A 72,089-nucleotide genomic window follows, 5' to 3' on the forward strand; every position below is an offset into this window, starting at 1 on the left:
GTACACCTTGCCGCTTTTACCATGGCAGCTATTGCCACCATAGCGAAATGCTTACATAATGTTATAAGAGCGTGTAAGATTTTAAAAGCAGCCCTGGGGAGAGGCTCTGTGTTCTTTCAGTCCCGTTTACTGTGCCACACGCTGACAGAACAGCGTGCAGGTTGGGCACAGGCAGAGAGAGCAGCATCTGAGCAATACTGGCCCTGGTCCTTCACTGATTTAAGCCATTGCCATGCTGGTTGATTCAGCAGAGCTCTGCCAGCTAAAAAACCTTATTTTGAGCCATAAACCAAGTCTGTCAGTGGCATTTCAGTGGTGTGAAATCAGAATGTGGCCTACATTTCCCTGATAATGCCATTTAGTCTTGAATTTACACATGCAAACTAGTGGAGGGAGGGGAATAAAAGAGTAGCAGGGAATGAGAACTGTGATAAGGGGAATTCATTTTATTTGGATGCAGGTAGATTGGAAAGGTCTGCTCTTAATTAAAGCTCATCTTTTGTCCCTACTGTTTTCCTCATATATTCCATGTTTGTAGAATTTCAGTTTTGTATGTTGATTTTAGCAAAAGGGTAGCATTTACCAATAAAAAAATTGATATAATTGGTGATTGATGTAATGTGCAACTAGAAACCATTCCTTTATCTCTTGGCAGAAGTATTGATTTTACTGTTTCTGAGTAAATCCAAAGAATATAGTCCCGTTTTTTCAGAGTGATAATACTGTTTGTTGGGAGGGAAGTGATTCAGCGCTATTATTTAATTTTACCTTGAACAATGTCTCCAACCAGTCAGCATCTAAATTAATTGTATATAGCAGAACTGCAGCTTGATGAGAAGAGCTTGTAAGACATTTCAGAGAAGCCCAAAATTGTCAGTAGTTAGTGGAAAATAAGCATAAGCATGAATCTTTTCTTAGAAATTGTCCTCTGCTGTGCTGAGTCTGTCCTGCTTATCAAATCTGCTGGCAGTCATTTTAGTTGGAGTCTCACCATGATGCAAAACCAATTATATGTTTGCAACTGAAGCGATAACATTGGATTACTCTGCCAAAGGCCAGGACATAAGTGATTCAGAAAAGAGGTAGAATCTTCCCATTAATGTGTATAGTTAAGAAGATATATGAATATACCTGGATTGCTTCAACAGCATTCAGTAAAATAAGTGAGTTGCTTTTTTTCCTGCGTGCATGAAAATCTTTAACGAGTTGTGTAAAACCTCCAGATGGTTTGCTGAAACAACCAAAGTTATTTCAAAAGTCTGACAGATGACAAAACTTCTGCAGGAGTAAATTTTGGGTGGTTATTTTCAGATGTTTCCAGTGAGTTGTGTGGATATTTGCCTGTAAAAGTAGAGATGCTTTAAAAGTTTAATGTTCCTTAAAATCAGGACACTTGTATTAAATATATAAAAGCAGAGGCATTTGAACCTGTCACTTCTGAATGTCCCAGTGGTAGAGCCACACCAGCTGGAGCCTGGGGGTGTCCAGTTCTATGTGTATCATGGTATATTGCTGGGAATAGCGCCAATGGGAATTTTCTTTGTGAGATTCCTTAGTGTGTGTCCACAGCCCTTCACTTGGGAAAGGTAGTGGAGAAAAAATGTGTGCAACAGAAAAAATAATAATTAAAAAAAAAAAGCACTAAACATGAGGAGATGGGCTTTCACAGGTGTCACCGTTTCATTTACTGGAGTTAATGCTAAAATAGTCAATCCGGTTTTACTGAGCAAGTTGGAAAATATCGCCCTTTAGGTTTTCTGTTTCTAAAGTAGACGGCAACTTACTGAAATACTTGGTCTCGGTTTCTTCTGTGGCAAAAAGAAAGACTCAGATAAAAGCAAGACTTTAGGCATGTTTAGATTTTAGTGGTTGTGTTTTGAGAGGATAGTGCAATACTGGAAGGCTTTTGGGAAAAGCTGGTCAGAAAGGCATCAAATCACGTTTAATGGAAAAACTTGTATTTTCCATGGATTTGTTTTTGCTGCCCATGTTATTTCTTTACTTTCCCTGATTTCATAGCTTGAAAATTTGCATTCATGCTAATGTGTTTGTTTTTTTACCCTGCTCATCTCTAAGCATAACATATCTGAAGACTTTGAAAACCACAGCTCTGCTAACAGATGCTCTTACTGGCAGCTTCTACTTGTTTTTCTTTGTGCTGGCTCTGGAATAAATGGACTTGGTCCCATATATTTAATTTAGTCTCTCATCAAAATGTGTGCCTGCATTTTATGATTTTTAAATTACAACTACTTTATTTTGGGATCTAGCAGTAGCCAAGCAATCTGGTTAGTTCATATCCTTTTTTAACAAAGGGATTTTTTTGTTGTTAAATTGTATTAAGGTTCCTGGCAGCCAATGCTAGGAGTGTTTTTGGAAACCTCTCTATTTCCATTTTTCCTGTTGTCGGAGCTTCTAAGACAAAGCTAGAATGTTTGGCGGTGCCATGAAGGTAAGAGTTTCAAGATGTTTTTTGAGTTGACTAACAAATAAGTTCCCTGGGCTGCCACTGTGTCTCTCTGTTGCAGAAATTAACTTTAAAAATACAGGACATGATGCACTCTCTTCTAAACATTTTTAGGAAACCAATGTCTTGGGGTTTAAAGGACCTCGTAAAATGAGCGTGATCATACCAGGAATGAATATGGACCATGAAAGAGTTTCCATCAGACCACGAAATGTAAGTCATACCATCAGTCAACAATAAAAATTACTTGAATTCTTTTTCAATTAAAGTTGGGTTTTTTGCATTTCTGAAGGTTTAGAGGTTAAAAAAACCCAGTATTTGAACAATCGCGGAACAATGGGATGTGTGACTAGTTCTGTGACTCACAAAAGCACTACAAATAATAATGTATTTTGATAACAAAAGATACAACTAACCTTTTCCAAGCTGTGGGAAGGACTCAAATGCACGTTTGCATTAAGATACTTGGAGTTCACTGTTCACTGTTTCATTTGATGATGCTGTTTTGAGAGTTGAGGGTGGCAGTTCAGTCTTTGGGCCGCGATTTAGGAACAGGTTGTCTGGTGAGGGTGTTAAACTGACACGCATTACCTGTTGTATGTGCAGGAACATGAGACACTTCTTGCAAGATGGCAGAACAAAAATACAGAGAGTGTCATTGAGCTGCATAACAAAACACCAGTCTGGAACGATGACACCCAGTCCTATGTTTTAAATTTCCATGGTCGAGTCACACAGGCCTCAGTGAAAAACTTCCAAATTATTCATGATAATGATCGTAAGTACAGCTCTCTGTAATGTGTAGAAACAGGACTGCATGCACAGCCTGGCAGTGATTCTGCTTTTACTGTTGTTACCTGAGTGAGTTTAATTTAGTTATGTGGGCCCAACTCTTCCGTGTGGCCATGACATTGATGCAGGTTGGGTGTTTAAATGCTCGTGGTTGAGACAGGTGATTCTGCTATGTGCTGTTTTCTCCTTTGGCTGCTCGGTTTGTGAACTGAGCAACAGTTTAGAGTTGTTTCTGCTGTCAGAGCTGTGGTACATCCAGACAGCAGGACCGTGGGGCGGTACCACTCTGCTCAAGCACTTGTATCACACAACCCTTCCTTGGGTTTTTTGTTCACTCTGGGCCCCATGCACTGCCCAGCTGGAGACGTTGACAGCCAGATGGGTCTCACTGCACACCCACCTTGGCATGACTGCTCGTTGTCAAGATGCTGGAAAGTGGCTCTGCAGAGAGGGACGTGGGGGTTTTGGTCGATGGCAAGTTGAACATGAGCCAACAGTGTGTCCTGGCAGCCAAGAGGGCAACCGTGTCCTGGGCGCACCAAGCACAGCATTGGAGCCGGGCAGGGAGGTGATTGTCCCGCTCTGCTCTGCACTGGTGCGGCCTCACCTGGAGCACTATGTGCAGTTCTGAGCACCATGGGATAAAGAAGATAGAAAGCTACTGGATAATGTCCAGAAGAGGGCTATGAAGTTGGCAAAGGGTTTGGAGAGGAAGCTGTATGAGGAGCAGCTAAAGTCACTTGGTTTGTTCAGCCTGGAGGAGACTGAGGGGAGACCTCATTGTGGTCTACAGCTTCCTCACAAGGGGAGGAGGAGGAGCAGGTGCTGATCTCTTTGGTAACCAATGACAGAACCCAAAGGAATGTCAGGAAGATGCGCCCGGAGAGGTTTAGGTTGGACATTAGGAAAAGGTTCTTCACCCAGAGGGTGCTGGAGCTCTGGAACAGGCTCCCCAGGAAGGTGTCACAGCCCCAAGACAGTGTTCAAGAAGAGACTGGACAACACCCTCAGACACATGATGTGAACTGTGGGGTTGTCCTGTGCAGGGACAGGAGTTGGACTCGATGATCCTTGTGGGTCCCTTCCAACTTGGGACATTGTATGATTCTATGATGCCCTACACAACACCCTGAAAATGTCAGGTCTGCCTTTCACACCATCCCTAAGGCCTTACCCATGTGCTGCTTTCTGGCAGCAATGTACAGCCCCGTTGTTTTTGCCTGAACATAGTTGCAGCTGCTGGAGCAGGGATGGGGACCTCACTTTTGGCAGATGCATGCACCAGGTCCTGGGGTGCACAGGGCCATCCCAGTGCCATGCTTAGGCTGCAGGGAACGTTGGAAACCAGTGACAGTGGCTTCACCAGTTTCTGAGAGCAACACTGAGTTTGAAACATTGGTGTATGCATTTGCTGAATTTCATGAGGTGAAACAATTACACCTGCTTCTGCCAATGAGACATTTCAAACTGTGAATGAGGCTGAGATTTCCTCTTTCTGGCAAAGAGTACAAAGGGGGAAAAAGTTGAGGAAGAATTCCTGAATATGATATAATAGAGTGATATTAGGTCTAGATCAGATCCATGCCTCCTCTTCCTCAATTACCCTTGCTTGTCCACTTGCCTGAAATTAAGTAGGAATTGAATTAATTGGTTCTTGGTACATGTGAAACTTGGCATGAGGTCTATATAAGAGGACTGAGCATTCTATACAGAATCAATTTTATCTCTGTGCTTGTAAAAACCACTTTTGATCTCTGTAATTTTTTAAAGACAGTAAGAAGTCCCGCAGCCCTTTGTCGCTCAGCTGTTCCTCACTCAAGCTAACTTTGCTTCTCCCTCTGATATTAGCACACCCACTTGCATGAATAAGTGTTGCAAAGTTTGTTGGTGCTTTGTTGAGCTGGGCCGGAGGCTGATGATGAATGCATACTTGTTTGGTAAGGGCTGCAAACAAAAGTAATGCTTTGTCACCTCTTTATGACCTTTCTTGCAGCTGACTATATAGTGATGCAGTTTGGCCGCGTGGCTGAGGACGTGTTCACCATGGACTACAACTACCCGATGTGCGCGCTACAAGCCTTTGCTATTGCCCTTTCAAGTTTTGACAGCAAGCTGGCTTGTGAGTAAAGGGGCATGGGTGAGCATCTCTCGAAGGAAGCCGTTTGCCATGTGGTTCCCAATTCCTGCTGGTGTCACTTATGGCCCATACTAAAGAGGTCAGGGAAAAAGCAGTTGTGGAGGACCACTCTATTGCCGAAGAGAAAGTAAAAGGAATCTTCTTAAAATTCAGGACATTCAGGAAATAATATTTTCCTTTTTTTTTCTGTCATATTTTTCTGGAAGTGGCATCAAGTTTCTGTAAATAGAAGTTCTGTCTCATGTCCTTGATTATGTTATGGAGGTGTGCCATGATGTACTGTACCGTGGCTCTAGTAGCACCATTATAACGGTGTCTTTTTTAAATCCAGAAAGGGCGTGCACACTCAAAAAATTTCTTTCTACATTTAAGAATTATTCCGAGGCTGCAATCATACCTCAAGGTTGCTTTCCTACATCGACTAATCAGAGCTTCACCTCATTCAATGTAAAAGAAAGATCACTAAAAAAGATGCACTTTTTGAATTTGCAAGGATCTTGTGTAGTATAAAGCCGAGTCTGAGGGGTGAAAACCTATACTGGACTGAACTTGATGCATTGCTGTTGTGTATGTGGAAGGGCATGATGAATTTTAATTGCAGTAGGAGGAAATGGAGAAGTAGAAAGCACAAAATGTTGCACAAGTCACTTGAATTCTAAGTCATTATGTTTTAACATCTACATGCTTTTTAATTTGTTTCAAATGAAAATGTATTTGGAGTACAGAAAAGGAAAAGGAAAACGTCTAGATGCCAAGAAAGCGTAACTTATGTTGAATTTGGCGTGTCGCGTGTTGGGAATTTATATCCTTGTATTTCTGTGGTAACTCAAACACATATTTTGTATGAAGCGATATAAACAGTTGGATAAAGGCTCTCTGCAGAGAATCTTATTATTTTGAACAGGCTGTGTAAAGCTGAGGAAGGTAAATGGAAATATTTTATTAAATTTGTCTGGCCTTTTGCGATTTTACAATTTGTTGATTGCATTTTTTGAACTTTCAGCAACAACCACTTTTCATATTTATTTCCCATTGTAAGAATGCTTGAAATCGATTGAAACTGTGTATGTTGTTCTCTAATGTAAGCGTGCCAGCTACTGAGCTAAATCCTTCTAGGCAAATCTAGTGTTTGCTGCATACAAATGAGACACTGGCAGGACACAGAATAGCTTAAAGTAGTGTGTTTTTTTTCTTTTCTTTCTGATTTATCTGGAATATATAAACAAATACCATTTTAAAACACAAGCAAAGAACAAGCCATTCTCTTCCAAACATCTCAAAAGCCAAGAGCTGCAACTGAAAGCACACTGTAAAATACCTTTAAAAATAACAAGTCTTTCTGGCATTGTTTTGTACAATGTTATCCTAAACAGCACAGAAAGTAATAGAATTTATATGCAGTTCACCAGAAGGGTATTGAAATATGAATGAAGAAGTACCTGCATTTTATATAATACTAAATGCATTCAAATCCTCCTTTTTACTCTTTAATAGACTGTTGCATTGCACAACTAAAGATTATAACATGAGAAGATGAGATCAAATCTGCTTGTCTCATAGCTGTCAGTCCCTTTTTGACCGCAGGGGACAGGCCATAAGGAGAGGTTGTGCCATTTGGACTGTATAATTTCAACTAAAAAGAAATATTCTCTCTTCACATTTGCCTTCAGGTCTCCTTCCCAGTATATAGACAAGGAAATTTCAGAGAAGAGGTGGAAATAAGTGATTGCCAGCATTTTTTTCTAATCTTTTTTTAGAATCCATAGAGAAGAGTCTGCTGGCTTTGCACAGTGTTTTGTTGATGGACTCACCCTGTCAAATGTCATCTTTAAATAACAGGAGGCTGGCATTTTATTAAATGTTTTTTTCAAGAAGCCTTTCCACGCAATGCTATAAAATGGAAAGACACCTTGCGTTTGAGAGAAATGAGCAGTCAGTTCCCTCAATGAATGATGCAAATGATGAGTTGTGAGTGGCAGTGTGATGCTTCACCTTTGCACATGGATGCTTTGTTTTCCCCTGTAGTTGGTGGTTTGCCACCACTTCACGTCCCCATCTGTGATCTCACTTTTGAATTTTAACAGAGAGGGCCCTTATGCCTTTGGTTACCTCGTGTCCATCTTTAAAAACTAGTTCCAATGACAACTAGATTTTTTTTGTTTAGACTACTGTAAAAACAGACAGGAATTTCCACTGCTGGTATTTAAGGGTGATGTGGATTTCAAGAACTCTGCAGGATGGGAATGGTTGAATCCGCATGGCTTCAATCTGATTCTCTGATTCTAATTCTGTGTCTCGCCAGTGGCACATTTTCTTTAAAGCCTGAGAAGGTGGCACCTGACATAGTTTTCTGCCTCTCTCTGTGCACAACCCTGTGTCAAAGGAACTAAGTGTCTTATGGTGCAAATACACAATCTGTTGTCTTTAGTCGTGAAGTTGGCTTAGGAAGGGTTATTTTTAACGTGGATCATAACAACGGTCTGACTTGCATCACGGCCCCATGGGGAATTGGCACCACGAGGAAGCTTGTGTGCAAGGGCGAGAATGAGGGGCTGGGGAAAGGCAGAGAGCTCAGCTTCTTGGGACGGTTTTGCTGCCAGCACATTGTGTAACTTCACTCTCACTGCGTGTACTTCCTAGGCCACCTATTTTTTTAACCTGTAAGCGTGCCAGGAGGAAAGTGGTGACTCAAATCCCCAACATCTTAACAGATTCACACAGGGACATCAGCCAACAAGCTGCTGAGGAAAAAGTTCCCCACTGGAAACTGAGGTCACTAGAGGGGGATGTTAACCTAGGACTAAGAGGCATGAGGAGCTCGCATTAAATCTGGTTCAGTTACAACAGAATTTGGGCCTTATCACCTTTACCAAAACCCTAATTCCTCACTGTTGTTGAGCAAGGAACTGGGTTATTTTGATTCACTTGACCATCGTCATCTGCTCCAAAAGCAGTTTCTTTTAATTTAGCATCTATATAATTTCTGATGGACACTTTCTGGTGAAGGGCACTACTGTGTATCAATGCAAGGTGATATCACAAGTTTTCCAGCACATCTCCAAATTTTGTTTTCCTAACTTGGTAAAGTTGCAGCAGGTTCTGTCTTATACAGTCATACGTGAGTTTATGCAGTCCTCACAAAGTTAGATTTTCCTCTAAACCATCAATAAAACCTTGGCACTAGTACAAATTTCAGAGATATACGCACACTAAAGTAACCGAGGAGTAGTTAGTGGCACGTTCATTTTAGTGGTAGCTTCTACAGGGCCTTCAAGTCAATGTGCAACAGGGTGTAACCTTGTTTACTTAGTGTGGCAAAGAATATAATGGCACCGAGCTCTGCATTTCCTTCGCATAGCCCTAGTTTGTGTTTGAATACAGTAGATTTAATATTGTTTAAAATCCCAATATTGATGACTTTTTGCATCTGCTGTTGATTTTGGCAGAGAGTTGTAAACAAATTAGTTGCCTGAATTGCTCATAGGCAAATACTGCATGCTTTAATGTGAGTTCTTAATCTAGCTTGTCACTGTGTTTACATCAAACAGTTTCTTCTGGGCCTTTATCTAATTTTCTTCATCTCTGATGCTCTGTTCCTTCTCATTCTCTTCACAATCCCTTTATCTTTTCTTCAAGCATGTGCAACTCAAAAGTGTTTATTTCAACAACATTACTCAGTGATCTCTCCACAGATGAATAACGCCTTTGGTGCACATCCAGTGATGCTCCTACAATAGAAGCCTTATCAGAGGGGTGAATTTGGCCCTTTGGCTTTTCACTAGAGTAAATTAACACATTAAAAGGTAGCAGATAAAAAAGCTTGCCTAAAATATAATGAGAATTTTTTTTCAGTAAACATTCAGTAACCAGAGTTTCCAAACCATGGTTTGCAAATCAATGAGCAGAACTGTCCGCAAGCCTGGAGGCAGACTGTTAGACAGATTCCCTTTGTAGTGCTGCCTTATTTCTCCTTTCTCAAAAGGCTGAAAATGATTTTGCTTGCTGAAATGTGTTGATGCCCTAAAATACAGTTTATTTTTTAGATGCTAGACATCACTTCACCACTTTTGCAGGATAATATATGGCACATAAAATAGTAATGTTGTGGCCATTGTTACAAATTCTGATGCTAAGAAGTCTGTGCAAATGGTTTTGTTTGTAATAATTAGTGGACAAACCTCTCAGTATTCAAGTTGCCTTACAACAGTGCTGGAGTTCCCAGCTGGCTGTCCTCAGGAGCTGCTAGAACTGAAGGAGCTTTAGTGAAAAGGGCTCTGTAATAAAATCTGGTAGCTGCACAATCAAAAACCATGACTGTGGAGTCAAGTGATACCACTGAGTTTTATTGGTCATGGTGAACCAATGCCATCAATTCGAACTTTCTGGTTTTTTGCTCCCTTTCGATGAACAAAAGGAGGGACTTTGAACAAGCAGACATCAGTGAGGTCTCCAGGAGTACTAAGCATTAGACCTACTTCTAAGCTTATAAAAATCTCACCCCTACCTGAGTACTGACCATTAAAAAAGAAGGTAGTCAATCCAGTCCTTAGTACAGAAAGTCACTCCCATTTCTTGTATCTTAGCTTTTTACAAACTTTGTTATTAGTTTGTTGGTGATTTCACATAAGGATACAACAAGGGCTGGCTGTCACACAGCAAATGAGTTCTTGCCCTGAAGAGATGGTGACTCTAGATCAGTATCAGAATATTTTGTCTTTGATTATTTTAGTCCAATAGGACTAAAGCAATAGGTTACCTGGTGCTTTTGGCAGAGAGTTTCTCCTGATGGGTGGCAAGTGTCGGAGGGAAGATTTTGGGGTTGATCTTGTGGCATTCTAACTAGTTGCCTGATACAGTCCCATTGCCCTCCCAAAACATCTTTTACAAGATTTTCTCCTGGGTTTAGAGAAGTATGTGCTCACCGATAAAATATCCTTGCTTGACAAATAAGGATGGCACATGATAAAACAGCAGTCACCTTTATTGGAATTATGGACCGATGACTCTCAGTTTTCTCAAAAGGCCTCATTTTGATTACTTAGAATAAAGTAGTTTTATACCTGTAAGTCTTGCCCTAGAATTAATCTAACTGTAGATGCAGGCTTGTCTTATACGTGCTACTCAAAGGAAACGGGTTTCTGCTGTTCTTCAAGTATGAAAAGTGCCTTCCAGGGTTCTGTTCTGTAAGTGTTTGAAATTAATTATGTAGACATTTTTCAGTTCTTTCTGTTGCTTGCCAAGTTACTAAGAAAAGGATTTGCACAACTAACTCAATGGTTTGGTATTTTGCTATGAACTATAGCTCAGTAGCTGATACTCACAAATGCCTGTATATTGGAAGAAAATGCATTAAAACTTATATGTTATATTTTATTTAACTGCCTAGAAATTTTAGATTCTTCTTTTTCAGTAAGGGTGTGTTTATCCATACCTTCACTGACAAGACTTGAATTAACTGGCTTTCTTTAAACTGTGGAATGGAACCACTGATTTGGAACTGGAATGGAACTGGTTTGCTAAATACAAAGAGGACAGAGTTCAGAAAAATTATACTTACCTTTTTGAGATAAAAACCCCTTTCTATTCACTTTATAATTGGATTACTCAATGACACTGAAAGCTTATAATGGTTTTATTTAAGTCTACAAGGCAGTTTGAAAATTACTCTGACAAAAGCTAGCTAGCACATGAACTGGAGCGAAGTCCTTCTTGAGAGTCAGAACCCAGCAAGTACCGGTGAAAACTCCTGCATCTACTCCGTGCTTAGGTACTCCTTGCATGCAAAGAAAGTCCTGAAGGGTCACAAATCTCCGTTAAAATCAGCCTAATCTCTTACGCTGTCCAACAGCTGTTAGAACTCAGGCCTGGGGATCAGGTCACCTGGGTTTTAATCCCAGCCGACTGTGTGACTTTGTGCAAATCTTGTAACCTCTTTGCACCTCAGTTCCAATGAGTTGGAATGAGATAGTAGTTTTTGGTCCTTCCTACATCCCTGTTCTGCTGAGAGGCTTCTCAGGAGTGTGTTGAGGCTGGCGGATGGCAGGTGGTGTCAGTGTGCTGAGCACCCTAGTTAATTCTGCTGAAGGAAGCAGAGTAACATATGAAGAGTTTTCTGCCACTTGTGTAGAAACTTATTAGCCAACCAGTCTCTTAGGATAAAATCTTGACACTTGAATTCTACAGAAATCTTGTCAATTATTTCAGTGAGGCTTGAATTTTTTTACCTTGTGTCATTTTTGGTCACTAAATGTGCAGAAAAAAAACAGCAAGGACAAACCATCTGACACACTTTTCCTTCTCACAATGATGTGTTGTTGGTTGTGCTTTAGTTTGCACCATCAGTTCTTTTGAAACTATTATTCCTGAACACGTTGCAGTGGCTCACTTAATGAACTCTCTATTTACGCTTTTATGTAGCAAACTGAGACACTTGGCAATTGTGCTGCAAATTGCCGTTTTGTACTTTTGGGGGCTCTTTTTCTTGGATGTGACTCAGCTGTTCAAAACTGTTGTTGCTGCAGACTTTGTCACACATATCTGATTTTAAAACAGTGAGTCTCGTGTTTTATGACTGCCTACTCACAGGGGATGTTTACAATGCAATCTGTTTCTCACATTTGACCCTGTACCTGTGGCTTCTTACTGAGGTTATTCCAGTTGGCACAATGCCATTAGAAGTATCAGTAATTTATAAAGTGAACTCTCTCAAAGTAACAGAAGGTAATTCATAAACGTTTTTACAGATTGCAACATTAAAATCTAGCTGATTTGAATACTGACAGATTGGGTGAAATTACAAAGAAATTATTTGTTAAAAAATATTTCCTTAAGCTTGTTTTGAATTTGGAGCTGTCATTTAAGGAGTAAGTCCTGACCCTGCAGCTCCACCTGTGCAAGCAGAACATGGTTGGCTGTGGGATCTGTCAGTGTGATCAGGACACAGTAAGTGATGGGATTTCCAAAGTCCTAACGAGAGTGCACTTCCTAATTCTCTTACGCACTTTTGAGCATCATGTAAGAAATCATGTACTTTTCTTTTGTTGAGTTACCAAATAACAGGAGGAATACTTTCACTCCATTTGATTCTTTTATCATTATTATTTTTTTAAAGGCTATGCTTACCGTCTAGGCAAGTATAATTTTATCAGACATTTAGTCTTGATGTCTTGGAAAATTATGTAATGAGATTGCTTATTTTGCCAGTGCAGAAAAATTTCACCATTACATAAAACCAGAGTATATTTTGTGATAGTGGGCTACTTCATGCTATGAGTTCAGTGTTCAAACAAGTTTCTGAGCTCTGGCACCTCATAAGAGGAGGTTTTCAATCCAGATGGGGGATATCAGAAGATAATCCAATCATTACCATCCTACTCCCTTCCTTATGGAGAATCTCCCGTCCTCAGCGGCTAGATGTAGAACTAAATTGATCCTGCTGTTTCTTTAAACATTATGGTATTTTCTGGCTTTTTTAATGTTTTCAAATATGTAGTTTGAGCTCAAAGACAATAGTCTTTGAAATATCTACAGGTGTACCAAGTTGATTTGGTTGAGAGGCAGCTGCCTTTTCCAGCAATTTTCTCAGTTGACATATGAACAGTGCTTGATAGTCCTGCTGGAAAAACATAACGTAGCTATATTAATAGAGTTTGCTTGGGTTTTGCCTTAAGATACTGCTTTTTTGTGCACCACTACGTCTGTTTCTGAACGTCAGTACTTCCAGTGCTAAACACAAATAGAGCAGTGTTTTCTACTAAAGCCTCTGCCTCATTTTCTGCTGCCTTACATGTGGAGATTTGATATTTGATACTAAAATCAGAAACTTTTCATCTAGGGGGGAAAAAAAAAAAAAAAGATTTCTAGGCAAAATCATTAACTTCCAGTACTATGTGCCTGGATCTACAGAGGGCTTTTTTTTTCAACCTAGAATCTTATTACTGGTAGTGTGTGCCATGAAGCATCCTTTGATGCCCTGGTGTGTATTACACCTGGGACACCATGTGAGGGTCTGCTCCAAAGGCACAGCCTTCTTGTGCCAAAATGCTACTGCTTTCCCCTTTTGGGGGCTTTCTGTTGATACGTTTATGCTTATTGCAGTATCTCCCATCTTGGAGCTAACCTGTGATTAGTTTAGTAAATAGCAGCCTTAACAAACATACACCAGCTCATAAATAGCAGTTCACAAAGATGCTATGGATCAGCTTGTGAAGTCTTAGAGCAGCTCAGGAGCTGCAGGTAAGTAGTGTTATGCTTTTAATGGCGCTGAAGCTGGGATTTGCAGTTTATAAAAGCAAACAGACAAACAAACAAGGAGTTATTTTTAGAGCTGGCACTAGAACTAAGTTTTTAGTCCCCAAATCTGAGTTCTAGCTATTACCATGGGTAACCAACTAGTAGGTCTCTGTTTTGAACTTCATTGTGAAGACTGAACTGTTTTGCTTCAGTTTGGAATACTGGAAAACCAAACCACGTTAATACAGAGAGTTCTTATCAGGCAAATGAAATTACTCTGAAATAAAGTTTTGTGCATATTAATTTATGAGGATGGCCCAGAACAAACACTAGAGTGCTGTGCAAGTGTCAGGAACTGAAGAGTTACTCAGCAAAATGTTAAATCAGGTCCAATGAGTTTTCTGAAGTAAAAAAACAGTGGGGCTATATTTCATTCCTAACTGTATTAATTTGGAGATTCAGTGTTTTATAATGTAGGCTGAAAATATAAAAATGCTGTGTACTGTTAATTCTAACTTGTGATTCAAAGTAGGGCTTTAGCAGTGATGCTTACTCTTACAAGACTTGTAAAAATGTCGTCTTAAAAAACTGTCTGCGTAGTATGGCTCTTTAACTATGATGGATTCTCAAGAGGTACTGAATTCAATGACACTGTGACAAGGATTTTTGTTGTAGTTTTCATTTTTTTTTCTTTAAAACCCCTGTTTTCAAGAGCACTGCTTATTCTGTCTTTTGGACTACATAGCACAAGTCCATGAGGATGAATTCCTGTGTGGTTTCACTTCAAATGCTTTTTTGCAGATGGCAGATGCTTTTCAGCTTCTTAGTGATCTGGGTTACAACAATTTCCTTGTTTTGTTTTAAGCTTCCTGATTTTTTTTGCCCCATCTATAATTTAATCTTGTTTCAAACATGTAGAGGTTTTTCCATATGGGGACGCTCCAGAAAGCTAAGTCAGTGAAACCTATAGCGTTAATGTCTGTGAATTAAGGTGTGTTAAATCCCCATGTAAATGTTCTCATTTCAAAGTAGGGTGGCCTTCCATTCTGGTTGCATAATCCTCAGTGGGGTTTTCATCACAATGTGCAGTTCAAGGTGGTTGGTGAATTTTAAAGCGCAGAACAGGTTTCTGACCAAGATACTGCAGAGCATTCGTGAAGGGATTCACCCTTCTGTATTCTCAGGTTGGCAATTACAACATTGCTAACAGCTGGCTCCTTGAACTGCAGTTGCAAAGCTCAGCACCTACACACTAGAGGCCACATTGCTGAAGTCCTCTTTTTCTACTGCCATGTTTTTCAGCCCTCTCTGATTTAGCTTGACGCTAGCAGCATGGTGTAAATGATGCCAGTAGAACTAGGTTTATTTTTATAGTGCCCATCACAGGCATGCTTGTTTCTCAGACAATAATCTTCCTTTCTCTTTTTCTTCTTCATTTATATCTGCCTGGATCTGGAGGATGAGAGTCCCTCTTAGCACTCATGCAAGCAGCCACCTTATAAGAAAACCACACTCAACAGGTTTATTACGGAGGGGTTTACCACTAAGCAATGCCACTATCGCGTGTTTACTGTCACCCTGCTTTGTAACGGTGCATGTTTCTCCCTGTGCGCTGTTTCCCACCCTGTGTGCTTGTCACCATTCAGAGGACACGGCTGCAAAGATGTGCATGGAAGCTCAGCAAAGAAACTGCAGAACCAAAGCCATTAAGATACAGCTCTCCTCACACTGAAGAAAGAGCTCCTCCTGAAGGCAAAAACTGAGACCTGTGGCTCTTTAAGTTATTTGTACTTTTTGTGTGTTTGCATTGCATATAAGAAGATAACACTTTTTTATTGTACTTGCACTATATTGAGCCCTAAGCCCAGAAAAAATGAATATACAATCCAAGGAGTGTAATTACAGAAAATCAAACAAAAGTGCAAACAAGCTCCATTTACAGATGTGGAGAACTCCAGCATTGAGACAGGGCAGCAGCATGTGCTGGGGATGGCAGTGGGGTGAGTTCTTGCTGGAGAACCTGCATGCTGCTTGCCATCACCTTGGGTGAGTAATGGATTTCAATATTCATGGGCAGACTGTGAGGGCCAATGGTTATGTCGTGTTATGTTGGTAAGAACTCTGCCCATACACTTTGTTTCTCTCCTAAACAGCTCAATTTATGCGCAGATTTTTTTTTTCATGATGACTTTTTCACCCATTTATTTCTATTATGGGTGTAATCCAAAGCCTGCTGATGCAACTGAAAGTTCTTTTCTAACTTCTGGTGTGTCTCCATAATGCCACACTTAACGTGTCTCTGCAAGAGTCCTCATGCCTTCTTGTCTGTGTTTAAAAGTGAGCTTATCGGGATCTCAAAAATCAGACAGTATTGGCATGAATACTTCAGAAAGTGGATTTAGAGGGGAAGCCAAATTTTTCCCTTATGTACATCCTATGAAGCCTAGTTCATACCCAAAGGGTGTGAACCCAAGGAGATCTAAAATGGCTATCAGTGAAAGTGACCTTTTCTGTTAAATCTGCTTTCAAATTCTATGATGTCATTACTGCAACTAAATAGAGCATTTAGGAAAACAAAACACTGCTAATAGTTGCCCATGTTTTAAGGGATAATACTGGATAACTGGCCCTGCACAAGAAGCAGCAAATCAACAGGGAGTTTCCCTAAGAAACAAGGTCTGTAAGAAACAAACCCCTTACAGTGGCTTACTGTAAAACGTATCAAAAAAGACAAATATTTGAACTTTGTTAATTTTGTTAGTATCTTCAAAGCGTATTTTTTTTTTCTTGTGATGAAACCAACAGTTTGTTTATAACCTACAGATGAGCTTATTTTCCTGTCACCAAGTACAAGATTTTTTTATTTGAAATAAAATATGAAGGGAGTGTGCATACATACATGCCCAATATGGCAGGATTCTCAGTATTAAGAGTGGGGTTAATTTATGGCTTGGTCAACATTTTCCGATGTCAGATGTGCAAATATATGTGCTGTGCACACACACATGTATTTGCACATATAGTCTTAAAAAATTTCCATTAGTGATATCCAGAGATTACGCAGTCCTATTTCCCACTGTTCACTCTGGCAGCATAAACCATGATATTAATTTGCCTTGACAGTAGTTATTCCAAAATACCTCTAAAAGACACTGTTATTTGAAACCCCTTTTAAAATATTTTTGAACACATAAATCTTATGTGGAAAGGTTAAAGAAAAATCTCTTAAATGCTCTCTATGCTAAGTATCCATATTTATTACAAAAAGCCATCTGCTTTCCCTTTTTCCTTTGAGCTGACTGTTCAGTGGGGTTGCTCCATGCCGTGAGTCAATCCATACCGATGATTACAAGACTGGGGCTTTTGTTTCTCCTTTTTGAACAGTTTCTTATGCTCAAGATTAGGGGGACAGGGCAAAAAAAATTAAAAAGTCTGTGGTTTGTAATTGAATGCACCTTTAGAAGTACCTCAGAAGGCAAATACTTTTGAGGTGGTTAATTTCTGAGAGTTCCTAATAGACACTAAATTGTTTTTGTATTTCCCAACACTGTCTTCATCCAACTAATGACAGCCTGCAAGATCCAGTGTTTGGGAGCAGCTGTAGAAATAACTCATTTTAGAATGTGTTTGGACTTTATCTGTCTGTAAAGAAAAATTCACCTTTGTTTCTGACTTGTTTACTTAAACTTCAAGAAGTAGAAAATATAGGTACTACATGAATGTTTTTGTCCCCATCAAATAAAAAAGCAGCTTAGTTAGGGGTTGTTGGTTTGTTTGTTTGGGCTTTTTTTAATACCTACATTAAACATCTTCTAATTCATCTCTTTGCCTTTCTTAAGTAAACCAATTATATACAGTAGAATTCAAGTACGGTATGGTCTAGATTTCCTTTACATTATATGGGGTTTAAAGAGTGGAAAATATCAAAATTGTCAAAAAAGTCTTAATCTAGAGAAAACTAATATTTAACCAGTCATGTTTTTCCATAATGCCTGTAATATGTTATGCTTGTTTGCACACAAGACTGTCTTGACCTGTTTCGAGTAGTCAGGCATCTCACTTTTATTCAGACCTATATGGAGTTTTAGATAAACCTGCAAGAATGTGCTTTTACAAACTAAATTTTCTAAAGAAACTCTTTGGTATTCTGGAGTAAATGTATTTATTTACCAGTATGTGCAATGACTGATTTTTGTATTTTCACATAATTTACCTTGTGTATGTCATAGAGGTTTTGGTGTTTGTCAATACAAACCACTGTGCAGAAATATTAAACTTGATTTTTTTGAAACAACTATGTCTTTCCCTACCAAAGATCAGAAATACCGTGATAAATTACCTACAGAATATGGAGGTTATTTAACATAAGGCATTTCCAGTGCTGTTTAAACTGTATTTTTACCCTTAATGCTACTATGAATTCAGAACACAACACATAGCCATAGAAAGTTATACCATCAGTCCTGACTTCACCGGATCTGTCGTCATTTCCAGCCTGTACGTTTTCTCAAACTGTGAGCTCAGAGTCTTGAAATTGGTACTCACTGTGGAAATACTCCTCTTGCCCATTTTCGTGAGGGGGACGGTGAGATTCCTACGTTGGCTCCTCAAGTCCTTGTGCCCGATGGTCACGTCCTGTTCCTGCTCCCTCAGTGCTGTTTGCTGTGAGCTAAACCAACTATTCCAAACTCCAGCTGGTGTTAAGGACTGAATTCATGGCCTGCTCATGTGTACCAAAATCAGTCTGGAAAACGGTCAGAAAAACCTGTGATACAGTTCAGTAAGAACAAGAGCAAAGAACTACTTAGGCACGAATGATCAGCTGCACAGTTACAGAAAAAACAATCTCCAAATATGTAAAAAGCTATTGGATATTTTCTGACTACAAGGCAACTGAACAGACATTTATATCTGAGCAACTTTCAGTGGCAGGAGACTCGCAGTTTCCTCTGTCAGGAGCAATATGGGTTTGGGTAATCTTGCATTGTGACAGCTGGTTGATCAGAGCAGGAGTCACCAGCAGAGGAGAAGCCATCTCTGGGCACTGCCTAAGCCATCCTGGCAAAATCCCTGAGAAAAATGAGCATATCGTCAGGTGTTTGCTCTCTAGGAATCTGTGCCCCCCCAAAAAAAACTGGTGAAGCTCCAAAGCTGAGAAAAATCACTCAACTAGACTAATGCTTACAGCTATGTTTGTATACCTCACATGCCACAGTCACCCTGCACTACCATCATTTTCTCCTGTTGGTGCTGCAAAGAAATATGAAGCCTTCAGTTGAAGTATTAAAAGCAGTCCCAACAACTGGTCTCTGTGTTAGTAAAGGAAAACTCATTGGTGGTTTGTTTCATTTTGTTGTTCCTTTTTTTCTTCAGGAGTGCTGTGATAGAATTATTCCTCAGCTCACACTCCAGTGCCAGGTGTGTTTGGTGTGTTTTTGGGGGGTGAGTTGCCCCCCCAGAGCAACTCACAGGCCACAGCTGAATTCTGTTGCTCCCTGTGCTAAGGGGCCTGAAAATAAATTCTGGACTATTACTTGTCTGGTAAAAATTACCTTTCAGAAGGGTGGAGGATAGCAAGGTCAAAAAGAAGACTGGACATAGCAATTAAACTTTTGTTATTAATTGGGGAGCTTAGTGTGTTACACACAAATGTATTGCTTTATATTTCCCTCACTGGTGCAAGGAGGATTTAACTCCCAGTGCAAAGTGGAGCAGCTCCAAAGGACATGCTGATTGACTGACACCAGTCGACAGGCTGCTGGTTAGGCCACCATCAGGGGACAACTGATTTGGTGGCCCTTGCTCCACACCACAGTGTGAGGATTTACAAACGCCTCCTGCTCCTGTAGCGAGGGTCTGCATTAATACAGCAGGCTGCCTTTATCCAACAGTAAAATTTGTGTGTGTCTTCACACCCAGTGCTGTACCCAGGCCTGGTCAAGCTGCTTGCTCAGAACAGAAACACCATCGAAAGGCCAATGGAACCGCTCACCTGTATCCCACGTGTGTGGGTGCAAGAGTACAATGTCCACGCACAGCGAGTCACGGGGTGCTCTCACGAGCTGAGCTGTCTTTAGCAGAGAGATTCTTTGCATGCAGTCTGGAGTACTCTTAAGATTATCGCACTACGGAGCATGGACTTTGTTATTTACGACTATTTACTACATTTTAGTTTCTTAATGTATGAAAATGGCTGTGCTTCACAAATAACAGCACTTTTTCATGTGTTTACAACATCTTGCACAAAATTAAATGCACAGATTTGCCCAAATGTAAATGAGAAAGCTGAACTTATAAAATTTCACATACCTTTTTAATTAGCAGGAATTTGAGGCACATATTTGTACAGACAGGTAAAATTCTGTAGGTCCATGCTTCTGTTGGTTGCAGCAGGCCTGAGATGGCATCCTCGTTTCACCTGGCAATGCACCGGACTATTACTATAGCTGCAGCAGCCATGGTATATGGGTATTCTATACCACTGGCAAGGAACAAGTAAGGGCTGTGTGCTTGGCAAGTCATGCAGCTGTATCAATCCATCCAGCCTGACTATTTCTACAGAAGAACCAGAGCTGTCCATCATCCCACCCTTTGCACTCAGTTTCTCCACTCATGAGGGGTGTTTTAATAACAAGAGCATTGTTTCAGAGACAGAGGGATAGACAGGTGATGTTACTTGCAGTGGAATGAAGGCAATCCTTTAACAGCTGTCTTTGGTATTAACATATTCCTAAATAAAATGCAGTATGCAGAAACGCTGCCTATCAGCTCCCAGGTGGTGTAGAGGCACAGAGGGAACTCACAGAGAAGAAAATGCTAACCCTGCTCATAGATAGAGGTTGAACTATTGGCATGGTTCGAAGAGAAAGACTATGTTGAGAGAGCACAGAATGTGTTGGAAAAAAACCAAAACAGTTGGCCGATGGAATGATTCAGAAAATAAACATACTCCTAATGAAAGAGTAAGTATTCAATTTTCTTCCCCTTTACTCTGAATTTTCTCTCTTCCTTTTCTATGAATTAATTTTTGCAGCAAGGTTTCTTTATAAATAACACAAGCAATCTAAACATCAGGCCACAGTTACAACATGCAAAACCAGCGAGCCTGTCCCTCAGGTGTGCCAGCTGCACCGCTCGGCTTGCAGCCCTCTGCAGATCTGCTGAGGTCACTCCATCCCACCGTCTGCATTGTTGATGAAGGTATTAAATAGTACTGGTCCCAGTACAGAGCCCTAAGGGACACCACCTGTCACTGATCTCCTTCTGGACGCTGACCACTGCCCTCTGGATGTGACCATCCAGCCAGTTCCTCATCCACAAAACAGTCCATCCACCACATCCAATTTAGAGATAAGGTTGTTGCAGGGGGCTGTGTCGAAAGCTTTACAGAAGTTCAGATAGATAACACCTATAACTCTTCCCTTGTTCAACCAAGCTGTCCCCCCCCCCATAGAAGCCCACGAGGTTTGTGAGTGTGGCAACTGCACCTGCCCGCGCCTCCTCCCCTCCCCACGCTCCAACCCCCCCACAAAGCGCCAGAAACTTCCAGAGCGACAGACCATTATGGTCATGTATCCACCCATTGGTTGACAGGCAGGGCCCTTGACCAATGAAACGCCTCGGTTGAGAGAAGTTTCCAGACCACTACCATAAATGACCAGAAGCTCATATAAACGGACCCCACCGGAGACCGCGTGTCAGTTTGGTGGTGTTCAAGGAGCGGGACTTTCGTGAAGAAGTCTTCACTGTGGAGTTGGTGTGCAGGCCAAAGACATTTCCTAGAGGATTCCAACGGTGAGTGATTACATCTCCTGGGTACCCTTGGGAGTCCTCCATTTTCATGAGTGGGTTGATGCATGCTTTTGAATTACCATTCAAAATTTTTGGGCTGTCTTGAGTCTGAATTAGTTATGTAGTAACCGAGCCCCCAGCTGGTGTCTGAATACGTGTATTGTTGTGTTGTCAGAGTGCTGAATAGTTTTGGACAAAGTCTGTTGGCAGTTGGGTCTTTCCTAGACAATTCTGTTTAAAATGAAGTTTGTTTGGTGCTTGTCGCCTGCCTAAGCTGGTTCCTGGGGAGCTTTTGCGATGTGTAAATTGGCATCGTTGGGCCCGATATGAAAAATGGAGGAATTACTGGGGAGTTGCAGCTTGTCACGCCTTTCATCTCTATCCACAGAGGGTGCAAAAGGTTCCATCCCAGTGTAGGGGCAGCAGGTGTGGGGTTTTGTGAGCTGCTGAGAGTGGAACTTGCCTGAGCGCTCTGAACATGGGGAGGAGGATAATACTGAGAGGTGGTGTAAAAGTAGAAAGGCAAAGAGAAAGCGAGCAGAGCAGACACATGCGTTGGAGCGCGGGGCTGAGGTCGCCCTGGCACAAACGGGGAATCCCCCCTCACAGCGTTGCCCGAAGTTGAAAGTTGGTGGCGGGTGCAGATTCCGAGGAGTCGGAGGCGAAAGTAGTTACAACGAAATGGAGACATCGGAGAGAAAAAAGGCAATGTTTTACTAAAGTAGGCACACGGGTTCGCAAGGCGGGAAGCCCCGAGCTCTTGCCTGTGCAGCCGCAGGGACGGTCCCGAGCTCAGGGAATCGCGTACTCTGCTCTTGGGAGGAGCGGGGCGGAGACAGGAGGGTGCTGGGGACCCGGAGCGTTCTGATGGTTCTGTCGGAGTTGGCGGGAGGAACACGAGCGGCTGCTGGTAGCCCAGCAACGGGGAGGGGGCAGGGACGGGAAGGGATCCCCATGGCTCTACTGGCAGACCCGGCCCCTTCGGCCGCTCCTCAGAGGCTGCCGAACGCTTTTAAAAAAGACGTCCATTCCCTCGGAGGTGGGATTCGGAGGGACTTAAAATCGGCGAAACCCTCGAAATGGCGGCAGTACACGTGCTCACCGGGCCAGAAGTGTTACGTGATACAGCACGGTAGCAGGGGGTTCGGCAGCCCGGTGTGAGCCCCGGGAACCGGAGACATGCCGCGGGGGCAGCGGGGCATGGGCCGCGGGGGGAGCGCCGGCAATCGCCCCTCAGCATCTCGGGGATGGAACATGCGATCCAGGAGGCAACGAATTGCGAGGGGGGAAAAGCCGCTTTGGCGACTGCACCCCCCGACCTCTGGAGGGAAACTTAATTAACCCTTTCACGCCTCTGCGGGGGGGAGCGAAATCTGTTAAATCAAAAGTTGCGGATTAGGGCGTGAGCCACCCACCCTGCATGGTAAACACTTGTCCGTGATATTCCTGTGGGTTCAAAATTGATAACTTTATAGGGGTTTCTGTGTTTGTTTTTGGTCGATTAGATTTTTTTTGTTTGTTTTTAGGATTTTTTGTTTGTGGGTTCTTTGGTTTCTTTTTGAGTTTTTTGGGGGGGGTGTTCTGGTTTTGTTTTTTGGGGTGTTTTTTTGGTGGGTTTTTGGGGTCTCCTTGGATGTTTTTTTTTGGTGAGTTTTTTGAGGGGGACTTTGAGGGAGTGGGGTTTTTTGGTGTTCTTTCTCTCTTCTTTTTTATTAATAAGGCAGTTCTGGGGTGAAAGCTGCTCTCATTAGGGCTTCACAGCTCACTTCTGCGAGGAAGTTGCTGCAGCATTCAGACTTCGCAGTTTGTTCCCCTGCAGCTGCAGTCTAAAGAAGCTACTATAGCGTTAGAACTTGGCAGCTTGGTCCTGTGTTGCTGATATACAGAAAAACCCATACTCAGGATAATACCTCCTGCTGAGGGCAGCACAGCAGGGTGTTACAGAGACGGTCTTGATCATCAGATGCACTCGCTTGTCCTATAATTTTCCAGTTTGGCCAGTTTGTAAACTGGATGGGTGGTGGCGCTTCATTATTGATTATCAGGAACTGAATAGCAACACCCCACCCTTTACGACTGCCATCCTGACATAACTTCAGTGGTGACTGCAATACAAGCAGCAGCCCATCTGTGGGTGGCAGCCTTAGATGACAAAGATACTTTCTTTATGATTTCTCTAAAGAAGGAGGACAAACCCCAATTTACCTGGGAAGGGAGACACTACACTTGGAATTGTGTTCCACAAGGGAATAAACAAGGAGTGTCGAACTCATTTGCACCGAGGGCCGTGTCAGTGTTGTGGTTGCCTTCCAAGGGCAAAATGTAACTTTAGGACTGTATAAATTCAACTACTCCTATATTTTTATACAGTCCTAGAATTACATTTTGCCCTTGGAAGGCAACTGTGAGGCAGAAGTGGTCCCTGGTGAAAATGAGTTTGACACCCCTGGTATAAACACTCCCACTACGCACAACACCCTGACTCTACTCATTAACACTGTGAATGTGCCATCAGGTATTCACATATATTAATCTACAGATGAGATCTTGGTGGATGGAGGCAATACGAAACAGGTTGAGCAGGTAGCTGAGACTGTCCAGAGCTTACTGACAAAAACTAAACTATTCCACCTTCCAAATGTCAAGGTTCTGGTCAGGAAGTTAAATTCCTAGGGGCCTGGTGGAGAGAGGGAGCTATTTTAGTACTGATGATCATACCGTGTTGGCTATTGAGAGGGGCCAGACCCTGAACAGCAAAGCAAAGTTGCAGCAGCTATTGGGCACATTGGGGTACTGGAGAAGACACTTTCTGGGATTTTCAGTGATTGCCTGCACATGATAAGACCTGCTTTGGAGGAACAGCCATGGGATCGGACCTCACAGCATGCAGAGGCCCTTAATGTTCTCAAAGATGAACATAACAGAACACACTCCACAGCCACAGTGGTTCAAGATTGGGCTCGAGGGTAAGGTATTGAGTGCTCCATACACCATATTGCTCCCACGCTAGTGGAATTGCTGATGGGGCTTATGGTCTGATTAAAAAGTGTACTGACTTCTCACAACCCAGTTGGGACACGTGGCTAACGCAAGCAGTCCTCATTGTTAATGACTGCCGGGGGACTTATGGAAGCCCCAGAATCAAGACATTTTGTCCCCAGAGGCCACCAGTAGACAATGTTTCCTTACCAAACAATGGAAAGGACCAGCTTCTATTAGAAGCACACATGGGCCAACCTGTCAGGGTGAAATTACCTTCTATCAGTATTGTGCCCATGACCCTGGCAAAACTGAGAGGCTTATATGCCTGGGAAGCTCTGAATGGAAGTGGGAAAACTCACTGTATTTGTGTCTGGTGGATAATCCCAGACTTGGAACATGAAAGACGAATTTCAGAGCTTGAATTTTGTTTTTTCTTGCAGGACAATGGAAAAATGGACAATCTTGTCATTTCTTCTAGCAGTGGTGAGAGTGACCAGTGTGGACAATTTGAAGTATGATGGAAGCCTTGATACTGCAGCAAAGGTTGACAATATTTATGGCCAAATCTACTGATAACCTGGATTGTGGGCAGCTGTTGTAGCTGTCCAGATAAAGAAACTGTCTCAAATAACCCTTGAAACAAGTTCAGGGTTATTAATGCAGATGATGATGGCAATGGCATAATGGAACTTCAAGATACAGAACTAATTTTGTATACCTGCCAAAGGGACTTGGTAAAACGGCACTACCTCTTTCTGTGGCTATATCTCAAATACTTTTATCTTCTGGAAGTCAGTGAATGTGTCAAACTGGACAAGGAATCTTTGCCCTTAGATGCACCTGTGCAGAAGAGCTATTTAATATATTAGGAGAAACAATGCAAAATACTAGTATAAGAATGCTAGAGTGTATGAAGTCTTGGACATGTCCATAGACAATTTCTCCATCCACATGTATGTATCAGTGCTGCTTCAGGACTAAATGAGGTGAAGGAAGCAGCAAAGGATACAGGCAATTAATGCCACACTGGGGACTAATTGGGTGGAAAAAGTTTGATGTCTGGTTTTTCTTTGCCGGGATGGCTAACCAGCCTTCTACAACCTTTGAATAGTGCTTACCTACTTACCTGTTGCCACTGATGACTGTTGCTATAATTTTGTTGTTGGTTAATTATTGATGGTAATTACTGATTGTGTTTGTAATGGTTGGAAGGTAACAGAGAAATGCTGATTCACAGTGGGCCTTGAGACTTGGGAAGACTGTGCTTCCTTTTAACTTCAGAGGCAAGAGGTGACTGCACCACTGCTCTGAAGAGACCAGTTGAATCATGACTCTGGTAATGGGGTGGATGTGTGGCAGGTGCACCTCCCACTGTGGCACTTGCCCCGCACCCCAAAAAAAAACGCACTAGAAATTTCTAGACAGTAGACGACAGTGGTCACATATACACTCCTTGGTCAACAGACAGGGGCCTTGACCTTCCATCTGTTCAGGGAAGTTTCTAGACCATTACCATAAATGACCATAAGCTTATATTCAATGAGGGTATAAATGGAGCCTACCTGAGACTCCCTTTGAGTTGGTCTTCCACAGAGTGCAGCTGTGGTCAGAGACTCTCCTCCTTAGACTGGGACACCATCTACGGAGATTTTCTCAAGGACTAAGACACCTCGCCTTGTGATTACACCTTCCAGGTACCCTTGAGAGTTCTCAGTTTTTGAGTGGGTAGATGCACATCTTGAACCATCATTCTAAACTTTTGGGACACCTTGAGTCTGAATCAGCTGTGTAGTAACTAAACTGGTATCCCAATATGTGGTTTAGGATGTTGTTGGAGTGCTGAATAATTTTGGATAAACCCTGTTTGTAGTTGGTTCTCTGCTAAACAATTCTGGTTAGAATCAATCAAGTCTGTTTAGAACTTACCACCTACCTAAATTGATTTTGGGGTGCTTCTGTGACAGGCGACACTTGCATTGTTGATGCCATGCTGGCTGTCTTGAATCGTCTCCCTCTGCTTAAGGTGCCATAGGATAGAATAGAACAGATGAGTGCAGTTGGAAGGGGCTTAGAGTGATCGTCGGGTCCAACTGCCAGATGGCTCCAGGGCTGACCAAGTTCAAGCATGGTACTATGGGCATTGTCCAAATGCTTTTTAAACACGGGCAGGCTTGGAGCATCAGCTGCCTCTGTAGGAAGCCTGTCCCAGAATTTGAACTTCTTCTCTTGGTAAAGAAATGCTTTCTAATGTCCAGCCTGTACCTCCACTGGTGCAGCTTTGGACTATTCCCATGTGTTGTATCACTGGATACCAGGGAGAAAAGATGAACATCTCCGTCTCCATGCCCCATCCTCAGGAAGCTGTATGGCAGGAGTGTCAAACTCATTTTCACCAGGGGTCACATGAGCCTCGCAGTTGCCTTCAAAGGGCCAAATGTAATTTTAGGGCTGTATAAGTGTAACTACTCCTTAACAGTTAAAGAGTACTTAGACTTACACAGTATAACCTTACAATCAGCCCTTTGAGGAAAGTGGGCAAGATTGTCCCTGTCCACTTGGGGCTTCCATAGGTGAAGTTTATGCTTAAGCTGTGACTAAAAAAGCCTAAAGTCCTTAGCTGTTTTCACAGAACACTGCTTGCAGCTTTGTTGCCTTCTGGTCACATTTGAGGACCTTGACTGGATGCCAGGTACCACCAAAGCTGCGCTACCTCCCCTCAGATCCCTCTGTAAGGTAAACAATGCTTCCATTTCATCCTGTTTGTTTCTCATACTGAGTGCATTTGTGTATAAGCATTTCAGGTACATTCTTGAGCTCTCTGTGCCCCAGGAGCAGTTGTAAATGTTCCCAGTAGCACTACCACCCATGGGTGATGCCATACCAACCCTCAGTTTACCTACTGCAATGCTGTTGGTATCTGCTCCCTGCATCCATTCTAGTCTAAAGCTGTCTTGATCAGCCCTACCAGTTCCTGCCTCAAGACACTTCCAACCCCCTCATTGGGACAGGTGCATTGTGTCAGGCCCCAGCATACCTTGTCTCTTGAAGGCTCTTCATGTTTTTAAAAAAACAAAGTCTTGGTGCAGCCATTAGTCCTGGACCCAGGTATTGAAATCCTGGGCTTGCTCCTAGCTTCTAGGAGGATCTGTTCTGTTGGAACGATAAAGGACTCAGCATTCCGATTCAATGTGAACCACGCAAAGCCGTTTATTACAGAAACAAGCCTCCTTATATGTGCAACTATATTCTAATCACATGTCCACGCTCCAAGCATGGATTTGCTAAATGAGTATCATGGTCTGTCCATGCACTGGAGTCTCACTGGTGATACGTCCGATGATTCACGCCACACCAGGACCCCGCTGATTGAGGAACGCCCCTCTTTCTCACAGCAGATTCTGTTCTCAGCTTCTGGAAGTGGCCTTGAGATTCCTTTGAGCCTGACTAATTCAGCAACAAATCTTCATCTATGAAAACCCCTCCACACTGTTCCATGGTCTTCCCAGGCAGACCTTTCACTACATAGGTTCCCAAAGCCCCAGACAGCCTGACCTTGAAGGCTTGCAGGAATGTGGCATCCACAGTTTATCTGGACAGCCTGCTGCAGTGTCTTGCAACCTTTGTGACCAGAGGCAGTTCTCTGCCTCTTCTTCAGTGCTGTGGCCCCTGGGCTGGGCCAACACCCAGCACATTGGTGTCTTTCCTGGACTGGAGGAAAACAAGAGATGACAGTGGAGTCCAGGTGTAGTCACCAAGGTACTAAAGGAGAGGAGGAATGTGTCTTCACTGTTAATTTCTTGGTCTATTGTTTTCATAGACTCACAGAATGTTAAGTGATGGTTGGGCTGATGGTAGGGCACTGGCTGTGTGCTCCTGCAGTGCCATGGTTATGGTGTCATGGAGGAAAGCCCTGGCATGATGTAGTGGTGCTAGGGTGGCCATGCTGGAGGTAGTTCACTTCCATGGCTTCTTCTTGCTCTTCAAGTGGTTCTACCTGCATGGGCTCTGTGCCATCAGGCACATGAGTGATGGCCATTGCTACCATGCTGCTGATGGTGTGCTTCCTCCTTCTATTTTGTTTCTGCTGCATGTCTCTGCTTTCCCATGCAAAAGTGGGCAGCCACTTACCTTGCTGAGGTGGAACCCGTTTCTTCAGTCATTCTTGTAAACTGAGGGGCTTGAAGCTCAGTGAATTGTGAGGTGGCTGCTGGGATGTCTGTGTGTGTAGGGCCTGGAACAAATGGTAGTGAGGTAGCTCATGACATGAGGAGGCCACTGTGATGGGGATGCATGTGGTGAAATGTGGCTGTTCTGTGAGCTGGAGGGCCTGTGGTCTGAAAGATGGCTTCATGTGGGAGAAGGAGGGTTGATGTGCTGAGAACCCCTGTCCTAGGAATCATTCCCCTGTGGTCTCCTGCTGCCTCTTGGGCACAGGGACTGCCTTCCCTTCCCCTTGTGTGCCTGGGCCCAGCCCCCTCCTCATCCTCCCATGGTTGGGCTCCCCTGGATGAAATGGTAACAAGAGTGTTCCAGGAGGGTCAGGGGGTCCTCAGTGACCCCCCACCAGTGCAGCTCCCCACAAGTTGCGCAGCCCCTGATTCCTGACAGTGGCTGAGAGGGGTGAAGCACCTGGACATTGTGCCAGCGGGAAAGGGAGGCACAGCTAGCCTGCACAAGGGTTCCCAGCACTCCATAAAACAATTCCTGATTGCCAAGTCTTATGTGGGCCCTCCTTCCCTGTCCCCTGGTCCTGGAGTGTGGGGAGGTGCCATCTCCTCTGCACAGAGCCCCAAGGGAGAAGGGGGGGCCTGGCATCTTTTGGGCCACTGTGCTGGTGCCATGTGAGGGGTCTGTTGGAGGCCACCAAGGAGGTCCCTGGGGCCTGGAAGTTTCAATCTGAGGTTCACCCTCAATCTCTTCTATACCTCTAAGGACAAACTTTATTGCTGGTGGTGGTGTTGGTTGGTTGGTTGGTTTCTTTTAATCCCCAGGAATATTTTCAGTGTTCTGTAACACGAAGTATGGTTCAATTCCTGGATTCATTTGGGAGTTTCACCACAGCTATGGCAAAGACAAAACTAGGAATGTTTCAGTCTTGCCCACATGCTTCATGGAACACAGCATAGATGAGGCTACTGGGCCTGCAGTGTGGCATAAACTGGGAAATGGGTGGCAGGTTGAGGCAGCATATGAATTTTGTGAATTTTGGCTATGGCAGTGTCTTGGGCATACAGCAGCAGCAGTGACACAGTTAAGAAAGAGTCACATCTATGACTAGGGTCTGTTCTGCTATCAGTTAATGTTCAGGTAAGAGAAAGAAGGCATACTTTCTCCTCCAACTTCCTGGTGATCTCATAAATATATAAACATTTGATTATTTTTTGTATTTGGTAGTGTACAAACAGATGTGCTTGAGAAAGAAAAGACATTTTTCTAAACTCTGGGAGGACAGAGAGGAAAAATGAGGACTATTTCTTCAGAATATGACAGAATCACAAATATCTGAACCAGATAATCTGCTCCAAGATAGCAGTCTCCAAAAACAAGGACAAAGCACTGTTGGCAACGTTGTGGTAAACCATGATAAGACTACAAGAGAGGGCATCAGGTAGATGATGTGACTGATTGTTACCATGGAAATGAAATTGGTACAAAGAGCTGAGCACAGAAGTCTTCATTGGGAACAAAAACCACACAAATGACAGTTTATAACCTTGACCTTTGTCATCTAGATAACGTCCACTACTGTCCCTGTTACTCAAGTCCTTTTGTGTTGCGCTTTCTCAGTGTGCCTGTTTCATTGAAATCACTGGCTTTTTGCTTTCTCAGTGCTGCATTTTCATTTTCTGACTCCACAGACAGATCCTCTTGGATAGACTCTTCTGCTTCGCTGCAACTCTCAGAGTGGAACCCAGCATTCTCTGCTATGACAGCAGGATCATCATCATTGTAACAGCAGCAGCACCCCTCAGTGTTCTGGCTGTGATGAAGGTCTCCTTCTTCTTCACTGCTGCCAGTGACCTCGTCTTTTTTCTGCATTAAATCATGATCTCCCCTCGCTATGGTGAGATCAGGTAGAGTTTGATTGCACAGATGCTCCTCATCTTCCATGTCCTCCATTCTTTCTGCTAGCTCTTCTGCAGAGGGCTGGCTCAGGTCAGGGTAATCTACAAAGATGGTGTCGTGTTTGCGCTTGAAGCAGTCAGAATTGTCATAGACAGGATAGGTCTCCTCTGGATAACCTTAGGAATAAAGTGACAGGCAGCTTGAGATGTTACCAGCATTGAATAGCAGTACTGACTTCAGTGTTGGATACACAAGGTTGTTAGAACAGTTGTTCTTAGCATGGGCAGGATAAGTGTCATCTATTTAATGCCATGTATATGTCAGAGTATTAAATTCTTGGCAAGAACGTGCAAAACATAACTCCTTGGGATATGAGAAAACTCCACTTACTCTTAGGGACCCGGGATATCAATTGTGACTTTTCGGGGAGTGAATTACCTGAGTTTTGCTGAAAGCTATGGGAGCTAAGTGATGAAAATTGTGTGTCTTAGATCCTAAATGCTTTTTGTTGGTTTGTTTCTAATTTGTAGACTTCTGCTATAAACAGATACATCAATGACTTTGTGCATTTCATTTTAGAAAATGTATTATGTACTTAAGAAAACAGAGCTTGAGGTCACTTTTATTATGCTTTATGTTTTGAATAATTTTTGAAAGCTTCTTAAAGAGCAAGGAATTAAGTCTGCATTTGAGCAGTTAACTAGGATATCTTGAGAACAGATGCATGTAACAAGTAAACGGCAAGGAATGAAAAGGACATGAAAATAAAGAATTTTTAAAAGCCTTCCTGGAGTTGACTTTTACAATATTTTAGCAAACAAAGCATCTTTGACTAATCAAAAGTGAAGTGTAAGTTAACCAAAACATAACTGATTCTTATTTCCAAGGGTTTTGCCATTTTTGCATGAAATTCAGCCCAGCAAAATAAACCTCCAGCAGCAGATGGAGCATATGTGAATATTTGTATGCCACTCTTCATAGCAGATAGTGTAGTGTTTACACTAAAGGAAATGCTGGATGCCTCAAAATCTATTTTCTTTCTATTATGTTTTGCAAAACAAACCACCTCTTGGAAAGTTTTGAACACTGCTGAAAATGCAGGATAGCTAGGAAAAAATTTTGAAAGGATCTGGGACTACAATCCTTACTTGATTCATCTCTTCAGGGTAATGGTAAGAAAGGCTCTTGCTCACCTTCCCAGTCCTCCATGTAAGGAGCTTCTTCAGCTTCCTTCTCAGGAGAGATGCCATCTATGAATTTTCCTTCTTTCATAACTCTGGTAATTTCTCGGAGTTGCTGAAGTAACCTTTTTTCATGGTCTGTTGTAACATTTTGAGTCCTGCTAGGAAATATTAGACACCAGAATTCAGTCCACTGTTACTACAAACCATTCACAAAGTTTGAACCCAACTGTTTGATCCACCCCGCCAGCACAGTGTAAAGAAATGTGGCTGCAAGTGTGATCACTACTCAACATCTGCATGTCATCTGCCCTTCAGCTTGGCGTAAAGGTTTAGCCATTCATCCAGAAAACATTCAAACTTAGGTAAAGGAAGGTAAAGGAAAATATGCAAACTTAGGTACAGCCAATGTAAGAGCAAGATAGAAGTGACACCCAATGAAGAGCTATGGTACAAATTAAGCTACAGACATTTCTGGCCTCCAAAAGAATATTAGGTGAGAATTAGAGTCCCATATATTGTTTGAAGCATTACAAGGAAATGTAGTTTAGAACCTATGCTACATCTAAACTGCTGTGGCTGATCAAAATGTCTTGCACAGATTTTAGTCGCAAGAGTCTAATTCCTAATTGTGAAGATTAAAGGTATTACATTTGCAAGGCCTTGTTAAGAAATGTCAGCTGGACAGATCATGTAGAATTGAAGGGAGGGTGGGAAATGATTGATATTTTAATCAGATTAAAAGCAGACTATGGTTTTGACTGGTTCTGCACTGCTGATTCTAGTAATTACTATCGCTCAGGTAATACAGTTATTACTGTTGTAACAAAAATACTTCCAACAGATAATGTATTCATTACATGTTTTTCTCTGGAAAAAAGTATCCTGAAGATCTCATAGACAAGTATTTGGAAGGTGGTCTGAACTCCATAACTCAGTAGGTCACTATAAGAAAGACACTGGGTATATTTAGGGGTGAAAATTGTTCTGACTGTTGTGCTTGTTTCATCTTGAGTTTGAAGTTGTTGATCAGATGTTTGTAGAGGACCAGGGCACTGTTCTGGTGCGCGTTTGAATTTGAGGCAGGATCTGTTGCCCTGAGTTACGCAGAGTGGTCCTGGGCGTGTGCTGAGCTGTGATGCTGTATGAGGTCAGATCATCTCTGGTGACCTCCAGACCATCTGACAGATAAGCTCCAAGATTAGACAGCTGCTCAGTGAATCTTAGGGGTGAGATGGAGAGAGGGGAGCTGGAAACAGGTTAATCACTTTGGATTTAGGTGATTAGTCCTTGTTTCAGGTACCTGAATTGTCATAAACTTGAAAACTTGCAGTATCCATCCTGGTTTTCCTCAACTGTCATGACTACAGCAGCAGTTGAAGAAGCTGCTGGTTTGTGCGATGGTGATCAAAGTGCTGACCCTGGGCTCAATTTTGTGCACTGCTGCACACACAGTTACATGTAACTGAACTTAGGAGCAGGCCCACTGATTTCATTAGCAGCTACCCAGATTAAACTGTTTAATTGAGATCACAAGGCTAAACATCACTTCTCCATTCTTCCCAAGGGGCACTTTGCCCCACAGTTTGAAAAGCTGATAGGGTTCCAGTGCCGTTCAGAGTTTGCACTAAGTCACTTCAAGCTGCGGTTCCACAGAACATGGGAAAGTGTAAGACAGTGGGACGGCATCTTCTCAAAAGCCTGGGTAATGCAGATGTAGAATTTGAGATGTGAAGGAAATGGTTTCATCAGCTAGCTGCCTTTGACAGAAGCTGTAATAGAACTGCCAAACTAATCCTCCTTTTGTAGATAAAAGTGTCTGTAATTTGAGTACATATCACCTGGATAAAGACAAGTGAGGCCTGTGTCAGCACAATGGGAAGATATGCTAACTCAGATAACAGGATCAATCAATGCAGCTGCATCACTGTGGCATTTCATATAGGAAAATTCCTAATATGCTGGACACTTTCATTAGAAATCACTACTGTCTTATTGCAATACAAGGTCTCTATACTTCAGAGTATTCCTCCTCCAGATGATACCATAATTATAAGATACATTTCCCTGTAAAGGGGGAGAAACCCAAGCCCATGCACTTATCTCTGCTTCATTTAAGGTCTCTGCGAAGACCTACTGTAGGATGCTGGCAATGTGTAATGTATCTGGCTGCCTTCATGTGGGAGAGAGTACCAGGGTTAGAGGACAACAGCTGCAAAAGGTTTACAGTGTAAGAAAAGGTCATTCTTTTTATTCTGAGTTTGTAGTTCCAACACAGCTATTACTTTTCACAGTGGCAGTGCTTATGTTTTATAGACACTCAAAGTGCTCACTAAAAGGCAAAGATTTCTTATGCTGAGATGGGAACATTTCCTGAAGAGCTGTCATGGCTGCAGTGAAAATCCATAATCTAACATGGTATCCAAGACACATCAACCAGTATTGTTTTTCTTCATGATCTTAATCACTATTAAAATGCAGCTATAGCCCAAAAATGATGGTTACTAATCACTTGGCAGCCTGGCAGTCGCTTTGCCATGTCTAGTATAACAGGCCATGGTTTCACCTAGGGTCTTTCCGCATTAGTTTAAATTTGATACCAGTTACTTCTCTCTGGCTTTTCTGTTGTAAGGATTTCTGTTTAACTGCATATTAATAAATAGAGCTCAAGTAATTTTTGCTCTATTCCTCTTTCCTTTTTATTCAAATCTATCAACATCTAGATTGAATAAGGCCAGCATGGTACTCCGTGCTCTAATGGCACTTTCTAACCATATGTGTTATTTTAAGACATGCATCCAGTATTACTGAACTTAATGAGTATTACAGTGTAGATTAAGAAAGCCTCGAAGTCTGCGTGTATTTGAAAAACAGCTATTTGCTCCATCTAGAGGTGCTTTTCCCCTTCTCTTTAAAGAGGCTATGTACAAAATTCTTTATTAGATTATGATTTCCCCTGAGGCCTTTAGGTCCATCTATATAAATAGTTCGGTTGAACAAAGAAAGGAAGTTCTACTAAATAAAGGCTCTGAGCCAGTAACATGGAGTGGAACAAATACTGGATCAGACCCTAAAGCCATTTTCTTAGTAAAAAATACCGTGTCTTGAGAGTCAGCACAATATCTGGGCAGCTCATAAACTTATTTCTGGCAGCTTAAACTTACATGTAGAGCATTGTGTTAGCTCTCCAAAACAGACTGATCCAGACAAAGTTAACATGTTAACAACCTAAAGAGCTATTTTTTGTGATTGCAAACATGACCTCAGTGTTCATGGTATTTAAATTTTCAAACGCTGCAGTTTTGCATTGTCCTATTGCTGTATTGTTACATTTCTTATGAAGAGCATAGACTTGTTTCCAGTGTTTCTTTATAACGTAGAACAGTGATCTCAGATCTATAGCAAACATTCATAAACATAATAAATTCTTAAATCCTGATTTTACAATTCTTTTTGTATCTAGAAGCAAATGCATGGATTTACTAGTTACAGGGTGGAACTAAGTTGTGGAAGCAGATGATTATACAATTATGCCCTTAAAGAAATATTTTATGGATATTCTAACAGGCACTTACATAAATTAAAATGGCATTTCTGTTTAGAAAAATAATGTGTAGAACTGGAAAATAACATCAAACAAATGTGTGTCTTAGGAATCATTCATTGGGTCACGTAAGACAGGTTGTTTTATATTCTTTAAATGTAGGCGTTTTATTTTCTGTTTACACATATATGTCATTATTTTCCAAATAATGTGCTGTACAAAGTGTGTGGGGGTTAGAGATAGTTGCTTTTCTGTTTAAGGAAAACGAAGTTGGAAAAAATGATTTATTTTAAATATTGATTCTTAGAAAACCTGCAGAACAAAAAGCGTGATGTGCAAAATGAGTTTTCTACAATTTGAAGTAGTAATAAAAATTATATCTTAATATAGCCAATGCAAGGAAGTGTAATTTTTAATCAGAGAAGACTCTCTCCTTAAAAAGCTGTAATTTGAAACATACCTGTCAGAGTTGGGTCCTACTCTGTTCATTAATTTTTCCATAGCTTCTTCTGTCTCTCTCAGTTTTTCCTGGAGTTGCGTGAGCTCATAGTCAGCTGTAAAACAAACAAAATGCCAAGGTCTGTCAGTAGGAGCTTTGAAAATGTATCCCTGTCCTGTTACTACAGGGAGCATATGCTGTACCAAACCAAACTGGCTGAGCCAACTAAACCATGTGGCTTGAAGAGTTCTACCTACTTATCCTGGTATAAGAAGGCGAAGACTATTGCCAGTGTAATAGGACACACAGAAAGCACCTTCTTTCCAAGGGTCCTGAGCAACCTTCCAATAAACAGAGTGAGTGGGGCACTGTGTATCACTGGAGATTAAAGTCAGGGAAAATAAAATACCATCTCTTTCTTCCTAAGGAAACCATAGTGTTTTACTGTCTACTACAGAATTAATAGTTCTCATGGAATTTCCCTGTTAAATCATTGGGAACAGAGGAAAAAGGATACTTGAGCATTTTCTAACGAGTCTAAAGTTTGAAAAACCACATCTTTATCAAAGAGAATGAAGTTCACAGGCTCGATGGCATCCAGCCCTGCAGAGGTGTGCCAGGGCAGGCAGCGAGCGCCGTGTCTGTCTGGGGAGCAAAGCAAAGCACGGCATCTCCAGAGTTGCACTTCTCGTGGAAAATGTTTCCATAGTATAGCAGTCGGCACACGTGTGTACATGCAGAACACCCATACTGGCTTTGACTTAGCCAAAAGTGTTAACAGTGAAGATGCAACAGCATGGACGTCAACAAAAATGCTTGCGCGCTTTGTTTGGCTTTCGTGGCTCGTGCTCAAAATCCTATAGCTGAGACTTCATTTTTCCCAACTGCAGGACAAAATGAAACCAGCCTGGGTTAGTTAAATATTCAGCTGCTCCAGGAACACCCATTTAAGCAGCACAAAGGCACAATGGAACTCCAACAGAGTAGGGAATGGAGAAAGCCATCCACAAACATCCTGCTTTTGGAAAGTCCTCTGTTCTGCAGAGAATGTCATTGCTCAGTGTATCACTGATGTAATTATTTTGCATGTCTGAGACTTTAGAAATAGGGGAAGGGCAAAGAGAAAGGAAGTTACTCCTTCCAAGTCACTGCTAAGTGGTTCCTGGTCCCGTGACTTGTCCCCTGCTCTGTTACAACTTGCAATGAATGCTTTAGGAATTCATCCAGAGAGCTCTAGAAAAAGCAGAATAATTTTCATCACTAGTTCTTTGGGTTATAATGGTGGTAAATATTTAGCTTACTGCAAAGTGAGATTCTGTTACCAAGCATTAGAGAAAAAAATATAATTAGCGTTGCTAATAAATTGCCCCAAATTGCCAGGCACAACGCAGTACAAGTGCACTAAAAATGCAATCTGTAGCACCGAGTACATTAGGTGTTCATAATATACACATTAATGTCAAGGTAATTACAGCTATGTTAAGAGAATTACCTTACTGCTAGCACTTTATAGAAAGCCTTAAGTACTTTCCTTTCTTAGTACAATTTAGCCAGCTAAACACAACACAGTTAAATACTGTTACGGTAACTACTCATCCAGTATTCAATAGCAACCTTATTAATTTATCTAAGAAATGTCTACAAATAGTTGAATCTATCCCACTGATGTTTAGGTAAAATCACAATAGCATTTCAGAATACCATTTGCTTTCTCATCAAAAATGAGCATTGCAAAAGGGGAAGGGAAGAGTAAGGAAGTGCCTGGTAATGGCTAAGAATTCAGATTTTTTTTAAAAAAAGCTAGCTTTTAATAGTATATTTATATACTATTACTAGAATATTATGGATTATAGATGAACATCCTATTACTCGTTTTTAATCATTAGCTACATAGCTTTCTGCAAATCCGTACACTTAATTCAGTGAATCTCATGAAAAGCCATTGCTTCCAGGGGGCTTGGGATTGGGCTGCTATCACAGAGTCTCATTAGCTGAATGAGATTATAAAGTAATTAACTTTAACTCTTGCTCACTCCAACACAAAAGCTTCCAGCTTGTTCTTTACGAGGGGAAGAACAGCAGCTTTATTTGAAGAATGTGAAGACCTCAGTTGGACTGTGCCTTTACACAGTCAACAGTGGCACAGATACAACTCAGAATTCCAACTCACTGATTTTTCTCTTGGTGTTCCCAGGTGCAGCAGTTGGGCATTTCCGCTCTCCAGCACTTGTTTTTCCCTTGGAAGCCAGCTGATGAGTGAAAAAGACAACCCCTGCTATGAGTTACAGCAATAGTAATATATAAGCCTCAAAGGCAACAGAAAAAAAGGGTAGAAAACTGAAATATGCCAGAAAGTAACCACAGAAAAGTATGCCCAGCAGCAAAAACAGACAACCAAGAAAGATGCCTGGGAGATTTTGCCAGCTGAAAACTCCTAGAAGACACACTTGGAACAAATTATATTTTTAAGCATAGTGAAACCATAACTCATCAAAAATCACTTTTTCATTTTAGAATATATATCTGCTCCCTCCTGATCCTGTAATTCTTCTGTGTATAGGACGGGAAAAAAAAAACCAGTGCATTGGGTAATTACTGTGAAATAAAGGACAGGTTCTGAAGGAATTACATGTGACCCCACTTGTCTCTCTTGCAGTGTTTTCTGCCATTATTGCTTATCAACTTCATACCTGCAGCAAAGATACTGGTTGGCTCTATACGGAAACTGCAGACTATTTCTTTTGTCTTATGCGTGTCTGATCAGCTCACCCAGTTAATGTTGTTCTTGCGTCCTGTCTGTCCAGAGCAGGCTGAATTGTTCGGACACTGCTCAGTCAGGATTCAGCCCCCACTCAAAGGAGAATACATTTCCACCAGTCCACTTCTCCCTCCTCCCACACAGCTGACTGTCATCACTTACATGCCAGTCACATCAATGTAACAAAACACTCGGAAAGTTCAAATCAAGTGTGGAAGACTTGAGGGGAATTTGGGCTGAGCTTTTTTAAACTAGCTTTCAAGCAATTCCTCAGCTAGGGTAGCAGTAATTGTACTCCCTTCTCTCCCACTTTAAATACGTAACACAACACATGACATATACAGTATACATAATATTTATACATAATAGAAAATAATACTATGTGTATAATCAAAATTAATCTAATGTTGTTCTAGACATACACATTTTCCAGGGGAAAAAAAAATCCTTATAAAAACTTCAAGAGATCAAAGGCCAATACAAGATTTCAGCAACCCATCCCTGTATTTTCAGCTACCATCTTTATAATAGAAAAACCCACAAGATACCCCAATCTTTCAACCACTAGTCAAAGGTCTTGCATCAGCATTTTTCCTGAGCAAGGCTGATCTGGAACCAGGTACAGAAATTGAGACTATAATTTATGTTTTGAGGGGGTATTTAGTTGATTTTTGCTCTGGCTTTTCAGTTCATGTTGGTCTTACCTTAAATAAAATGTACAGGATATATAAGAAGATGCCAAATCCATATATAGGGATAATCTGTCCCACAAGACCTCTCCCAGTTCCACCAGTGCTTCCACCACCACCTCCACCTGCCTTGGCTTTGGCAACTGCTTCAGCCAGGTGAGACCTTGGAAAATGAGGGGCAGCTCGGCTGTCGGGAGCAGCCTGGTGATGCATCCTGGGTGGAAAGCGACCGAGCTTCCCTGCAAAAAACAACACACAATGATTATTTTTTCCTCTGGTACCTCTCACCCTTTTTCATACAGCCTAAAACTGCACCAGCAGGCACAGCTGACCTCTTTTCTCTACTTCTAAATGTACCACCACTGATGAATAAAGTTGTTGGACCCTAAGTGGTAAGCCTGTGAATTCAGTCCTCAGTAATTTACTATACGCAGTGCTACGAGCTAGGTATGCACAGTTACTCTCTTGATTTTAAGAAGTGGAAAAAGCTGGCAGGGCAATTAACAAAACATGGAGTTCAACAGCTATATACTTGTGCAAAGACCCTGTGAATCAGCATCCCTATCAGGATGAAAACCCCAACTCTTACTTCTGGTTCTCTGTTCAAAAAAATGTATGGGTTTTCTGCTGTGAGCCTGATCTTTCAATATTACGCAAAGCCTTTCAATATTACACACAGGTATGTTAATGCATAAACTACTACCCATCTAGTATCCCAATGCACAACTGCAGTGGTCACACAGTACAGATTTTCAGCTATAGCCATAAGACATAGCATTTTACCTAAGGAGTAATGAAAGATAAAGAAAAGTGGTGGCACCTTAAACTGTTCTTAAAATGGCATTGGGTATAGTGATGTAGGAGGAGATTGAATACAGCTTGGGACATACGCTCTTTGGCATTTTAGAGGGAAATGAATGGTTTCTAGCCCTAAGGAAGGCAGGATTTAAAACAAGAAAAGGGAGTCAGCATAAATGGAAGCATGGATCCTAGACCAACGCTGGAGAGAGACAGAAATGATGCTGTGGACAATTTCATTCAACTGAAAGGCACTAGGATCTCAATGAATCTAAGCTCATGCAGTTACTCTGTTTTCTTGCTGCCTTCAACATCTTTGCCATGAAATTCACTATTCTAATCCTCTCTGTACTTGCCATCCTGCATTCTATCTCCATACACAGCTTGGACTTGCCCCTGCACTCCCTTCCACCGTTTGGGACTGAACTGAATGACTCGGTGAGTGTGGCAGTGGGAGGCATTGGATGGAAGCGCCGTAGCCGGGGGTGCCAGCCCGGCTGTAGCTCAGCTGCAAAACTCCCTCTCTGGCACGGGCAGCAGGAACGCCAGGCAGGCAGCATGCACTTGCGTAAAGAAAATTAAAACCAGGGTTGAAATGGCACCGAAAAGAGCTAACGTTACTGCTCAAAGTACCCAGCTGCAAATATTTTTATGAGAAGCAAGACAAGAGACAGATTAAATTAACATTTGCTCTTGTTAGGAAACGCTGTCATAGGTGGCTAAACTCCTGAGCACAGAAAATTACAGTAAATACGTATTAGGAAGTAATATCAATAATTCATGGAGTTCCACTATTAAAAACACATTTTCTTTTAGGTGATGGCATATGTTGAGTGCTGTAGGCTTTAGTGAAACTGCCCAGTTATACGACTGCTGACCAAAACTGCTCTCAGATTAGCTCAGGCTTAACTTCGAGGAAGCTGTTATCATGAGCTTTAATTTTAGTGAATTATTCAAAGTCTGTGATGGAAAGCAATAACAGCATCTTATTTACAAGCAAGCCTCATTGCTCCAGCAGGAATGCCTTGTAGCAGTAGGTCACTGGGGATACAAGTCTGATGTCGTGTAGAGAGCAGTATTGCGGAGGCAGGGATGAAACAGCAGGGTAGACAAACCTTTGCAAAACATCTTATACTCATGCAAATATTATTTATTTAAAAAAAGAGATAAAGCAGAAAATAACTGACAAAGGTGAAGCTGTATTTAAAGGGAATAGCTTTCTAAATTATCCATAAGGCCTTGTTTGTGCTTTAAAAGATTCAATTCAATTAATCAGGCCAAAGGGACACACACTAGTAATTTCATTATCAAAGTAGTTTATAGGGGAATTTCATGGCTCCTAGTTCTTAATCCTCCCTGTTGATTTTTAAACTTTTATAATCATTTACTTATTTTTTAAAAAAATATGTTTTTCATTGCTTTTTATTGTGAAGATCCCATACAAATTATAGAGGAAATCAACAGCACAGGCAACTTAAAAGCACCATACACAAAAAGCTGTCAAATACACAGCACAGAAGTGGAAATGCATAGCAATTTGGATGCCACTGTCAATTAAACAACATACCTTGTCCTATTAAAAAACTCGACACCCTCGCACAGCAGTAGGTGATATGACTGGATTCCACATTTCCAGGGTGAAACAAACCACTTTGAGATGGAGCCAATGACATGCTCTCCATCAATAAAATCAAGTGACAGGTGAGCACAGAAGGGCATTTTCCGTGCTGTGGGAAGGGAAGAGCACCAGCCTAGAGCTCCGGAGGGAGCCAGAGACCCGTTCTGCTATTGAAACATCTCTCAACTACCCTGCAACAGCCCAAGAGCTTCAGGCAGACCTGATTGCTGCAGGTGATAACTCCACCAAATACACCCCACCTGGCTTTGTGATCTCTTTACCTAAGGTTTATCAAACATGTCTAATAATTTGCCACAATGCTTTAAATCAACTTTGCACACCAGCTACAGGGCAAGAAAAGCATGCTTTGTCCAATCCTGTCCCCTCAATAGCTTTTAGTCCAGAAGTAAAACTATGCCCCTCCTAATGTTTGTATTTCTTAAGAGAGTGTATGTTTCTGAATGTAGAATTGTAGTCCTAACTAGCAGTATCATGTTAGAATTACTGTGTTTTGTTTCATCTTTTGACAATACTCAACTGGAAAAAGCAAATCTTTAAAAATGTATTTATAGCATAACTCATGCAACAGCCAATTAGCTGATAATATTCAGACCATTCAATTACCTTTTTTCCAAGAAAGCTGTTATGTGTTCTACCTAATGGAGCTTAGGAATTGCTACCGAGCCCAACTTGACTATTTATAAACTTATTTAGACAACTTATTGTATAATTCATCATGTTGTTATTGTATAATTTATCAACTCATAGTCTAGCTAATATGTCTTTCTGCAACATCTGACCAGTTGTAAAATATTGGGATACATACATACATGTATAATAAAAAAATAACATACAGGAAGAACTTACAGGCTGTTGCTACATTAAATCTGCACTCCATCCATCAGCTTTAGGGTACATGATTTCATTTATACAATGTGCATGTTCTTCAGACCCCAGGAAGCGTTAGGAGGAGAGTCAGAGATGGGAAATGGCAGTCTGGGAAGTGTGTGTAACCTGTCCAAGCTGGCAGCAAAGCAAAGGATGCTGTTCTCATCGCTCCTCACAGCTCAACCGAGCTGCTCCTTTGGAGGACAGCACCCACAGTTCTCATGCTCTGCAGTAGGCACTCTGCCTTTTTTCTTGGTTTCTGTCTCAAAACCACGGTTACATTGATTTGGTTTGGAAATGCTAAGATTGTGTGGTTTTTCCAAGTAAGACATTGACTGTTCCTTACTGTGCATGCAAACCCAACCAACCAAAAAAACACAGACCAAGAACAAAGCAGCTAGATGTTTTGCAAAAGCTTTAACTGAAAGCACATGTGACAGTGGGATACAGAACTAGCCTCCTGCCTCAGCAATGCCATTCCAGTTCTCAAACCTGTCTTCAAACTGTACTCAGACTCCCATGTTCAGGGAAGCTTATGTGCCATTTACATTTTCCTGATAAAATGTTCATTGTAGCAACCAAAAAACCACCACTTTTTCAGACAGTCACAGGGATCAGAAATGAAATACGCTTCTGTGAGACCCAGAACTCAAGAATTTTTGTATGTTTTTATCTCCTGTTCCGTTGGACTTCATGTCTAAAGATGTGTGCTCTAAACAAAGCTTTTGCTAAGTATGATATGCAAGACGTCGCTCTCTGGAAGATGCCAATAAAGAGGCATCCCTACTGACACCTTCGTCTCAGGACTCTTGAATCAATTTTAATCCACTCTCAGCAGTGTTATCTTCATAAAACATTCATTTTCTCTCCCTGTCCAGTTAGATGAATTGGCCAAAGGGTTCTAAAGCTGAAAATGGGAACACACAGAAAGACACACAGACTCCATAATAAACTAACTTAAAATGTCCTCCAGTAAGTTTTCCTTGCATAGCCTCCACGTTTAGTATAATAGTTTAGCATAATCTATAAAGAAACTGTTTTCTTGACATTTAATCTAAATTCTCTTTCAAGCTGCTGTATCATTTCTGCTGCTGTTCTCTAACACCTTCTAATTTTCCCCAACACCACTGCTCACAGAAAGCCCAAGAAATGAATCCTTTTTATAACACCACAAGTTTACGTTTGGTTCATTGTTGAGGCTACTATTTCAGTATTTACTATACACCATCACAAGACCCATGTTTTTGTTTTACACATGCACTCATCTATATTTTTCCCTTTTAAATCTTTTTATAAATCTGATTCTGGCAGACAGTGTAACATCAAGATAAGAATGGACAAACAGCATGCATTTATTTAGTTCTTTCTCTTTTACTGACATTTACAAAACAGCTCCAGCTGTGTTTCAGAAGCACAACGTTAGAGTCCTACCCAAAAAAAGGGTAGAAGGAAGGATAGTTTTGAAATCCTTACTTTAAACCACCGCACCACTCTGTTCTTAATGGACACGGCCAAATGCTTGAACATTTTTTAGAAAATATTGCAGCTGAAGGTTAAAAAGGAAAACACAAGAACTACCCAAAATGGAAACATCGTAATTTTCTGAAGTGAATACACCTGCAGGCAACTGATGTGTGTGTTGCACAAATCCACCATGGCCACAGGCATTACCTGAACAGCCACACATTTTTCTTCTAAAGCTGATGCCACGTTATCATTCATAAGAATGCAGACAGACTACACCCCTCTTGTGATCGAGCTGTAATGTTTTTCTTAAACTACCAACTTACAGAGTAGCTTTACAAAACATATTGCATATATTTATGAACATTAGACTTAAAAGCACTTTTCAAACTGCTAGTAGCTCTTCTTTCCTCTTTTCCAAAAATGTTATTTTTTTTAAATTCTAACACTTGTCATGAAATAAACTAGAAATGTGATACATTCACAGTAAGTCTTTAATCAGAGTAAGCTCTTTAAATATGTTCTTTCATATAGATGAACCTACTGCTGTGAAAAAGAACAACCTTCCTGTCTGAAAGATAATATTAACTGCTACAGTACTATGCTCACCATTTTCTTAAAAGAGACCTCTGAAAATGGCTTTATTAGAGAAAACGCCATTCTTAAGCTTAAAGCCTGTTTTGATAAAAAGCCTTCTGGTAACATTGAATTCTAACAAATGGTAGTAAACTTTAAGAATGTTTTATTCAGAGGCATTTTGCCCCCAAGACTACAATAAGCACTTTATTAACTTCAAAAATGACATGATTACTTCAAGTTCCTGAGACCTCTGTCGAGTAACTGCAGTTATCAGTTCACTGAAGAGGATGACTAATGACAGAGATATGAATTCAACTGTTCACCAAGATTTACTCCTCCGATAAAAAAAATAACTTCAGGTGAAATAAAGTTTGGTCTAGAGAGCAGATGTCATGAAATTCTTGCTATCAAATTGAAAATATGGACTATAAACTCTCATCTGAAACGGATCAGCTGAGGTGAGGTATTACAGCCTTGGCCAAAGGCGAGTGCTGGGGTGCCAGAGGAGCACGCCGAGTGCTCACTCTGCACCAGGTACACGCTCATTTGTGCTGTACTGTCATCTGCAGGGTGATGCCAAGAGTATTTATGCTACCTGTTGAATATTTACATTATTATTTTAAGCATTTAACTGTGGCCTTGATTAGTCAGCTAACAGGTATGAACATCACGTCACTGAAAATAATTTGGGTGCAAGGTGTTATTTTTTCTTTTTAATCTAATTTTTCTGTTAGATCAATTCAGCCAGTCCTGCAGCCAAAGAAAGAAGCACCACATCATTAACTGACAAGTGCCTACAACTCCACTGCTGTGGGAAAACCATTTGTCCAACTCCATCATCCAGCATCACTCCAGGATCAGTCAGGAGCTGCTCAGGAGCAGAAGTTAACTGAGAGACAGGTCCCACCTCCCAGAGCAGCTGCTCCCAGCCCCTTTCAGGCGGGACACCCCACAGTCCTCACCAAGCCCCCATGCTGGCTGCTGAGCCTTGGCGGAGCCCCGCACCCTGCCCTTGCTGTGCTGCTCTTCATGTGCTATCAACAAAATCAGCTACCATCCAGTAGCTACCACTTCAGTGTTAGAGATTATGAATGAAACTATAAACCTGTACATCTACTGTGCTCATGAGATTATATTCAAGTTCTTCAAGAATACACACACAGCAACCATGGAAGTGTAGCCGTAGTATGTAAGTAATATATTTCAGTTCAACATAATGTTTGAGCAGTAACTTTAGCCTGAATGTCCTTAAAAACCCCTGGTCAAACGAAGTAAATGTCACTGAAGTGCAATCACCTAAGAACCAGGCTGTCGGAAGGATGCAGAAGATAAAGTCAGTGAACGGGAGCACCAGCGCAACCTGTAAGTTCTCTGTCCTTCCACCAGCCTCACCGCTGGCTTGCGGGCAGCCCTGGGAAAAACTCTTTTTCTGGCAAGACCTGGGCTATGACAGCAGCTACTTTTGTGAAGTGCCTTGAGGACAAAAACCTGCAGTCAAAGGCAACAGGCATGAAAAGAATAGGAGGTGCTTGTATGAACCCATTCCTCTGGAACTTAAGAGGGGACATGCAGAGCGGGAGAGCAAGCAAGGACATGGCCCGAGGGATTGCAAGGACAGGATGGAGTCTAAATGAGTCAAGTGGCACATTTATTATGAGAATATGGTGCACGAAAGCCAAGTTTGAAATACTGGAGTAGGAAACTAAACAATGAAGATGATTCAAATGAACTTTTATTTCATATGCAACAACAAAAGCATTCTGTACAGAAAATAACAAAATAATGAAGCTTTCAAATAAAAAGTGATGCATCGCAATGGAAAAAAAAAAAAAGTGGTATGTCTCTTTCCTGTAGCTTTAGTATCCCACTTACATAAGATAAAACGAAATTTGGAAGATTTTAAACTATCTTAGAAGAAAAAGAAACGGGTAAATCACAGTGAGAGCAATAAATTCAATCTTTTGACACTCCATTAAGGAGACAGCATGAGACAGTGAGGTGGCTAACACCAACGGGAAGGATTAACTACACTACTTTTCCATACCAGGCAGCAGAGAACCTTCCAGACGCGCCGTGCACCCTCAGCACAGCCCCGGGCCCCCGGGACACAGCCCGGGGACACAGCCCCGCAGCATCCCGGGCCGCCGAGCTGACCGGGACCCACCGCCCGGCCCGGCCACCGCTGAGCCACCCCCGCATTTTACGCCCAGCCCCCGAGCGGCAGCCGAAACACGGCCCTCGGCGTCCCGGGGCGGGGGCACTGGCGGCGAGCAGCGGCCCGCCCTCCCCTCAGCGGAGCCGCCGCCGGCCGGGCCCGCAGCGGCCTCTTACCCTCGGGCGGCGCGGGCGCTGCGAGCGGCGCGGCCCCGGGCTCCTGCCTCCCGCCGCCCCGAGACAAGAAGGTCCGCGGCAGGAGGAGGGAGACACAGAGCACCAGGCAGGAGACCGCGGCCACCCGGCAGCACGTCGAGTACGCCATGGCGGCCGCGCGGGGCCGGTCCCGTCACGGCGCCGTTAGACCGTGCGCAGGCGCGCGCGTGCGCTGTGCGCCGGCGGGAGCGGGGGGAGCGGCGACCGGGCTCTGGTGAAAAGCGGCCCCGAACCCCAGAAACGCGGGTTCCTGGAGCACAAGTGTGATGAGGAGCGGCTGAGGGAACTGGGGCTGTTCAGCCTGGAGAATAGGAGGCTGAGGGGAGACCTTATCGTTGCCTACAACTACGTGAAAGGAGGTTGTAGCATGGAGGGTGTTGGTCTCTTCTCCCAAGTAGCAAGTGATAGGAGGAGAAGAAATGGCCTCAAGTTGTGCCAGGGGAGGTTTAGATTGGATATTAGGAAACATTTATTCACAGAAATGGTTGTCAGTCATTGGAACAGGCTGCACAGGGAAGCGGTGGAGTCACCGTCGTGGGGGTGTCTAAAAGGTGTTTAGATGAGGCTCTTAGGGACATGGTTTAGTGCTAGAGTTAGGTTATGGTTGGACTCGATGATCTTAAGGATCTCCTCCAACCCAAACCATTCTCTGATTCTTCCTAATCTGCTGTGTTCTCCAGGCTGCCTGCCCCTGCCATGGCTGTAGCACCGCGAACTTATTGAGGGGGGAAGATATGAAATAATCTACACGGTGCCTTTTTTCCTCTCCCGTGTGGGGTCTCAGTGGTGTCCCAGCTGGTCAGGTGTCAGAACGGAGCGGGCAGGCACTGGTGGCTTTGCGTTGTCCTGCCATGCTGTGAGCCCGTGTCACCAGCCGGACCGGCTGGACTGCGCTTGTGAGGGCTGGGGGGCAGGAGAGCATCCTGGCTAAAGGGCTGGCTGAGGCCACGGCTCGCCTGGGTTCTCCATGTGCAATTGTTTCCTTGCTTTTTAGAAAAGTCCAGACCATATTTGAAATTAATTCAATTTACTGCAGCTATCTAAGAAATTTAAAAATTACAAATGTGCATATGTTCTCAAAAGAGAGCTTGAAATTTGCGTATTGTCAGTGCATTTGTTTAGGGAGCTGCTGTGCAAAGTCATCCTGAAACCACCTTTCTACCATACTAACAATAAAAGATCCAAGTAAAGAGGGAAGTTCATTGTTTGTACTCATTCGTTCTCCCCGACTTAAGCAAAAAATTGCCAGTCATATCAAATTAAATTATATGGCTTTGTATTTCCATTATAGTTCTATTCCACTGTACTACTGTAGTTGAATTACACTATTTTCCATGGGGTCTGGGCTGTGACTACTGAATTTAGCTCACTGTACGCAAGAGCTACCCTTAATTAGACTTGAGCTGAGAGCAGAATTGCTTTGACTAGCTCTGCAGACCAGTACAGTAGCAGAATGCCACAGACTCTTCAGTTACTACAAAGAAGATATTGTCTGTCTGAACAGCCAGAACTGGGCAGATGATTCCAGAAATTGTTCCCCACTTAGCACCTTAGCCGTGGGGAGGTGGCAGCCCTTGGCCAGGGGCCACCTGCTGTCGCCGCACTGACCTGGTTGGACTGTCTCCTTCCACAGCTCCTTCACCCTCTGTTAATTTATTCCCCGCTTCTCAGGCACCTCACAGTAGGACTTTGGAAATAAGAATTGCGGGAACTATTGTTTCCGTGTCTGTGCCTCTTTCTTAAATTTGCCAGCAGCTCTTGGTGCCTGCAGTGGCAAAGTTAGCAGGTAGGGGCAGCAAAAGGAGCATTGCCCTGATCAGAAATGTCTCATTGATCTACTAAAAACAAATAATTCACTCAGTCTGTCATGAAAAATATATTGTTGTTCACTGTACTACCATGAGCAGCAGCTTTTCTCTCTTCATGGAGAAGAAAAAGCTTTTTAGCAGAGTACAATGGTGAGATTTTGCAGTTGCTTAGGACAGTCATCTTCAGTATCTGGTGCTGAAGTTACCCAAAATGTCAGTCCTTAAGCAGATATGATTCAGACTTATTTTTCTTGATTTTATGCTTTTTTCTTAAGGCTGCTCTTGGGCTACTTATATTTTGCAAGGAAGCTAAAAAAAAAACCAGGAAATGATGGTGTGCGTTATGGAAATTAGGCATGTTCATGCTACTGTCCATACTGGCAATATCAGCATTGAAGCAACCATCCATTTGCACAAATATTTGCAACTTACTGTAACTTTTTCCCTTCAGAAGAGAAGGGTCAGCTTCAGAAGCTAGAACATTTTTCACATGTGTATGTGAAGATCTGCATGAGCCACAATCTGTGGCTCAATGGATACCAAACTATGGGTTATATAAACCAATATTCAACAGTTCTGAAAAACAGGAAAGGCATGAACACTCAAGTATGATTGCTGATAACTCAGTGAAGAGAAAATTAATGTGAAAGAACTTGAACGAATCATTTAAGCCTGTCCTTTTTTTGTCTGCTCATTCTTGACTGGCCACATATGAATAGCTATAAAAATTAACAGTCTTTGATATAAATGTGAATTAGGAAAAAATTTCTTAATCAAACTAGCAGATGACTTCTTTCACCTGCCTTAGGAAGGTGTCGATGTGCCTGCTGCAAGCATCCTTCTCATTGCAGAGCATCTTAGTAGTAAAGGGTGGTATTAGGTAAATGCAAACACCAAAGCCTAAGAGCTTTTTTGTCTGAGGAAGAAGGTAAAGCCCTGGTCATTCAGAAATCTGGTGATTGACTGCAGAGCAGACAAAGCAATGCTTAGATGGCACCGGTGGTATTTGCTGGGAGGGGCTCTGTGGTACATTGTGCTTGCTACTCTGCAGCGAGGACCTTGTGCAGAGCACAAGAGCTTGCACAGCCGGCGTCCTTGCAGAACACTAAGCCAGGGCTATACCTAAGCGGTAAAAATTGGTCACATCCTCTGTGCCTTCTGTGGGTAGCCTGGAACAAGGATGTGATTTCGTGTCCTCTGCGCGTGAGCAAACAGATTTGGCGAATCTTCAACTCTTCCCCATGCTGAGAATGGGAGGATTTGCTCCTAAATGAGCAGTGTTGACTAGAGGCTGCATGCATGTTTTCCAACTCTGTGGTGAGTTGATAAGGTAACATCAGGTAGCAGATGGGATTTCTTACACAATATGATGGAGAACACTCTAAAGGAGATGGTTTAACCTATGGACAAGGTGGTGCTTTGCAGAGGGAAGACCCTTTCCCTGCGTCTTTCTTGCTGTTGGTGATCAGCAGAAAGCAAGCTCAGACTTCAATTCTGTGGGCCCTTCTGTCACATACACACACAAAAAAGGAAAACAGTGTTCTGCTCCAATTAATTAAACAAACTGATATAAATTCCCCCTTAAATCGTTCTTTGCATATCCATAATCTCTGCACTACATTTTATGTATACTTTACCCTTGGGTAAAAATTTGTGAGCATATAAATGCTTTCTCATATAATCTTGCTAAAGCACGCTCTTTCCTATAAATATTCATACCACTGCCAAAACATTTGCAAGCTTTCCCCAAAGGTGAAATATGTGTAATGTACTTTGCCTTCTGGGTATAAATATTATCCAATACATTTTGGTTAATATGAATACACTAATTATTCTCGTAACCCTTTTTAAAAGGGTCATCCTCATGATGTGAATTTTTTAAAAATGTAATTACAGTAATTGGATACTTAATCTAATTAAAGTTGGCTTTATCTTTAATGGGAATTTTTCTAAAGAGGCAGAATGACAATTGACTTTCTGATAATCACTGTTTTCTTTCAGCTAGAGGATGCATTTAGTACGATAGGAACCAGAGAACATGCCCTCTTTACTACACGCCAGCCACCTTTAGGGCCAGTTAAACTATAATTTTATCCAGGCAAAACTTTCACTTTACTTAGAAATAGAAGTTGTTCATCCTGAATCAATTTCGTTGTGGCTCAGATAGATACAGATAATTTAGGGAGTGTTTATTGTGCTGACCATGATACAAAACCTTCCTTAGAGAAGATGCTGCAGGGGAAAAGGTGCCAGCCTCACAAATCCTGCCTCTCTTGATGGCTGCAGGCACAGTCACACATATGATGAGCTCTGCTGTCTTCAGGAGTATGCTGGGTGGACCCCGGCATACTTGGGGTACATGTAAATCCTCACTGAAGTCAACAGAACTCCAGTACGGAGATAACTGGGGTAATCGCCCTGGGTTTGAGATCAGTATTTCCAGCGTGCTCTCTGTCACTCTTCAAAAGGTGAAAATTATTTTGAGTCCACATTGGCAGTTATAGGGAGCATCCTTTACTTTGGGAAGCCAAGAACAAGGCCATGGAAAAGCTGGGGGTTGTGTAAAAATGAGACCGGAGAGCTGGATTCATGTCACTACCTTCAGATACCTGTGGCGTACACATTTATGTCTCAGACAGGTTTGTGGAGGTCTACTTTCAGATGTGATAAATCACACTGTATTTTCCTTCCTTGACAAAAAAGGGTGCAGGGAGTGCCTTGCCCAGAGATTGGTGGGCATGATGTAGATGTGAATATTGAAGCAGATGAATGTTGCCCAGTGAGAAGCAACATACACTCCTGTCTGTGGAGCACATCGATTCACTCAGGAAGTGTGAAAGAGAATACCAGCATTAGAAGCTGGGTTGAGGTTCACAAAGTTTTCTTTCTGGATCTCTGAAGGTTCAGAAACCCAGCTGAATAATGGGTTGAAAGAAGTAAAAAAAATAATTACCTTGAGAAATAAATGAAAATGGAAATTCCCTGGTAATATGGGTGATTTTGAACTGTCATTGGGAAACAGTTCAAAATTGGGGAAGAGCTTCCCTGATGAGCTCAACAAATGAAAATCTGGCAAAACAAACAGAAAAGGCAATTTCAGTAAGCAAATATGACTGACCCATCTCTTGTGACATTACAGAGATGCCACTGTCAGCAAATACACTTAGTCATGGATCTCTGTGAGCTCCTGACATGTGGTTTGATCCCGCCATCAGGCTGAACTAACTCAAGCACAACTTCATGACCTGAAGAACACAGCTTCAGGTTGAAATGTCTGGAAGCAGGTCTCTTATAAAGCTGCTGCACCTTTCAGGGTCTTTGCTTCTAGCAAAAGGCATTACTGGGAGCCAGGTGAGAGAGAAAGAGCTTCTAAGAAAATCAATGCACTGTTCTGTAGGCTCAGCTTGCCAACCAGTGTGTCCCTCATAGGCTGGTATGTTTTCACATGACTAAAGACAGAGATTTCACAGAGGAACTAATCATAGTTTACTAAGGATAATCATCTACATCTACACAGTGTTTGCTAAAAAAACAAACAAACAAACATAAGTGAAATTAGCACTGATGAAGCATTTCAAATTAAAAAAGATACTGGGAAAAGCTGATCATAAAATAAGTGCACAATTTCAGAACAGCATCAGAAGTACCAAGGAAAGCCTCAAGCTTCCTTTGAGAACTGCTGGTGGTCTCGAACTGTAGCTTTCGTCTTATTTAAACCTTTGGCATGTGAAAAAAGATGATGCTGAGAATATTGAAACGCATGCCATTTCCCATCAGTTTGTTTTACCAAAGTGATATCTTTGTGTAAGCTGAGGCATCAGACCGATAACTAATTATATCAACTTCGCTAAGTTTAAAGCTCCCAGATTAAGAGTGAACATGGAGGCAACACTGGATCATTCAATGGGGGGCACTTCTAGTGGCGACTGAACAGTGCGTTGATAGGTAAGTGTTCCCGTGCCTGAGGTGCACAGAAATGTGAATGTGGTGACGTTCTGTTGCTGTTACAGAAAATGTGTTTGTAGGTTTGGCAGTACTTCAGAAATGCTATGGGAGGTGAGAAAAGGAGTGTTGTACTGGTTAGCAGCATGAACTGTCATAATTGCAGAGCTGAAGATCCTTCTAATTTGTGTTTTTGCTTTGAGGGCACTATTGGCTACTCAATACAGAAGATAACGGCTTGCTGGAAAAATCTGAGCTCTTTGGAAATGAATTTTTGGAACCATAGGAACTCCTGTCCCTATTTACGAGGACAGTTCAAACTACGCTTCTTGCAGTAGCTCATGACTGAGGAATTTTGGCAGATGCCTGTCTGAGTGCTTAGAAAAATAGAAGCGATTTCATTTTGCAGTCTGTCTTGGGTAAAAACTCCGCAGTGATGATGCTTTCTCCAGCTAGGCCTGTTGGGAAACTAATATAAAAAATTACCCTAAGCATGAGAAAAAATATTGGTGGCTAAAGGGAATAAATGTGTTCAGGGAGGGAGAAACTCTGTTGCCTCTTCTACTAGAAAAGTTTTCTTGTCTAAGAGAGAACTTGAAACTAGAAGGAGTTCTTGTAGGTTGGGAAAAAATGCTCATAGGTATTTGTACCAGTATCAACTGGTTATACTGTACTTATTTAAAATAAAATCAAATCCTGATGTTACTTCATAATTTTGAAAAGGAAGTACAGTCTGACATTACAAAAATTTTAGCAGGTCTGTGGCAAGATGTGCTACACAAATCTTGCAGAGAGAGGAGTTTAGGTGTTTCAAGTAAAAGGAAAATCCTCAACAGACCACACATGACTTTTGCTTTGACCACAGTAAGAAAAGTGGGTGCCACTTTCCACAATCCTACAACTGGCAGGATGATTTCAGAGGGCAGTTTGACCCTGCACACAGTATGACATGAGCGAGCTGGGCAGCTGAGTGCTAGCGGCTTCCTCTGCAGCAGCTTTGGTAGCTGGCGTGCATCACAGCCAGGACAAAAATGTTTGAACCCAAAGTATTAGTGCGAGGCTGTGCAGTTCTGGGTTTTACTGTTTTACTGAAACACGAGTGACCTTCCCCCAGCCCATCACTATGCAAATGGAAAAGGCACATGTGGAGGACCTGGGCCTGGGGGGGATTTCAGCTCTGTTTTCAGGTGTGTTTGGGGCTGGGGGAGATCCTTCGGTGGCAGCCAGAACCACCACTTTGTAAGCTGGTAGGATGATCAATGCTAATTGTCACAGTGTGGCACAGGAAAGGCCAAGAATTCAGATGAAAAAAAATGAATATCATCTCCTTTCAGGTGAAAACTGCAATCCAAACCTCTTTACTGCTAAAATACCATAAAGCAAAAGCATCTGTTCCTGGGTAACTGACTGCTGGGGGGCATTAAGTGAAGTAATACTGTGCCATTTCTTGGTGGACAATTCATGATGTGTTTAGGGAATTTGCATTTTATAAAGGAACACCAAACAGCACCCAGCTGTTCCCACCATCTCCTTCTGATGGGAGCAGCCCACAACACTCCAAACATCACATCCATTCTTGTTCCTCAGCAAAACCCTTTGATAACAAAGAGCCATACAGCCATTGAAAACAGATATCTAAGCAACTCCTAACCCCTTACATTTAAGAGGTTGTTGGCTTTTGTACTTAACCTGTTACTCTTGAAAAGTTTCTTTCATCTCAAGGTGAAAAATTTGGAAGCACAACTTCTATTTTTCCAGGAGATGGCAGTGCCACTACAGAAAATAGCTGAGCAGTTTAGCTCCTAAGGTGACTGTTCTGTAATTTGGAAGCTCAGAACTCATATATAATAAGTTTTGAATTTTTTTTAATAGATGATCAGATAATTATACTTCAATGACTGTCAAAAGCAATAATGATAGCACTCATTACAACTTTAAAGTGTGTCTGGTTTCCCAAGGGCTCACAACAAACGTTAATTCATCTGAGTGGTAACAGGAGACATAATTAGGCAGTAACTCATTTCTATCACATACAGTATAGGCTATAATTAATTTTTGCTTCACGTATTCACACTGGATGTTGAGCTGCCCTCCTAACACCCATATCCCATGCCCCTACCTGGGCTAAGAGCAGGTGTTGCAAGAGTTGCAGTAGCAAGCAAGTATAGAAACCCTGGATTCAGTCCGAGGAAATGGCATAGCACATCTGGCAGCACCTGGCAGATCTGAAGTAGAAAGCAGGCAAAGAAATGTATTGAAAATTAATAAGGAACACAGCACTGTACCAGATGCAGTGGTATGCCAACTACATTGTTAAATAGATTGCAATATGCTAACTAGACTGTCTAAAAAATATTCCTGCTTTCATGAAGGGCGTGAGCTGATGCCTTTAATTTTCAGGTTGACTCTGATTTCTGATTGTTTTTGTCACATTATATTTCAAAGATTTTGTGTTGTGATTACATGTGATTTACTGAAAATAACAGATCAATGAAAAGATGCAGAACTTACTGTGCTTCTCTTTCCATTCATTTATTATATTTTTGTAAGTCTTTCATTACAAAAAAAGGGCTCTATTCACACTAGAAAGGCTACCTACCAGTTCAGTGGGAAGAAGGCAAGCAAAGAGTTATTCTACACCCTGCTAACATATTCATATAAAACTCATCCAATTTTGTTAAGACCTTTTGTGGAGAATCAAAAGTTAGCGAAGATTGTATTGTAATTCCTCTTCCTGACCTGAAAGTCACACAGCTGGATTCAAGTAGGCCAGAAATATGTGCTTTATAGAAACACCTTGTGGCTGGGTTTTTTTGAAGCTCTGAAAGTTTATACCACTGACCCTGCCCTTGGTACCAAAAACTGAGGCTCTAGTAGGACCTCATGGCAGAAGACAATTTGTCACAACTGTCAAATAGCTGACAGAAGGAAAGATCCACCTTGTTTCATCAGTCTCAGCCTCTACATTTTCCTTGTAATGGGGCAAGAGTTACACACTGCTCATTAGACCTGAGAGATTCTAGTTTTGTGGGACACAATCAAAATTTAAATACCCTGGAGGAAAATAATTTACTGCTTGATCCAACAGCACCTTTTGAAGTCAGTGTAGAAATGTTCGTTAGGATCACTGAGATTCAGATTAGATCCTTGTTTCACAGTCAGTGGCAATATAACATAATTGGCTGGTCAACATCATCTTTGGCAAGTCATAGGAATTTGTGAAAAGCCATGTCAACGGCAATCTCTTCAGCAGCACCACCCCAATGCTCTTTACAGCCCTATGAGCAGGAACGTTACATCATTTGCGTCCCTCTTAGATGGTGCTAAACCCTGTGCCATACTGCACAGGAACATCCCAAAACACTCAGCGCACATGTCACTGGTGGGCGCTGCTAGAAGGGAATGGAGCATTTGTGATAATGGACATAACTAGGATTCGGGAAAGAAATGCAGGTATTGCATAATAACATTTTGTATATCAATTACTTTTAAATCTCAGTGTTAATGATGACAGTGAAGCAATTGGTAATGGTACTTTCCATTACATACCTGATAACAGCAGGAAATGAATGTGTGTTGTGGAGAATCTCCCCAGTATTTTTGCCTTTCAATTTATTGCATAGACTTTATGACAAAACACATAAGATATTTAAGTAATAACTTTTCAAATGTAAGATTCCATATATTAAACCATGCATTGGATGAGTAGGGCAGGTCAACACTAAGAGCTAATAAAAAAGGAGCTCAGATCCTATGACTGATACCCATCACATTAAGAAAAGCACAGGTCATACTGATTTCTGATTAAGCAGCGCTCCAACCAGCCCGGTGAAGTCTATTGTGTGACTTTCCACTGCAGGGTAAGAAGACAGCTAACCAGGGCTTGAAAACTGCAACTCAGTAGGGCCACCTTGCTTTATATCCACTCAGGATTTAATTCAGCACTCTGTGAAATGCTATCATTCAGTGCAAGCACTGCCAGCACAGGTGTCATGGACCATATTGTTCGGAGGTGTTACTCTGTACATGTGAACAACAACGAGCTGATACTGGAGCACGTTTCAGTGTGATAACTAAATGGGTCAGTTACGTGTGGTGTGTGAGACATCAGAACTAGCAGAAATAGCACAGCAGGTTTCTGTCACACATGACAAACAGGCAAGTATCAGTAGAAACACTTCTCACACACATACCTGACAACACACAAATGCACAGACCATAAAACTCCAACCAGATCCTGGAGGAACTCTCACCCCCAGAATGATGGAGTTGGAAGCAACCTAGAAGAATAAGACTGATAAGGTGTTCGTAGTCATCTGTTATCACCAAGGTAATTCTCAGAATTGAAGCCTTGTGCCTTTGAAGGCATGTGGACCTCTCACACAAGCTCAAGTGCAGCTCACTCTGATGTGTGATTCAAGTGCCATTCTTCTCATGCAAGAAGTTCATGGACAGCCCAGCTCTGTACAGCGCATCCCTCCCTCTACAGCTCTGCAGTGCCAGGTAGGACTGGTCACCAGAGGACAGGCAGATCAAAGAACAGAACATTAGTGAAAGTCCAGGGGACCTGTTATTTCCTGGGCGGAGACTTATTTTCCATGGTCATTACTTAAGTCATTCAACCTCTCTGTGCCTTTTTTTTTTCTGCTTGGTTGAGCTCCTCCAGTTGCTACCAGGACTTCAGCTATAGTTCCCACTTCATATGTTTAGAGCTTGGTTGAAGCTTCTGGGCACAACAGTATTGCTACTGCTGATAGATGATTCCCACAAATGAGAAAAGGAAGAATGACATGAGTACATCTTGCTGTAGAAAGTCCCACTCTCAAAAACTGTGTGAGGAAGAGACAGCCTCAAAGGCAGACACTGGAGCTGCAACGGCGTAAGGATGGAGGAAGAGTCAAGGGCTTGTCAAAAAGGGTAGAAATTATCATAGAATTGTTTTGCTTGGAAAAGACCTTTAAGATCATCAAGTCCAACCGTTAACCTAACACTGCCACGTCCACTACTAAACCATATCCCTAAGAAACTCATTTACGTGTCTTTTAAACACCTTAAGGGATGGTGACTCATGATAGCTTATGATTTTCAATGGTAGAGGCTGAGAAGACATTCAGGTTTAAATAATCTTTGGGTGTGCAGCTGGAGGGACAGTTAATATGAAATTCGCATTAAAAATCTCTCAGGAGATCTTGTGAGATTAAGTAAAATTAGCCCAAAGGCCCAAATTCTACCTAAAATCAGGCATCAATAAAAATTGTTGTAGCTGCAAAAATCAGTGCTCTCAATTTTAAATGGAATGAATTAAAATAAAATTAAAAAAAAAAAAAGAGGAAAAAACCCAAAGAGTTGTTGAAGTGTCCGAGCCGATGCTGCAGGTTTTCCTGGCTGTCCCCGGTCATTCCTGTCAGGTCCCCAGACTGTGCAGCCGACCACTGTGCTGTGCAGCCGATTGCAGACAGATATCTGGTGGCTCCGCTGCTGAACAGCGGGCGGGAGGTTTGTGAGCCGTGGCTTTGCAGCATGCCCAGCTCGTCCAACACACCGGCCAGACTTTTTATGCCACCCGCATTTGACAAGCCCGGGGCACTGCCAAGTTCTTGCACCTGCAAGTAATTCCCCAGGAGTCGCTGGCGTTGCTGGTGCGGTTTGGAGCTCAGCAGCCTTGCTGCTGGTCCATTAACTCCGAGAGATGTTTATTATGAAGCTAAAATTTATTCAACCGAATCTCACAATGAATAGAAATTGTAAGATAAATATTAGAGCTGCACTTGGTAGAAACAGTAAAGAATGTGCTGTTTACCAGGGTAGATATGAATGCTATTTAATTTGTGTTGGAAGTAGTTGCAGGGGGAAACCTCACTACATTACTTTTAAGAAGACGTTTCCTCTCTGATACTTAGGAATATTTCTGTGCAGAATTTTCCTTTTAGTAACAGATTAGTCTCCTGATAGTCTGTATGGTGATTGAAAATATTAGTCTGCTTTCAGACAGTAACTCAAGCCAGCCCTTTGGTGCAAGTTCGTGGAGTCGTAGAACAGTTTGAGTTGGAAGGGACCTTCAAAGGCCTTCTAGTCCAACCCCCAAAAAGTTAAAATTAGGCAATGTCCAACTCTCAGTAAAAAACTACACTGGTGAGAGTTGCTCACCCATGCTCCAGTCGCTGGAAATGCCATAACCAGATATACTTGCGCTCCTGAAACTTCAGTGATCTAAGGATGAAGCTGGGGCTCTTAAATCTTACCAAAAATCAATGGGATTTAAGCGAAGGAGGTTTGTAAAGCCACAAGACATTCAGGTACCTGAGTCTGGGATGCAGTTTCTGTGCACAGATCCATCCCCCTGCTCTGGCACATAGTCCAAGATGTGGTGTAGCTTCTCCCAGAGAGCATCTGTACACATCCATCAACAACAGGGGAGAGGTTATAGATCGAAACGGGGGATAATGGGAGGACAGTAATTTAAATCATAGTACTTAATTAGATGCAAGTATTCGTAACATCCTCTTACTTTTCTAATTGCTAATATACTTAACACTGATTTTATCAATAGTCCATGATATATAAAATTACTTCATATCAGCTCATTAGTTAATTAATTAGGAGAGAGCAGGGAGGGGAAACAATAAAGCCAAAAGTAGATTGGGGACACAAACTTCTTGAGTTAAAGGAGCAGCTCTGCCTCTGTTGCAATGGTGCTAGTTACCCCTGGCCTGCATGTTTTTCAAGTTACGTATTTACAGCAATTTAGCTTTGAAAAATACAAATAAGGAGGAGATGAGGTCACCACGCCAAGACCAGCCTTTCAGCTTTTTGAGACTTTAGGGGCAAAGAAGTTCCTTAGTGAACTGTAGCTCAGAGCTGCAGGAGCAGAACTGCGGCTGAATAAGAGAAACTACAGAATTTATATTTATATGTACCAGTTTTTAAAAAACCCTCTAAACAGCTCAATGAGAATATTAAGAAATAAGGTTATTTTTTTTTTTCTATGACAGTGAATATCTCAGCTAAACCAGAGCAGAAAAATATTAGTTATTATTACCCAGACAAGCATTCTAAGCTGTGTTTAGTGTCTGCCTTCTGTAGGACTGTTCTTGGTGAGAATGAAATACCATATATTTTTCCTACATAATGCAAGAATTGGGTGAGCTGAGTGTTTCTGGTTACCCAACAACATAAAGGCCTTTCAAGCAACAACGTTACTTCTCAAATAAGCTTAGAAAGAGTCACAAAGCTATTAAATGCAGCTCAGCTGCTGTGCAGTAACCCTAAGTGATGGTCTGTCCATACCTGAAGGTCATCTCATTTACCTACAAGCAAGGTTAGGTAGAATTGGTCCCTAGTGTTGGTTTGGTCTTTTTTTTGGGAGGCGGGGGGTGGTTGGTTTGTTTTTCTGGTCAAAGCGGGGCAGGAAATGTAAGAAAGCTCCTGTTTCAATCCAGGGTTTTCATCACACACAAATCTTCACTTTTAACTGTCCAGTGAGCCAAACTTTGACTTGTTCTCTATTAATAATATCATCTACTGAGCAAAATGGTCACACTTTCTTCCCAACACTGGCAAATGGATGATTTCATTTTCCTCATCTAGGATCTCTAGGTATGTGCCTTCTACTGGGCTGGAGACCCCTCTGCCCAGCCTGTTCTCAGTCTTTTTCCATTCAGCCTCTGTGTGTGACATATATAAAAGTATTGTTACCACTGGAGAAAATGTGATCACCTCACTAATTTGAACAATGTGAATTTTAGATTTGCAGCCTTTCAATTTATTATCTACAGAGAAACCCAGATTCCAGTGTTTGCTTCGTGCTGATTATCCTTCTGGGGATAAAAAAAAAAAGCATCAGTTTTTCTTTTACCCTCATTTCTCACCGTTTCTATGCAGTCAGCCTATAGATGCTGTTACATGACTTTTTTCTCCTGTTGAAGACAAAAGTGAGGATTTTTTGCAGCCTCAAACTGGTACAACCACCACTGCTTGTCCCATTTCTCTCCTCAACCTACACTTACCTCTTTGGTTTCATGTGATGATTTATTGCTAAACAGCCTATTTTCCATTAGAAGAGAAGGGGGTAGTACCAAACAAACTCCAGTGGCTGCATTCAAAGTGTAATGCTTCTTATCACAAATAATTTAAAAAATGCAAGAACCCCAATTTGCAGCTAGGAGGCCCACTTGAGGGATCAGTTAAAATTTACTCCTTTATACGCATGCCAACTTTGACTTCAAAAAGACTTTATTCCCAAGGATAAACAACCCAATATTTGTGTAATATAATTAAGTGAAGGCATCTTTAAATGTCATACCAGCTTGTGCCATGCTTTAAATTGTTATGCATCAACAGAATTTAACGAGATGGCCAAGGATCCTGCTTCCTGCGTGAATGCGATAAGCCACAAATACTGTATAGCTCTTTAATAGATTGCCAAAATAAAGCATTTTGTATGCAAATTATTCATGGAGTGGCAAAGCTAATATAGTGCCAAAATTACGCCCACTGGTCCTCTGCAATTAGTAGTTAAGTTGAAGTATCTTCAAACTGCAGAATTTCTTTCAGTGTCTCCCAATACTTGAAACATCTTTTCATTTATGAAAATAGGAAATAGCAGCTTTTATTTTCCTTTTATGGTTTAGGGTACATGCGCGCGCTATAGCAGAGAGGTGGCAAACAGGATCTAATCACAATAATTGCATATAGGCTATAAAAATAAAAGTCCAGTGACTTGCAAGAAAGTTGAAGGAGAAAGAAAAACATTTATTTCCCCCTCCTCAGCCCATGCACCTAAAATAAAGTATGTGAGCCCTGTGAAGTCAGGCTGAAAAAGCTAACTGGAAAAAAAGCAGTGAAGGCTGAAGTGAACATGCAAGCGTTTTGGTGACAGATTGGAAGGGTGGACAGTGCACCCCACGCCCAGCACCTTCTTGTCTCCCCCAGAAGTCCCCCCCCTGCCTGAGAAACATCCACGTCCTCCTAAGAGCTCCAGGAGAAAACTTGCTCCAGGTGCACCAAGCAGAGGAGCCACCACCATGAAAGGCCAACACTTGTACATCATTTAACCCATAGCTCCACTGGCAAGAAATCACCTGGAATGTTATTTTCCAGGAGATTCAGGGAGAAGCCAACCATAACCAGGAGTCTCTAGTTTCAAGTTAAGTACACGAGTAACTAACAGGCATGACACCTGGCAAATACTTCAAAAAATCCCAGTTTTTAAGTACTTATATTCTCCCCTGACTATCAGCAACAGCAATGTTTTGCAAGAAGGGGGAGGGAGAAAGAAGAAAAGTAAAAGGATTTCCCGGTCTCCGAATTTCCAATGAAAAACCTCTTTTCCATCTTCTTGAGCTCTCCAAGATCATATCCTGGACAAACCTATGGCTGGTGAGGGAGCTGGGCAAAGCAGGGGAAAGAAGAATTGCTCCTTGATTGAAAAATTTTGGAAGAAACTTTTAACAGTCAAATTAGGCAACTGCAAAGTATTTAGGCAACCGCAAAGTATTCAGGCAGCTTTTACCCTCTTTGGTGTGCGTGGAGATGAAGCTCAGAGAAGAAGTGGAGGGGCAGGTGGTTCCTGTAGATCATGTCCCCATTCTCTAGAGTTAATGCCAACTGTATTTTTCATTTACAACCTAATCATCAGAAGAGTATGGTAGATGTCAGGGACCTGGAACAGTGATTTAAGGAGTCTGTGTCAAACTGCTTGGACCTCGATGGCCTTTCTAAGCTAACCTGGAGGATTTACTACCAGCTAAACAACAAATGTAATTTTGGTCACAAACTGTTTTATGAAATGTTGTGGAATACCATAAACAACGGCATTCAGCCCAGTGAACTACAAAAGCTGTGATCTACAGCTTTCTCTTAACCTGGAGGGCAGCGGAGGGACCCAGATCCAACAACCCCTTCTTCCATACTGTGATATCAAGGGAAGAAACAGATAGCAGGTCTTACAGCAGAAAATGGCAGTGCCTTGGAAAAACAAATAAAAGCAGCTAACACAATTAATAACATAGATCTTGCATTTTGTCCTTTTTACAATGATGCCAATTTGAATACATCCTTTCTTATAGGAATGCGGGTTTAAACATCCGCCCCACAGAGATGAACATCACCACAGCATCTCTGCGGAACAAGATCCAGGGGAAGGCAGGGGGACCGATCTGCCCCGGGTGCCTCTGCTCATGCTGACCGATGGCCGCCCTTGCGCCACGCGGAGGACTCGCCAGATGCTATTGGTCCGGGTCCCGCGCTGACAACTTGTCATCGATTTTGTTAAAAAAAAAATTAAAAATGGCAACCAATGAAAATCAATCTTCTGATGCTCCGCTGCCTTAAATACCAGTAGAGCAAACAAACAGCCCTAAACAATACAGCAGAACCCATATATCAATTACCCTAAATGCTCAAGCATTTTTACTTCACAGCCTGCAACATCCGACTGTGGTACCCGCACCCGCTGCGCCGAGATGATAATGGTGCGGCATTGTTCCTGGGCGCCTGGCCGCCAGATAAGGGCTGCCTGCGCTTAGATGATAATGAAAGTGGGCAGACTTAACATTGTGATTGGAAAATTTCTTGGGTCTCAGAAAAAGGTTCTATTAAGCCCACTGACCCCAATTGAATATTAATTAGCTAATTAACAGATTTATTGTTCCACGCAATTTCTGGAGAGGCAATTTTTTTTCAAGTGCCATTATTTTTTTAAATTATTTTTTGCATTGTGTATAATTGAATCTTTGCAGCTGCCAGCATCTTCTGCATGATTTGGCAAAAAAAAGAAAGAAAAAGCACTTATAGCTTTCCTTTTTTTTCTTCAGACCCAAATGTTTCCAATTGCTTTAGCGAGTGTTTGGGGGTGGGGGAGGCAGAGTGGGGGAAAGAGGCAGCTGATTTATGTCGCCTTCTACAGATTTATTTATTCTTAAAGGCTTAACTGAAAAATGTCCACACTTTTTTTTTCCTACTATGATTCACTGGTCTATCTTTTAGCCTGAGGTTACTATACAGTGCGCTATTATTCCCAGGAAAGACACTGAGGTCTGTGCCCTTTATACATCCATCTAAGTATTGCGCATCTTTCATCTTACCTGTGTGCTCCTGCTCTTTTCTGCCATGCAAATACTTTCTGCCCTGCTGGGGAGGGTGAGAAACTTGGGTGAGCCGATCTCTGCCCTTCCTGCAGGAGGGTCCCTTGCATGGACCGACATGGTTCACATTGTTTTGCAAAGTATTTTTGTAAATACTGAATTATTGAGAGAGAGAGACGAGATTATATTTTTACTGTATGGATGATTTCTGACCGTTTCAAAGAAGTTTATTTGGCACAGGCTGCTCCAAGAGCTTCACACTTAAGTGAGCAAGGGCCCACGGCGGTCTGTCACAAGATGCTGTTACCAGGGTGGGAGGTTCATTGCAGATTTCTTACAAATCACTTACTGCATCATGTCTTTTCCTAGAGAAGCAAGCCGTCCCTGAAATAAACCGTGGTATTTTTGTGACTGCTGTCCAAAGACACTAATATAAGCACTCTTTAAAGTTCCAGAATTAAAAATCAAGACATTCTTCTAATGTTACAAGCTGTAGTGGAGAATGTCAACAGAGAACATTATTATCCCATTAAAAGTAGGAAAGACGGAAATAATCTTGCATTAGAGAACAGAAAACATGCAATTTATATGGTGCAAGAGACCGTGCAGATCTCTTAAGTCCATACACCTGGGCTTAGGGCTACTTCTTGTGTCCAAATCCCGGATTTGCATAATCTGCTGTAGCAAGTGTGGCTCAAAATTGAGACCTGGATCTTCTAACAGTGTATTAGAATCATAGAGTCACAGAATGGTTTGGGTTGGAAGGGACCTTAAAGATCATCTTAGTTCTAACTGCCCATGGCAGGGGCACCTTCCACTGGACCAGGCTGCTCAAAGCCCCATCCAACCTGTCCTTGAGCACTTCCAGGCTTGGGACATCCACAGCTTTGGGCAACCTGTTCCAGTGTCTCACCACCTGCACAGGAAGGAATTTCTTCCTTATAGCCAATCTAAATTTACCCTCTTTCATTTTAAAGCCATTACCCCTTGTCCTGTCACTACATGCCCTTGTAAAAGTCCCTCTCCAGCTTTCTTGTAGGTCCCCTTTAGGTATTGGAAGGCTGCTATAAGGTCTTCCCAGAGCCTTCTCCAGGCTGAACAACCCCAACTCTCTCAGCCTGTGTTCACAGGAGAGGTGCTCAAGCCCCCTGATCATCTTCATGGCCCTTCTCCAACAGGTCCATGTCCTTCTTATGCTGGGGACCCCAGAGCTGGATGCAGGACACCAGGTGGGGTCTCACCAGAGCAGAAGGGCAGAATCACCTCCCTGACCTGCTGGCCACATTTATTTTGATGCAGCCCAGGACACAGTTGGCTTTCTGGGCTGCAAGCGCACATTGCTGCGTCATGTTGAGCTTCTCATCAATCAACACCCCTGGGACCATCATGTAAACACACTGAGACAGCGATGTGTTAAAAGTATGGCTAAAAATTACAAAACAAGACTCCCTACAGAGAGTTGTGAAAAAATCTTTGGCACCTACAGTAGTGAAACTGCATTTGCATCATCCCTCATGGACAGAAGAGACTACAGGAGGGACAAGCTTGTACCTGCCACAGCTACAGGTGGGTCCAAGGCCATTGAATACTCACAGATAGTTCCTCCTCAGTTTCCTCCTCTGACTGATGATTTATCTTTCATTTTTCCTTTTTTTTTTTTTAAAAAAAATAAAACCATTAGTGTTGAATGAAATAATGAATTTGTAGCTTCTGAACAATTGATATTTTTACAGCTAGCAGTCATCTTCGGAAACCTGTGAAACAGGTCCTCAATGACTCAAGACGCTTTGTGGATCCACAGAAAGGCTGTGCTGCCAAATTAAATGAGTCAAAATATGTCCATCAAGTATCTCTTTCAGCTGTTACAGGTGACACTGGTGCAGATCATGGACTATACTGCACAGTGTCATAAAAACCCCAGCTTGTAACCCCGTTTCTGAGGGGCAGACAGACACTTTTCACTCAACATCCAGAACTAAGTTGTATGACCCAGAAGAAGACAAGCCACCAGAGGCTGCTCTGGGCTCTGGCTAGATTTGGATCCAAACAACAGTCAAGGCGGGCAGAAGTGCTGGTGTCTGGATGCTTTTGTCTGTCACAGAGACACAACTGAACTGAAATACTCAACTATGGACACAGGGCCCATGTTCACAATGTTTTGCCCAGGACCTACATGGGTCCTATGTGTTGCTCATCATGAGACTGGCCTAGATGAATGAAGACCTTTTAGTGAACTGCTGTTGTCATAAACTTCTCTTTATTTAGATTGCTGTACCTTTTTTACAGCCATATCCTATCCTGAAATATGCTAGTCAGGGTGATGGTGTTTAAACCACATCATCATTTACTTAAAAATATTAGATGAAATACTACTGGCGCTCCAAATGAGAGCTAATAAAACCACCAAGAAATGTGATTTCTATTTAAGTATAAAAACATAAGGAATAGGGAAGAAGAAACACAAAGCTTGCACTAGGATTATAGAGATATGTGAACTGTGTCAGTAAAGAGCCTGGACTAGTCTCACCAAAAGGTTGGTGGATATTATTTCATATTGACTTTGACCTTCTAGTCTGATGTAATTACTAGGAACAATTTAAATAACTTTCCTTTTTTTTTCCCCTAGAGGGGAGGAAAAAAAAAAAAAAAGGAAAGCATTTTCCATTGCTTAAAACTGGAAAACAAAATGTTTGATTGAGGTCATCTTGACATCCATTAGTGTGATAAATGAAGTGGAATTCAAGGCTGCTCCATTATCAAGGTTCATTTTCATTGTTCAGATCTGGTTTCTCCTCTCTCTCACTCTCCCTTCTTTTTTTTTTTAAAACAACATGGCCTCAGACTCAAGGCTGATTACAATAATTACATTTTCTACCCATAATAGTACAAATGATTCAAAGAGTTATTCAGAATGTTTCAATGTCAGCACTTAGATAAATGCTCCTTCTTTCCTAGGGATTGCATTTTTTTTTTACAGAAGGTTAGTTAGCAGCAGCAATAACGGTATAGCTGTCAGAAAGCTGTGAATTTACATGCCCAGTAACTACATCCACAATTGTTTGGTACTTGGCGTGGCAACAAGACTGAACGGGATACCAGATAATTTATAACTGCTCCCCAATAGAAGAAGAACAATTATACGGTGTGCAGTATGAAGTGGCTATTATTTAGCTGAATTTTTAAAAATTATTTGAAGAAAATGCCTATCTTTTGCAGGGCTATTTTCTTCTTGGGTCTAATTAGATACCCGAGGAATACAGGATACGTAAATTTCAGCTAGCAAATATATTTATGAAATTTTAATTCACTTCTTGTATACCTCTGCCATAAACCTTGTAAGCCTCCTTCAGGAGGTTTTTAATCTTAAAGGTAAAGCAAAAAAAAAAAGAAAAGAAGTTAAAAAAAAAAGCAGTGAAAGAAAGTGATAGTTGTACTGAAGGTAGGTGCTGTTTTTCTGAAGAGCAGCAAGACCCTGGCTGTACATCTCTCCTCTCGTACCGTAAAATTACTGCTGCGTGTTTTATGAGAACAAGTTTGTTTCTGCAGACGTGATGGATTGCATCCCCGTGTAAGGAAGAGTGGGGCCAGCATCAGGTAGAGCTTCAGAGAGGCTTCCAGCAGGCTAGGGCCCATGGGACCCTCCATCCCCTGCCCCGAGCCTCCCCTTTGACACAGGCTGGTCCCATTGCTGTGGCGAAAACCCTTTTATCAAAATCCTCCATGTAGGAACTGTAGCATCTCATGGAAAACAAACCTCAAAACGGTTAATGACCTCACAACTGCCCGCCTTCCTCTGGGGGTGGCAGGGGCAGAGAGGCTTCGCGGTGCACACCGCACCTGACCGCAGCTGCGGTGGCGCGTACGCTTCTTCACCGAGCACAGACATTCTAGTCTAGATTGCAAAACTGGTTTCCATTCACAATGGGGATGCTTTTCCTCATTTTATTCCAAAGTATTTCAGGGATCAATAAAGCATATAACCCGGTATGAATCAGCAGAGGGTCAGGGTGCATCAGTTTCTCTACAATTTGAACCTAAAGGGGAATTCAGCTAAAGAAAGGACAGAAAGACAGACAGATGTCAGAAAGCTCAGACTTCTTAGTAGCTGGGCCAAGTTCAAGACATTGTCAAAACTTAAATTTTACCAATTTTGAGAGGAAATTAGCCATGCTACTACCCTGACAGGCTTTCAATCAAAGTCTAAAATTAGGCTTTCTTTTGAATGAGACCTTAAAATATCTAACCTATATTAATCTAATCCAGCTGTCTAAGAGTTGGTATCTCGCATCAGCCAAGCCTGACAGTGTCCAAAAAGCGACTGGACAACGCCCTCAGACTGTGGGGTTGTCCTGTGCAGGGACAGGAGTTGGACTCGATGATCCTTGTGGGTCCCTTCCAAATCAGGACACTCTGTGATTCTATGATCACGATATAGCCAAGTCACAAAACATTGCATTAACCCTTGCCTTGGGAAAGGAGGTCTTCTCTGGGATTGCATCTGCATCCGTCTAACTAAAGCAAATCCAGCCACGTGTCCTCTAATGGAAAAATAAACGATCCGGGGGAGACTGGGGAGGCAGCAGGCAGGGGAATGGCTGTGGGTGTCCTGCAGCATCTCAGCAAGGCTGTGCTGCAGCAGCTCCCACCTGCTCTTTCCTTCCAAGAGTCCAAGGGTAGGGATGCAGGGGAGAGCTGGATGAGATGCTGTACTGAGTGCAATTAATTTATATCTCCATTTAAATAAAACCCTCTCATGGTCATAGCTTGGGACGAGACAGAGCCACTTGGCAAACAAAATTGTATTAAGTGCACTCCACTAGAAATGTTTATACTTTGTCCCTGAGAAATGTTTATGCTGGAGTACAGTATTTAACTTATCAATTTGAAAATGAATGACGAGGAGAGGAGTACAGAGGTTTTCTTATTTCAGAAACATTTGTTAAGTGCCTTTCATTTGCAACAGCTCCAAAGTCAGAGTAAGTCATCTTTGTCTAGAGTCTGCAGTGATCAGAGCAATGCTGAACACGCTGGTGGGGACACTCAGCAAATGTATACCCAAAAAATGAATGAATGTTTGGAAAATGTCTTCATTTTTATTAAGTTCCTTTCTTCTGACCCACTCATGGTACTGACTTGGCCCAGGAGCCTGAAATTACATTAGAGCAGCCAGACCAGGGATTTCAAATGTATGAGATTGTACCTGTGAGCATGAATTTCCAAAAGTCTCTCTTAAATAATATCTCCTGGTTAAACTTCAGATTCCCAAAGTTCAATGCATCCTTCACCTGCATTTCCAGTGCCAGGTGACAACACACACAACGGTCTGTCCGCAGAGCCGCAGGAGCAGCGTTCACCTGTGTCCAGCATGTGCATTGCAGAAGCTTTTTCCTGCTGAGGGAGGCTGGCCTTGTGCTCCGACTAGATACTTTTTTAATATGTGAAGAATAAACCTCACCTGCAATTACCATTTTGGTCTTTTTGCCCTGCAGACTGCATGGGATGAGTGTCAGCTGACAGGATCCTCCCACAGGATGCTCTCTGGGATTCAGGGCTGTGGGTGCTCCTGAGCAGTCTATTTTGCAGCAAGCAAGAAAGCAGATCTCTACTCTGACAGCCCCACAAGGTACCCAGAGATTTTGGCAGCAAGCTCACCTCTCACTCTCCCACCTAGCAAATCAGTGCCTCCACATTTTGGGGGTCAGAGCTTGGTCAGAATCCAGCAGCCAGCTGTGTCCATCATCAGTATGGGTGCTGCTGTGTTACTCTGCACGTTTCTGGGTCAGCCTGCATGGCCCAGCCGTAGAGACCTTTCGCTTGCTTTGGAGTTCAGGTTTTGGTCCATGAAAGAGTAAGGCAGCAGTTGAACTGGCTGATGTTTACCAGCAGGTCTTATTCTAGGCCAAATTAACTCAGCTGGGTCACTGGAAGCACGTTTTTATCCAAATGCAAGCCTCTCTATCCCTGCTTGTGAACCCTGGATACCAAACTGCTGAACTGGAGAGCCCAAATTAAATTTGATTTATTTCACTGCAGCATCATACATAAAAATAAAAAGGCCAAGTGTGGAACTGGAAGGCATTGATACTATGTTTCAAAGGGGAATGTGCCTCAACACCTGCTTGCATGAGGCATGTGTGTCCTCTGCCTTCTCTGCCTACACATGCTTGAGTTGACTCTCCTGTTTGCTGGTAAGCTATATTCCTTGCGGGAAAGCCTGTGGGCTTCCCAAGATGACTGTTTTGCCAAGGTGCTCTAGGTATTCTGGAAAGGCAGTGGACTGGTGCAGAAAATGCAGTTCTCTGCAGATAAAATCCAAATTAAATACTATGTTCTGCAGAAGGACAATGCCGAAGTTTCCTATGTTGGGCATCATCTGGTGGCTCAAAACCAGGATTGTCCTGTCCTCCCCACACAAAATACCAACTGGCAGCTACCAACAGAAGTGACCCAAACCACGAGCAATCCTGAGCAGGTGATGTGCAGTGATGGTTTAATGCTCCTCATTGCTAGTCAGTGCTACAGACCCCAAATTCAGACCTGAAAAGCTGCAGTACGTGAACCCCACTGCGTCTCTCCCCGTGCTGGTGCCAGGACAGCCCCACAGCCCTCCCCACCACTAGGGTCCCAAAATAACCCATCGATGGCCACATGGCCACAACCACCAACTGCTTCACTAGCATTTCAGTTCCCCCATCACACCCCAACAAAGTCACGAAGGACCATGCTGTCGGTGTCCCAGTTACTTTTGCTTGGTATAATGAGGACGGGGAAAAGATCCTCTGGAGAGGGGAAAATACTTTTTTTTTTTAAAGAAGGAATAGGAGGAGGAGGGGAAGGATCATTCCTCACTTAAACTATCATCTGTAACATCATATTTGATCTTTACATGAAGTTCCCAGAGAGACAAAGAGAGATGGTGCAGGTATGAATCCAGGAATAACAATGTGCACTTAAAAGTTCTCATCCTATGATGAAGTATGACACTGACATTGTAGCAATGTATCTTCAAAGAGCAGTAACGAGGGAAAACCTGCCTGAAGCCGACAGCCCAGAACATGCCAAGCAAGAGAAACGATTGTTTCTGTGAGTAGGAGAGAGCCAAAAGAGGCAAAGAGGAGGCACAGAACAAAATCTCTTGTGCAACCATGTGATGTTTCAGCGCCCAGCAGTGAAGATCAAAGGAAGGTTAACCTGGTGCCACAGGGAAGGCAACAAGGGGCATTCAGCAGCTCACAGAGCAGGAGGAACAGGAGAAGAGCCACACTGGGCATAGCATCAAACAGGCTCTTTATTATGTCCTTAATGTATCCATTCCTGATAGTTTTTCCCACCTCCAAAGTTTGCTTTAGAATATACATGAGCTGCCTGCATGAATCAGCTCAGGACCAGCAGCATTGTGATTAAAATTATGATAATTAAAAAAACCAACCAAATACAACATGTTTGCAGAGTTCAAGAAGTGTGCCTGACCTCTGAGAAACCTGGGAAACTTTGCAACTCTCGGGCATTAAATGAGGTTTAAAAGCTTGTCACCCTCTCTGCACATGTCAAGAGCAGAGGTGGTTTAAGATTGAAGGAGAATAATTTGAAAAGGAGGGGTGTAATTTATCAAATTCTGGGAAACTCATCACTTTGTGTTGGACAGGAACTTCCAGCAAAAATAGCCAATGGTGATGTGTGTGTTTTAAAAGAGGCAGCTTCTCAAAAAGTGCCCTCTATTATGCAGAAACAAAAAATAATTCTAATTTTAAAATAATTTTGTTTTCCCCATCATTCATTTGGTCTTTTGCCACTAACTGAACTAGATAAACCAAAAAGAAAAGCTCTTTAAGAAGAGCAACACACCTTGACCCACCATTTACATACAGAATCATATACATTCACGTAATTGTAATACCAGCAGCTTCAGCCCTGTCTTATTCTCCACCTGTAGTTTCTGTTGTAATTGTTTCAAATTGTAATGATGCAAACACTGAGTAGCTGGACAGAAGGAGGGATGGTGAACCAAGCTCCTGGGCAGACGTTTTTCAGCAGCTAACACTAACTTGAAGGGAAAGGCCACATGCTTCACTGAGAAGAGAGGCATTTTTAAAAATGTATTTTTTTAAGAGTTACATCAGATTTGAGATGACTCAGTTGAGGTACTTTGGAGATATTAAGTAATTAGTTAATTATTTCATCATGAAAAAAAGGATGGAAGAAAGACTTCGCTCAGTAAAATGTGAGGAATTGCTGTTTTGACATCAGACAGAAATGAAGTAGGAAGCAGTGACGCCAGGCTGTGTAGCTCCATCTGAGCTGCCCCAATTCATATAAATTTATAGCTGAGTGATAAACACACGAGCTGTCACTTGCGGGACAAGTGTCCTGGCTGCTGCACACCCCTGTCACCCTACTGAGACCAGCAGAGCTGCTGCCTTGGGGAGATCTTGGTCCAATGGCTGCTTTTTTTTCCTGTTT

General features: G+C 42.2%; 2 protein-coding genes across 2 annotated transcripts in view; one reads left to right on the forward strand and one right to left on the reverse strand.

The window, feature by feature from the left end:
• TUB (TUB bipartite transcription factor) overlaps positions 1–5,386 on the forward strand; it is a gene marked incomplete at both ends in the record, with an annotated part of 67,726 nt that extends 62,340 nt beyond the window's left edge. Inside the window, 3 exons of the mRNA XM_080344573.1 lie at positions 2,582–2,680; positions 3,074–3,245; positions 5,253–5,386. Coding sequence (XP_080200699.1) covers positions 2,582–2,680; positions 3,074–3,245; positions 5,253–5,386 — 405 coding nt within the window. The remainder of the gene's footprint in view (positions 1–2,581; positions 2,681–3,073; positions 3,246–5,252) is intronic.
• Positions 5,387–30,155: 24,769 nt separating this feature from the next.
• On the reverse strand, positions 30,156–46,904 carry RIC3 (RIC3 acetylcholine receptor chaperone; the record flags this gene model as incomplete). Its single annotated transcript, XM_080345216.1, has 6 exons — positions 30,156–30,643; positions 31,661–31,809; positions 35,653–35,746; positions 37,802–37,880; positions 39,094–39,317; positions 46,757–46,904. 6 exons carry the CDS (start codon positions 46,902–46,904, stop codon positions 30,156–30,158), a joined length of 1,182 nt encoding a protein of 393 aa, XP_080201342.1.
• Positions 46,905–72,089: the final 25,185 nt, after the last annotated feature.

The sequence above is a fragment of the Nesoenas mayeri genome (genome assembly GCF_963082525.1).
Source record: "Nesoenas mayeri genome assembly, chromosome: 5".
Taxonomy (NCBI): Eukaryota; Metazoa; Chordata; class Aves; order Columbiformes; family Columbidae; genus Nesoenas; species Nesoenas mayeri.